Source organism: Phodopus roborovskii, unplaced genomic scaffold (genome assembly GCF_943737965.1).
Source record: "Phodopus roborovskii unplaced genomic scaffold, PHOROB, whole genome shotgun sequence".
NCBI classification, from domain to species: Eukaryota; Metazoa; Chordata; class Mammalia; order Rodentia; family Cricetidae; genus Phodopus; species Phodopus roborovskii.
The window spans coordinates 15,556,588-15,626,246 of NW_026125052.1; the positions used below are offsets into that span (position 1 = coordinate 15,556,588).

General features: G+C 48.5%; 4 protein-coding genes across 6 annotated transcripts in view; 2 read left to right on the forward strand and 2 right to left on the reverse strand.

The window, feature by feature from the left end:
* Window positions 1–14,551: 14,551 nt before the first annotated feature.
* On the forward strand, window positions 14,552–16,727 carry Eif1 (eukaryotic translation initiation factor 1). Its single transcript, XM_051176941.1, has 4 exons — window positions 14,552–14,738; window positions 15,318–15,481; window positions 15,597–15,698; window positions 15,916–16,727. Exons 1-4 carry the CDS (start codon window positions 14,708–14,710, stop codon window positions 15,958–15,960), a joined length of 342 nt encoding a protein of 113 aa, XP_051032898.1. The 5' UTR covers window positions 14,552–14,707; the 3' UTR covers window positions 15,961–16,727.
* Window positions 16,728–32,323: 15,596 nt separating this feature from the next.
* Window positions 32,324–32,827, forward strand: Gast (gastrin). The gene is made up of 2 exons (XM_051176956.1): window positions 32,324–32,536; window positions 32,648–32,827. The coding sequence occupies exons 1-2, from the start codon at window positions 32,326–32,328 to the stop codon at window positions 32,749–32,751; spliced, it is 315 nt and encodes a 104-aa protein (XP_051032913.1). The 5' UTR covers window positions 32,324–32,325; the 3' UTR covers window positions 32,752–32,827.
* Window positions 32,828–43,760: 10,933 nt separating this feature from the next.
* Window positions 43,761–50,483, reverse strand: Hap1 (huntingtin associated protein 1). Of its 2 annotated transcripts, none has more exons than XM_051176635.1 (11): window positions 49,954–50,483; window positions 48,964–49,040; window positions 48,532–48,648; window positions 48,239–48,417; window positions 47,967–48,066; window positions 47,823–47,889; window positions 46,562–46,692; window positions 46,150–46,212; window positions 45,746–45,883; window positions 45,536–45,627; window positions 43,761–44,363 (listed from the first exon to the last, which is right to left on the reverse strand). In XM_051176635.1, the coding sequence occupies exons 1-11, from the start codon at window positions 50,342–50,344 to the stop codon at window positions 43,910–43,912; spliced, it is 1,809 nt and encodes a 602-aa protein (XP_051032592.1). In that variant the 5' UTR covers window positions 50,345–50,483; the 3' UTR covers window positions 43,761–43,909. The 2 variants fall into 2 exon arrangements, with proteins under 2 accessions (XP_051032592.1, XP_051032598.1); XM_051176641.1 differs by having other exon boundaries at window positions 45,746–45,880; window positions 49,954–50,375.
* Window positions 50,484–64,444: 13,961 nt separating this feature from the next.
* Jup (junction plakoglobin) overlaps window positions 64,445–69,659 on the reverse strand; it is a 23,698-nt gene continuing 18,483 nt past the window's right edge. For both annotated transcript variants that reach the window (XM_051176545.1, XM_051176552.1), the window contains exons 8-14: window positions 69,128–69,466; window positions 68,494–68,649; window positions 68,165–68,284; window positions 66,335–66,485; window positions 66,101–66,222; window positions 64,854–64,893; window positions 64,445–64,655 (exon numbers count right to left, since the gene is read on the reverse strand). In XM_051176545.1, the coding sequence (XP_051032502.1) occupies window positions 64,504–64,655; window positions 64,854–64,893; window positions 66,101–66,222; window positions 66,335–66,485; window positions 68,165–68,284; window positions 68,494–68,649; window positions 69,128–69,466 (1,080 nt within the window). In that variant the 3' untranslated portion in view covers window positions 64,445–64,503. The remainder of the gene's footprint in view (window positions 64,656–64,853; window positions 64,894–66,100; window positions 66,223–66,334; window positions 66,486–68,164; window positions 68,285–68,493; window positions 68,650–69,127; window positions 69,467–69,659) is intronic.

Consider the following 69,659-nt stretch of genomic DNA (forward strand, 5'->3'; position numbering starts at 1 on the left):
TGAGTTTGAGGCCAGCCTGCTCTCTATAATGAGTTCCAGGACAGCCAGAATTACAGAGACTGTCTTAAAAATAAATAGATACATGCATACATATGACATAGCTATCTGTTAGTCTGTTGAAAATATCTGAGAGAAACAATTTGATTTTTTTCATTTTGGGGTAATATTTGTTAGTTTTTTTTGTTTGTTTGTTTGTTGTTTTTTTGGTTTTTTTTTTTTTTTTTTTTTTTTTTTTTTTTTTTTTTTTTGGTTCTTTTGAGACAGGGTTTCTCTGTAGCTTTGGAGCTTGTCCTGGAACTAGCTCTGTAGACCAGGCTGGCCTTGAACTCACAAGAGATCCGCCTGCCTCTGACTCAGGAGTGCTGGAACTAAAGGCGTGCTCCACCAACGCCTGGTTTTTTATTATTATTATTTTAAGTTATGTGTCTGTGTATAGAGATGTGCACATGAGTGCTTGTGCCCAAGGAGACCAGAGGCCTGGAATCATCCTGACACTGGAGTCACGGGTGATTATGTGTCACCTGGCATGGGTGATAGGAATCAATCTCAGACCCTTCAAAGAGCAGTATGTGTTCTTAACCACTGAGCCACCTCCAGGGTCAGTTTTGTTTTATTGTTGTTGTTTTGAGACAAGATTCTCTGCATAGCACTGGCTGTCCTGGAACTCACTATGTAGACTGGGCTGGTCTTGAACTCACAGAGATCCTTCGCCTCTGTCTCCTGAGTGCTGGGATTAAAGGCATGCACCACTACTCCACACTCAAGTTCTGTGTTTTGTTTTTTATTGTAAGAATCCATTTTAAAGGAGAAGAGATTTATCTTAACCCATGCTCGGAGAAATGTCTGTCAGCTGCTTCTATTGCAACAGCCCGAAGCAAGGCTCTGCCTGTGGGACCATGCAGTGGACAAAACAGCTGGCCCCAGAGCAGCCAGGAATGGGAGTGGAAGGAAAGCATCGACAAACAAGGACAGAGAGGGGAAGGCAGGGAGAGAGAATGCAACAGAGAATCCAGTACCTACTTCCTCTACCCAGGCCCCACCTGGTAACCTTGCCACCACCTCCCAATAATGCCGACAAATTCTGTCATGATTATGAAGTCAGAGCCCTCAGGACCCCATCACTTCCCAAAACCCCATTCACTGCAAACAAGTCCCTAACCTGAGGGGATATGTCCTATTCAAACCATAACAGTGTCATTTAATTAGCCAGGCACTGATGGTGCACATCTTTAATCCCAGCACTCGGGAGGCAGAGGCAGGTGGATCTCTATGAGTTCCAGGCCAGCCTGGTCCACAGAGTAAATTCCAAAGCTACACAGAGAAACCCTGTCTCAAAAAACTAAAAGGAAGAGAAAGAGGAGGAGGAAGAGGAGGAGGAACTGAAGTTGCAGAGTGTTGTGAACATCCATGTGGATGCTGGGAACAGAACTGGGTCCTCTGCAAGAGCAGCCAATGGCCTTAACTGCTGAGCCATCTCCTCAGCCCCTTCCCTCACTGGAAAAACGTTTTGAGACAGGGTCTCATTATATAGCATTAGAAGATCTGTGTTGTGGGGTGTTAACCCAAGAAGACTGCTGGGACATGCATTTAAGCCAACAGAAAGTCTTTAAGGAGAGAGAGTCTTTATTTGCCAACCGATGACTACATTGGGTGCTCAGGATCCCAGTGGCCCCCAAATCTTTCTCAGGGTGAGCTTTTAAGTATAAGAACCATGCCCTGGGTTGACAAACTTCAATTAATGAGAACAGTTAGCCAGAAACAGAATTATAGAAGGCAAAAAGCAAGGTTAGTCCTTTAGAGACTTTTCCAGAACTGTGGACTTGGATGGATTAGGTCTTTGTTTTCGTTTTGGCAGGTAGTACTGTCTACTTGCCGAGTTTTGCAGCCCGAATGGTACTTCCATCTTGGAGTCAGTTGTGCTAAGATCTCAGGGACTACTAAGGTCTGGGGCCCTGTTACAATCTAGAATTCTAGAATTCCTTATAGACCAGTGTCTTAGTTGGGGTTTCTATTGCTACAAGGAAACACCATGATCAATAAGTTGAGGACAAAAGGGTTTGTTTGGCTTACACTTCTACTTCACTGTTCATTGCCAAAGGAAGTCAGGACAGGAACTCAAGCAGGGCAGGATCCTGGAGGCAGGAGCTGATGCAGAGGACATGGCTTCCCCTGACTTTCTCAACCCACTTTTTTTTTTTTTTTTTTTTTCAGACTTAATTCACTTTTGTGGTGGCCACAGCTGGAGCCTGAGTCCTCTGAACAGAGACTCTGGTGTGGGCTTTCACAAGAAGGTCAGTCATTTCCTGATAAGGAGACTTGATGAACACAGTCTCTTTCCAGAGGTCAGGGGTCAGGTAGCTGTAGGGATGAGACTCACCAACACAGAGCCACAGCGGCCTGTCACTTTACATGGAACAGTGTGGGGCTTGACAATCTTGTTCCGCCAGTAGCCTATCCACACAGGCACAATGGAAAGCTTGGCCAAGATGATGGCCCCTCAGATAGCAGTGGCTACCTCCTTGGAGCACTTAACACCAAGAACAACATGACCGTTGTAGTCCCCAATAGCGACAAAAGCCTCGAACCTGGTCCACTTTTCTGCTTCTGTGCTGGCATGATCTTTAGAACCTCATCCTTTAGGGATGCACCCTGAAAAAGGTCAGTAATCTAGGATTCCTTAATGGGCAGGGAGAACAGATAGATCTCCTCCAGAGACTTGATCTTCATATCTTTAACCAGGCGGCCCAGCTTGGTGATGGGATCCACTCCTTTTCTTCAGCGAGCCCCGTGGCCTGGACCACAGCCATGGCCTTGACCACCATGGCTCCTAATGCTGGACCCCCAGGATCCTCCAGGCCCTCCTGCTATACCAGCCTCATCCGCCATTTGGTGTTTTCCTGAAGTAGAAGCCCAGCCCACTTTCATAATTATAGAACCCAGGACCCCCCACAATGGGCTGGGCCCTCCCCCATTGATCACTAAGAAAATGCCTTACAGCTAGATCTCATGAGGCATTTTCTCAACTGAGGCTCCTTCCTCTCTGATGACTCTAGCTTGTGTCAACTTAACATAAAACTAGCCAGTACATCCAGGCTAGCAACCCCATACCAGACCCCACCCAAAAATACTTTTTTGTTTGGTTTGTTGATTGGTTGGTTAGTTGGGGTTTTTTTGTTTGTTTGTTTTGTTTTGTTTTGTTGTTGTTTTTTGTTTTGAGACAGAGCTCTCTTACACAGCCCTAGCTGTCCCAGAACTTCTATATAGAACAGGCTGGCTTCAAACTCACCAAGATCTTCCTGCCTGTCTCCTGTGTACTGAGATTAAAGGCATGTGCCACCATGCCCAGTCTAAAGTAATTTTTAAGGTAGATATAACACTAAACAAAACTAGCTATCATATCAACTTGCTTTGGTTGGTGGTATCAGCTGCTTTGTTTTGTTTTGTTTTTTTTTAGTAGTAATAGTGTAAATAAATGATGTGTATGTGGTGTGCAAGGACTTGTGTACCAAGGCACACCAGTGGAGGTCAGAGGGCAACTTTGGGCAGTTGCTTTGTGATATCTAAAGAAACACCATTATATGCTAGACATCCATCTTGGTACCTAATCACTGATTCTGATTTAAATTTCAGGAAGATAAGTTCTACCTAAAAATGCACAGCCATGGTTGTCTACTTGTCACACTGTGACTAACTGCTTGTTTACGGCTGTAACCTCCTTATGCAGACAGTCAAGGACTATGTTGAGGTTGTCTTGACTACCAAATCTCGGCAGAACTGAACAGCTCCTGGCTTACTTGTGCAGATTCAACATCTTCTTGTATTTTTCACCTTTAAAAAAAATCTTTCCCTTGCCCCCTTCACACAGCAATCTCAAGTTTGGCTCAGAGACTGTCGTCCTGCTAGCTAGTTGGTTTTTGGTTGAGACAGGGTTTCTCTGTGTAGCTTTGGAGCCTGTCCTGAAATTCGCTCTATTGACCAGGCTGGCCTCAAACTTACAGAGATCTGCCTGCCTCTGGCTCCTGAGTGCTGGAATCAGAGGCATGCACCACCACCACCAGGAAACTTTAACTAATTGTAATTCGGATTGAGTCTGTGGTCTTTTCCCAGGAGTCTTGAACTCAGGAACAGCTTCTCTCCTTCCACTGTGGGTTCCAGGAAGGGAACTCAGGGTGTCTGGTTTGCACAGCAGACACCTTTATCCACTGAGCCATGTCACCAGCCTAACTAACTGCTGTGTTTTGAGCTATGTTGCCTTGGATGGTCTTGAACTCTATATCCTTCAGCCTCAGTTTCCCCAACAGCTGGTGTTGCACCAGCAGCTGGCACCAATGACTCAGGATAGCTCATTTCTCTTGTGGACAAATTTTGTAAAATAAATCACATGAGGGCTTGGGTTGGGGCTGTAACACAGCAGGGTACTTAGTCATAATTCAGTTGGCAGGGTGATGTCCTGGGTTCAAGCCCCATCACCAAAAAACCTGACTTGGTAGTACACATCTATAACGCCAGTGTTTGGAAGAGATAAAGGCAGGAAGATCAAGAACTTAAGGACATCCTCGGCTACATAGCAAGGTAAAGGGCCAGTCTGGCCTACAAGAGACTTTGCCTCAAAAAATAACAAGAAAGTAACTCATGTGAAGGGTTGGGGTGTCTCTCAGTGGCAGAGCTTACTAGCCTCACGTGGACTCTATCCCAAGAACTATAGAAAAATTAAATCATATATGCTTACTAAACTAGTAAATTGAGGTAGATTATCCATCTTTACTAAATGATCAATATTTTTATGTTACTCAAAATGAGCATGGTAGCACACACATTTAATCCCAGCACTCAGAGAGGCAGAGACAGGCGGATCTCTGTGAGTTCAAGGCCAGACCAGACTATACAGCAAGTTCTAGCCAACCAGGGCTATATAATGGAATCTTGTTTTAAAATAAATAATAAAAGTAAGCTGGATAGTGCTGGTGCACACCTTTGATTCCTTGGGAGGCAGAGGCAGACAGATCACTCTGAGTTCGAGGCCAGCCTGGTCTACAGAGCAAGTGCCAAGATAAGACTCCAAAACTACAGAGAAATCCTGTCTCATAAAAAAAGATAATAATAATAATTATTATTATTAATTAATAAAGCTGGGTGGTGGTATACAGTTTTAATCCCATCACTGGGGAGACAGGAAAAGAGGATTTCTAATGCCAGCCTGGTCTGCAGAGCAAGTTCTAGGACATCCAGGGTTACACAGAGAAACCCTGTCTCAAGAAACCAAATCATAATAATGAATAATAATTGTTATTTTATATATCTAGGTAGTATATATTACTCAAGTCATATGCACATGGAAGTCATTTGTGTCATAGTCTTCTTTTTATTTTGAGGCAAAGGTATCACTGTGTAGTCCAGGCTGTCCTTGAACTCACACTCCCACTACCCCAGCCTCCAGAGTGCTGGGATTATATGGGCATTGTACCACAAAGCCCAGCTGGGTTCAGTTCTGCTGTAAGACAACTGCTCTTCTGGATCTACCCTCACCAGTAATCCCCGTTGTCCTTCAACATGAGCAGCCTCCTCATCCTCTAATCAAATGACAAGTCAATGTGACAAAGGTAGTTCCCAAATTGGCTAAGTAAATATAAATAAGAATAATGTATAAAACCGTGGGGCTGGAGACATGGGTCAATGGTCCAAAGCAATTGTTGCTCTTGCAGAGGATCAAGGTTCAGTTCCCAGAACCCACATGGTTCCCAACCATCTGTGACTCCAGTTCCAGGGGATTTGACACCCTGTTCTGATCTCCAAGGGCTCCAGACATTCATATGACTGTACATACATTTACTCAGGAATACACAGATACACATAAAACTAAATTAAAAAGGAAAGCAGTGTTTCAGGGTTTTTTGTTTTTGTTTGTTTCGAGACAGGGTTTCTCTGTGTAATAGCACTGGCTGTCCTGGAACTCACTCTGTAGACCAGGCTGGTCTCAAACTCACAGAGATACACCTACCTCTGCCTCGCAGGTGGTGGGATTAAATGTGTGAGCCACCACTGCCCTGCTTTTTTCCAATTTTGGTTTGTTTGCTTAAGGAATGTATTAAATATGTTACCATGCCAGGCATGGTGGCATATGCCTTTAACCCCAGCACTTGGAAAACAGAGGGAGGCAGATCTCTGGGAGTTTGAGGCCAGCCTGGTCTACAGAGCAAGTTCCAGGACATCCAGGGCTACCCAGAAAAAAAAAAATAACAAAAAAAAAAAAAGTCTGATAGTCCCTTTCTGACACTGACTAGTCAATATGGATGTCTTCCATTTTTTAACCCCTCTGGCCATAACATGAACTCAACCTTGACCTCCTGAGGATAGTCACAAACATAATTTTTGTACTAGTATCAGAGGAACTTGTATGTCAGAGTACACAGATAATCTGTTTCACAAAAAAAAAAAAAAAATCACAAACATTTATTGCCAAGTTACAGCTAAAATTTTCACCAATCAGGATTTAGGGCATCCTTGACCATTACATCATTTACAATGCAAGCTTTTTAGTCCAACCAATCAGATTTGTTTGTTCCTTCTGTTGTTAGGAACAGCTATAATGTTTCTAAAGAACTAAAGATGCATAATGATTATGTCTATGGTTTAGGGAGGAGGTTGGTCAGCCACTGGAAAGTTCCCAGCTCCCCTAGAGCCTGGGAACCTGCACTTTATCTCACTCTACAGGTAAAACAGAGTCTGAAGGCAGAATGGCAATGCTCAGGACAACATGCCTTTGCCTGCTCCCTTCAAAAAGAAACAAAAAGACCACCTCAAAAAGAAACAAAAAGACAAAAGAATTTTTCTTCTTATTTCATTTTACAGCTTGTACCCTATCATCCAGGGAATTTGGGACAAGAAGTCAAGGCAGGAGCTGATACAGAGGCCATGGAGGATGCTGCTGTTTGCTCCACATGGCCTATTCAAGAGCATTCTTAGAGCATTCAAAACCCCAAGCCCAGGAGGTACCATTCCATAATCTATCAAGAAAATGCATGGTGGTTCATGCCTTTAGTGACAGCATGAAGACAGCAGAAAGGGGAAGGAGGATGGATCTGTGAGTTCTAGGACAGCCTGGTCTACATAGTGAGTTCCAGGGACAGTGAGGCACTGTCTCGGAAGGAAGGGAGGGAGGGAGGGAGGGAGGAAGGGAGGGAGGGAGGGAGGGAAGGGAAGAAAGAAAATGTACCAGTCTTGCTCATAAACCAATCTGGTGGGGCATTTTCTCACTTGAGGCTTTCATTTCCCAAATGACTACAGTTTGTGACAAGTTGAGAAAACTAGCTGTCACAAGGTACCTACCACCCAAATTTGATGCCAGAGAACCATACAGTATAAGGCAAGAACCAAATCTTGGACTGGAGAGGTAGCTCACAACTGCCTATAACTCAGTCAAGAAAGAGCCAGGCAGTGGTAGCGCACGCCTTTAATCCCAGCACCTGGAAGGCAGAGGCAGGCAGAGCTCTGAGTTTAAGACCAGCCTGGTCTACAAGAGTTAGTTCCAGGACAGTCTCTGAAACCACAGAGAAACCCTGTCTCCAAAAACAAAAACAAAAAAAAAAAAAAAAAAAAAAAAAAAAAAAAAGAGCAGCCTGGTCTACAGAGCTACTTCCAGGACAGCTAGGGATGTTACACAGAGAAACCCTGTCTAGAAAAACCAAAAAAGAAAGAAGAAATAGAAAAAAAAAGGGGGGGGGGAGAAGTGAAGGAGAGAGGGGGAGGGAGGAAGAGAAGAAATAAACCCTGCAAGTTGTCCTCTGACTTCGAGTACTGAGGCAAGCCTCGCCCATAAATTAATGAATTAAGTAGTTTAAAATAAACTTTTTTGGGAGTTGGGGTTTTTTTGTTTGGTTGGTTTTTGTTTTTGAGACAATTTTTCTGTGTATCAACAGCCCTGGCTGTCCTAGAACTCACTCTGTAGACCAGGCTGACTTCAAACTCCTTGAACTCAAGAGATCTTCCTCCTTCTGCCTCCAGAGTGCTGGGCTTAAAGGCTTGTGCCACCACGGCAGGCTAGAATGTACTGGAGGAGGAGGAGGAGGAACAGAGCTGAGCTCTCACGTGAGTGAGCAGAAGAGAGTTCCTGAAGAAGGCAGAGAAAGTGACACACCAGCATCAATTGGAAGAGTCCCAAGCAGTTTGGGCCAGGGCTGGGCAGGTCTGGGTCTCCCTCCTTTTCCAAGTGGTAAGAACAGCAACATTCATTCACTGGAGCCCCCTGAGTGGGCGGGGCATGAAAGGAACTATTCCAGTCATTTATGCTTGTGGGCAGAAAGTAACAAAGAAGAGATGCAAGACACATCTCAGTCATTAGATTTTCTCTAAGTGAGTGAAATGTTTGCTGATTAGCACCCCAGCAGGCTGCTCAGAAACCCAATCCTGACTATAATGGAGCTCTGGCTGCTGCAGGATTCTCTCAGTCACAAGAGTTTTCTGCAGTAGCCCCAGAGCACAGGGAGGTCCCTTGGACCATATCACCCATCTTGTGGGTTACCATGGAAATGCTTATCACCTCCCCACCCCTACAGAATGCCACCCCTTCCTGGCAGGAGACTGCTGCTCTGGAGACACATTTGAGGCCCTGGAGAGGTTTATCGAGGGTGCAGATGCCAGAGTGAAGAGTTGTCCGTGAAGAGGAACCCACCTCAGCTCCATCCCCCCTGTGAATGGGATGCCCCTGTCCACGCTGCTCTCTGGACACAACAGCCTCACACCAATACACATAGAATAAAAATTAAATAAATTAAAACATGAAAAAGGAAGAAGGATGTTCCTGGTTCTGTGGAGCAGAAGAGAAAATAAAGGCTGGCAGGCAGGAGGTGGCCAAGTTGATTCTGACTCCTTACTGTAGAACTGGGCTACTGCCCTGCCTTCAGCTGCCCAGCAATTATGAAGACGCCAACACTGAGATGGCTTTGAGAGAAGTCAGTCCACATCTGTATTAATGCCACATGTTCCTAGAGCAAGGGACAAGCTCTAAGCCTGGAAAATGGACTCCAGAAGACACTTCATAGAAATGATGCTGACCTGACCTAACAGTGCTTTAGACTTCAGACATGGCTACACAACACCCAGTCCTTCTACAGGGAACAGAAGCAGAATTCAGAGAAAATAACCAAACCAGGTCACCAGAAGGCTGATGGAAAGCGCTTGGGAAACTGAGGCAGAAAGACTATGAGTTTGAAACAAGCCTGGGATGCATAAACAAGACATTGAAGAAAAAAAAAAAAAAAAGGCCAGGCAAAACAGTCCATTCCTATAATTCTAACACTCAGGAAGTGCAGGAAAAAGGATTGCAGGGTGATGGTGCATGCCTTTAGTCCCAGCACTCAGGAGGTAGAGGCAGGTGGACCTCAATGAGTTTGAGGCCAACCAGGTCTACAAAGTGAGCTCCAGGACACCCAGGACAGTTACACAAAGAAACCCTGTCTGGAAAGAAACAAAAGAAAGTGAAATAAAAATAGCAATGTTGCTTCTCAAGCTGAGCATGGTTGGCACATGCCTATGAACTCAATACTCTGGAGATGAAGTCCTCGGCTACTTAGGGTGTTCAAAGTCAGCCTAGAAGACCCAGGAATTTGTTTCAAAACAGGACAAGTGTGATGGTGCACTCTTTAACCCCAGGACCCTCAAGGTTGAGGCAGTCAGAGCTCTATGAATTCCAGCTTTCTTCTCAGTTTAGCCACACTAGGAAGAACAGAAGTTGAATGGCCTTAGGGCCATCCTCAGAAAATCAAAGGCAAAGCCTGTTTCTTTGGCAGCAGTCAGTTGCTTTCAGTCTGGTAGAGGTCAAATTGACCATGACCTCTGACTGTCTCTGGATGGCTATGTGGGGCTTGAGTAGGGCTAAGAAGGTCTCTGATATCTGAGGAGCACTTCCACCCTTGGTTGTAATGGGTCCATCAATCAGGTCTGTTGTTCCTGGGATCTGGGGCAAACTAGAGGGGACACTGATACTGAGAACAGGCTAATCCCAAAGGCAGGTTAGACCTTGAAGAGTTGGGCAATGCCTGGCAGCTTCTCGAGGCTGCTCTGGGGGATCTGGACACTGTGGTAGCTGACCTTTGACAATGTTATTATGATGTAGCCAGATGCAACATGAAGCCGGGGGTGTCAAGCTTTTTAATCCTGCTTTTTTATCACCCTCTGCAGGGCCAAGCGAAGAGTTGGTGTTTTCCAGCTAGGGCAGTCTCTAACTCCCTGTCACCTGCCCTCTGACCTACATCCTACATCACACCTGTGTCAAAGTGTGTGTGTGTTGGGGGGGGGGGCAATAACTATTTGCAAGCGAATAGGTCAGTCAGATCTGGCACCACACACTAGCACATCAGGCATGCACACAGGTCCCAGCTGGCCAAGAAAAGCTGGAGAGTGGTTTGGGGAAAGCCACCTTCCCTGTTCTGCATCAGGGCAAGGCCAGGAGTTCCCTTTGAGATCTAGACTCTGGCCCACAGAACGTATTTTTCTCCCTCCTGTGCTCTCAGACTGGAGTGGCAGAGGTTCAGCCTGGAGCCAGAGGTTGGCCATTCCCAGTAACTAAGCATCTACAATGGATACCGACATGTCCATTCACTGCTTTCAATACAGAGTGGACCAGACAAAACTGTTCCTTAAGCTTACAGCCTTAGCAGGGGATACAAGAAAATAGGCAGGGCCAGATTTGAGAGAATGTGACCTGTATGTGTCACAATACTCCTCCCCCTGCAGGGCACTTAATTTGTGCCCTACTATCCCTGTCTTGAACCTTTTAACTATTTAGAACCAAGGCCTTTATGTTTGGGTTTTTTTGTTGTTTAGCTTTGGGGTTTTTGTTGTTGGTGGTGGTTTTTTGTTGTTGTTTTGTGTTTGTTTGTTTTTGGGGTTTTTCAAGATAGGGTTTCACTGTGTAGCTTTGGAGCCTGTCCTGGAACTAGCTCTTGTAGACCAGGCTGGTCTCAAACTCACAGAGATCCTCCTACCTCTGCCTCCCAAGTGCTGGGACTAAAGGCATATGCCACCACCACAAGCCTGGCCTTAGTGTTAATAGTGTGGATAGCAAATTATGTAGCTGGTCCAAAACACTGGTAATCACAATACAGCATGATGAGTATCATTATGCCAGCCATGATGACGAATGACTATAATCCCAGCACTTTTCAGGTAGATGCAGGAGGATCGGAAGTTCGAGGCTGGTCTTACGTAGTGAATTCAAGACCAGCCTAGTTTATTTACATGACAAACCAAAATTAAGGACATGCAGGCAAACAATCTTCTCGGAGCAAGGGCATCCCAGGTGAGCCTGGAAGGATGCCTGGAAGATCTGAAATGCAGACAGAGGAGGGAGTACCACATTCCAGGAAAGGGAGGAGCAGATACAAATATCAGCTCTCAGCTGAGCTTTCTCAGGTGAGAAAGCTGGGGGAGCTTCCTAGAGCTGCTGTAGTAGAGACTGTGGGGGCCAGTGATAAGCACAGGGTGAAATGGGGACCACAAGCAGCCAGCAGAACCCTAAAGAAATGGAAGTGTGGTTCAGGGATAAACAGGCCAAGGGAAGAGAACCCACACATACATTCAGAGAAGGCCTGGGCATGAGGAGTCTACAGAGATGGGTAGACTTTACTCAAAAAAATGGTGCTGAGACAATTACTACATATGTAGGGGAAGGGGATTAGATTCTGGTCTCACACAATAGATCTCTCCAGGAGAGCCACACCATGAGTGTAAAGGTTCCCCGACTGACAGGCTGGGGCCTCAGGTTTTCAAACTTGGATGGATAATATTGAGATGCGCATGACTTATAGCATTCCTGATAACAAGGGAGCTAAATTGTTTAATCTAAACTTTGCTTAGAGCCCTTGCTGGATCCATGGCACATCCTGTACTTGAGCATCTGGGAAATGGAGACAAAAGGACCAGCAGGAAGAGCCAGCCAAGGCAGTATGATACCCTGCCTCAAAATAACGAGAGTGGGGGTATGTGTATCAATCATGTGGTAAATAGGAATGGAAACAAACTGTAGGGTACCAGAGAGGTGGCACAGCAGTTATGAACCCAGGTTCCATTCCTAGCACCCACACAGTGGCTCACAAATGTCTGTAACTCCACTTCAGGCATTCTTCTGGCCTCTGAGGGCATCAGGCATGCACAGGCAGGCAAACATTCATACACGTTATTTTTCATTTCTTACCTTTACTTTTATGTGTATGGGCAGTTTGCTTAGGTCTACACATCACATACATACAGTGCAGGCCAGAAGACCATTGTGAGCCACCATGATGAGTCTGGGATTAGAACTTGGGTTCTCTGGATGAGCAGTAGTGCTCGTAACCACTAAGTCATCTCTCCTCTCCAGTCCCCAAATAAGTACACCTTAAAAACAAAATTCAGGACTAGAGTTGCCGGTCTATAGAGTACTTGCCTAGCATGTGCAAGACCCTGGGTTCAATCCACAGCCACACAAAATAAATCCACCCAACTCCTCCCCGGGGGATGTTCTGTTTGGTGAGCTCCGGTCCTTGGCTCTGTAGCCATTTCCTTCCCAACAAGTAGATTCTGGTCAAGACCCCACCTCTATACAAGCCTTGTCTAATCACCCCATCTGAAGAAGCCTGTCACTCTGCCACATCATTCCATCTCTCCATTTTCTGTCTGTCCTACTAGCCCTTACCTTTAAGACAGTGAGACTGGTGATCTGAGCTTAAAAGGACAGTTTGTGGGGCTGCCAGCTCACAAACTTTTTGTAGTTATTTTGTTTTGGGATGTTTGTTCTGGTTTTTAGACACAGTAGTCTCTGTGTGACAAACAGCCCTGGCTGTCCTGGGACTCACTTTATAGACCAGGCTGATCTGGAACTCACAGGGATCCACCTGCCTCTGCCTCACCAGGCTGGGACTAAGGGCTCGTGCCACCACCATACCCAGCAGTTTTTTCGTTGTTTTGAGACAGGGTCTCACTGCAGATCTGGTGGGGATCAAGCTCACAGGGATCTGCCTGCCTCTGCCTCACAAGGGCTAAGATCACAGGTGTGTGCTACTAAACCTGGCTATTATTTGTTTTTGTGTTTTTTTGAGACAGTATATCCTGTCTCATATGAACTTGAATTCTTTCCTTACTTCCTTCTCTCAAGAGCTGGGATAACAAGGGTGCACCATGACGAATATATGTATGTATATATGTATGTATATAATACTTATACATTATTATATATCAAATATATAATACTTATATATTTGAGACAAGGTTTCTCCGACTGTCCTGGAACTCACTGTGCAGATCAGCTGGCCTTGAACCTGGAGATGTTTCTGCCTCCCGCCTGGCAGTTGGCAATAGTTTTAAGAGATTTTAGGTAAGCATCCACCTTTGGGGGAGTATTTGAACAAAGTCTGACACACTAGTTGGCAGCCACCGCAGTTTCTAGTTCTACTGACAGCCCCCATGAACCCGATTACATCATGCTTGACTGTCCAGTTTTTTATCTAATCTCCCTGGCTCCTCGGGACCTTTGGATCTAAGATCCCCGATTTTTACTCACCATTCGCTCCTGCCACGAAGAGTTATTTCAGTAAACCCACTGTGACATGGACTGTAGCTCAGCGACAGAATGCCTACCTAGCTAACTATTTTTCATCGCAAGCACTGCAGAAAATTCAATTTTAAAAATAAACTGAAAGGTTAACTGTTGGCCGGGCAGTGGTGACTCACGCCTTAGTGTCAGCACTAAGGAAGCAGAGGCAGGCGGATCTCTGAGTTCCTGGCTAGCCTGGTTTTACAGGACAGCCAGAGCTACACAGAGATACCTGTCTTGGAAAAAAAAAAAAAGAAAGGTTAATTGCTTTGAAAAAAATCCACCTAAACTCTCGAAAGGCTTTACCTCAAGCACAGGTTTGCAGGACAAACAGCATCCTCTGGTGCCTGAATTTTTCTGGGGTCCCCACCCCCACCTCGGAAAATACTTCCTTTCTTAAAATTCATCTAAGTAACAACTTTAGGTTGCCAATTTTAAGACAAATGATACTCCATAAGGTTCAGGGTTTTGATTAGATTATTTTATGTTGATTAAACGGCTAAATCTGTGAATGGGTGGGGCGAAGGATGAGTTAATGGCTATGGCATAGCCGAGATCTGTCGAATTTGGGAGGACCAGCAAGTAAGTCCCCCCTAAAGAACGCCAATCGATCCTCACCCTAAGACCCCTCTTTGAGTTAGTCCCAGCAGCACCCCAAAAGGGTCAATCAAGATGGTAGAACGTGCCAGAGGCGCAGGCGCACTCGAAACCTCCGCCAGTTTCTTGGCCGCCCAGACAACTACCGCCCACACTGCGCAAGCGCACAGGCGGACCAAGCTTTCCCTCCCCCTCTCACCCCTCCTTGATTCAAGAGGACGCCCTCTCCCGGCCAAACCCAGTGCGCAAGCGCCGCGCCTTGACTCCGCCCCCGACCAATAGGAAGCCGCGGCGTACGGGCGCCGGGGAGCTTGACGTCCTGGGTGGGGCCGGGACGTGAGGGCAGCGCGCTGGCGTCACAGGGGCGGCTATATAAGTGAATACAGGCGCCGCCCCTCCGCCCCAGTCACTGAGCCGCCGCCGAGGACTCAGCTGCCTCCCCCTCGAGCCCCCTCGCTTCCCGACGCTCCGTCCCCCCTGCCCGCCTTCTCCCGCAGCCGCCTTCCGCAGGCCGTTTCCACCGAGGAAAAGGAATCGTATCGTATGTCCGCTATCCAGAACCTCCACTCTTTCGGTAAGCCCGGAGAAGGTCGTGGGCCCGGGTGGGGGTGGCGGGATCTCGGCGAAACCGCCGGGCGTGGTGGACCCTTAGCTAAGGCCGAAGGCCCCGTGGGCCCGAGACTGGCGTCCGGGGTCGGCCTCCGAGGCCGCCCGGAAGGAACGGGTGGGAGGTCAGCCCTTGGGCGGTCTCGGGTGGCGCATTTACTAATGGCTCCTGCCTCTCTTCGGGCCACACCCGCCCCCTCCCGCCACCCCTGCGTCACGTCCTCTACGTCACCGTCGTTGTCACGGAGTGGGGAGGAGAGGCCCCGCCTCGGGCTCCGGCTTCCGGTTGGTTGCATCAGCCGGGTGGGGCACTGCTTTGCCCGCTAGGGCTCTCCGGCACGTGATCAGCTGCGGAGGCAGGGCGGGCCTAGGGCGGGAGGCCCATCCTTGCAGGTCTAGGACTGACCTGACCTGGGAGGGACAACAAAGGATGACTCCGGAGCCCAACGATTGCAGTGCTGCTGTCCGCACGACCAGAAACCTCAGGAGCCGGCAAGCGGCGGAGGAGCAACAACGCCTTTGAACACTTTTATTGTTTTCTCCCCAGACCCCTTTGCTGATGCAAGTAAGGGTGATGACCTGCTTCCTGCTGGCACTGAGGATTATATCCATATAAGAATTCAACAGAGAAACGGCAGGAAGACCCTTACCACTGTCCAAGGGATCGCTGATGATTACGATAAAAAGAAACTAGTGAAGGCGTTTAAGAAGGTGGGTTTACTGTAGAAAGAGCACGTTGTGTTGTCTGCAAGGGGAGGGGATGCAAAGCAAAAACGATTGAATGCTGTTGCCTGGCTTTCATGTTCTACACCCTTTGTGCTTACAGAAATTTGCCTGCAATGGTACTGTAATTGAGCATCCAGAATATGGAGAAGTAATTCAGCTACAGGGTGACCAGCGCAAGAACATATGCCAGTTCCTGATAGAGGTGAGCATGTGTAGGATTCCCGGGTTCTGTAGTCTTGGAATTGAGCATTTAGATCTCCCATCCTTCCAAACACATTTCTGGTCTTACAGGGGTCAGAAGGGAAGTTGAGGTTTTAACGGTGTGCTCTCCTTATTGGGACTCTTCTAGCCTGGTGTAGTGGGAAAAGTGGTGATTGGTGTCGTTCACAGACTTGACTCCTGTCCTTTTCTCTCTGCAGATTGGACTGGCTAAGGACGATCAGCTGAAGGTTCATGGGTTTTAAGTGCTTGTGACTCTCTGAAGCTTAAGTGAGGATTTCCTTGCAATGAGTAGAATTTCCCTCCTGTCCCTTGTCACAAGTTTAAAAACCTCACAGCTTGTATAATGTAACCATTTGGGGTCCGCTTTTAACTTGGACTAGTGTAACTCCTTCATGCAATAAACTGAAAAGAGCCATGCTGTCTAGTCTTGAAGTCCCTCATTTAAACAGGTCAAGCAGTAAGCCCTGGCAGTGTCCAGCCTGAAACAAAGCAATAACAATGTTTCAGCCAAGCCCAGAACCCCAAGTTCATAGGCTATGCTACCCAAAAGTTCTTCAGCTCTCCCTCAATAGAGTCCCCTGCCCTAGGAGGATGTCACCAGGTGAACATGAGAATGGGTAACACCACAGCACCAAGGGAGTCTCTGGCAGGGACCCCTGGTGTCTGACCAGGGGGGCAGGATTCAGAAAGGGCCACCTTTCTACAGAGGTCTTGGACATCTGGCTGGCTGCCAGATTAGTCATTTTAGCCAGAAACATCCCTAGCCAGGGGATGTCAAGACAACTAAAGAGTGAAACAAGCCTAGTATCAATTAAGCTTATGACAAAGGGAAAATATCAAACGAAGGATCAGTCATTGTGGCTAGCTGTAAAGGTTTCAACTCGTTGGTAGCGGCTGCCCAGTGCTAAGTGAATCAAGAAGCTGGTTTTTGGTTTTCTTTTCCCTTTCAGTTTTAATGTTATGTAATGTATTTAAACCCTTATTTAAATAAAACTTGTTTTAAGAAATACCTGATGCTGTGTTGAGTCAAACTTGCAGAAAATCACAAGATTTTAACCAAAGGTGTCCCTTCCCATTTGTCAGCCTCATGGAAAGTGTTCTGAAGCTGACAAGACACTTCAGACACTAGGAGGAGCTTTGTAACATGTTAGAATGGTGTGCTCAAATAGTTTATCATTGGCCTTGGCTCAGGGATGCAGGTTCTTTAGAAACAAGCTTCCCTGTGTCACCTTGAGAAATCTTTTCCTCGGCTGGTGAAACACCATCACAATCTGAAGGTTACTGGCTGCAGAAAAGATAGTATTTTTCTAACAGGACCTTTTGCTGGCCAGTTTGTGTAGGGAAAGGTGAAGAATGGAGGATGTTTCTGGAGAATGTTGAGTCTAAGCCAGTACTAAAGCAAGATCCTGCCAAAAAATAATTTGGTACTAATATGGTGGTACTATTTTAAACAGCGAAAAGACTTGATTAGGTCCCTTCTGAAAACCAAAGGTAACATTTCCTACCTATTATGGGTCCTTGACTAAACAGTCATATCTCAAACTACAAAAGGACTTCCTACTTTGGTAGAGAATTTAATCCTGGGGCCCCATGTGTAGATACATGGTTTCCATATATCTCTATGTGATATTGCTTAAAAGTGGAGGTCCTGGATCAGCATTTTGTGAGTATAACTGTCCTGTGGTCCAACAAGAGACGGTGAAGTCCCTTGTGTAGTGTGCTGTGATGGGAACTATTGGAGTAGGTGAGAATATGTCTCCACTCCCTGCTCAGGAAGGAAGACTTCCTAAAAGGAGACTTGGCTGAACTGACTCCCACAAGTTGGCCTCTGACCATAAGTGCTATGGCCCACACTTCTTTTGAGAAATTAGCACTGGTTGTTCTGGAACTCTATAGATCAAACTGGTCTCAGATAGACCTGCCTTTGCCTGGTAAACCCTGGGATTAAAGGTGTGCTACTATACTTGACTGACAAAAGATGTGTCAAATTATCAATTTTGTTTATTCTGTTGAAAATGCAAAGTACTGTTGTAGCACATGAAAAAAAACATCCAAATATTTACTCCTAGTCCACTTCTTAAATGCTTAAAATGAAAACCAGGCCTTGTGGTATATGCCTGTGATCTCAGCTTGTCAGGCTGAGGCAAATGGATCACAAGTTCAAGGTCTGCCTGGGCTCTAAAGTAATTGCAAAATTCGATTAAATGGGCGATGGCTGCTGGCGCAGGGTGCACACCTTTAATCCCAGCACTCCAGGAATATAGGAATGTAGAGACAAGCAGATCTCTGAGTTTAAGGCCAGCCTGATCTACTGAGCAAGTTCCAGGATAGGCTCCAAAGCTACAGAGAAATGCTGTCTACAAAAACAAAAAATACAAATAAAAAAAGCATTAAAAGAACTTGGATACAGGGTAGTGATAGGGCACCTGCCTAGCATTCCTGAAACATAAGTTTCAATACCCAGCAAGAACAGAAAAAAACAACAAAAAAAGCCAACTAAAACTGCACAGGAATCCACAAAAGTAAAACCTAATTCAGAAACTGAATTGACCATCTTGCCTGTTCATCTGTCTCAGCAGTGCCCCCTTGTGGCGTTAGTATAAAATACAGGTTATCATAACCAAGCCTTTGTCACAAATGTTTAAGTTTTAAGTATATCAACACTCTTATCTGCATGTACACCTTTATTCCAGCAGAGGGCATTAGATCCCACTACAGATGCTTGTGAGCCACTATATGGTTGTTGGGAATTGAACTCAGGATGTCTGGAAGAGTAGCCAATACTCTTTACTGCTGAAGCATCTCTCCAGCCCACGGAGATTGTTTTTAATGGACTTCTGTGTTGTCCAGGCTAGCCTTGATTGAATTCCTGGGCTCCAGGAGTCCTGCTGAATTGGGACTACTATGCAGGTAACAAAGCTGTCTCGATCATTTTTAACTTCCAGAGATACATCTAACCTCAAAACATAGCTCATAATACAAGGTTTTAATACTCTTGTTTTCTTTCGTTTTTTGAGACAGGGTTTCTTTGTAACTTTAGAGCCTGTCCTGGCACTCGCTCTGTAGATCAGGCTGGCCTCGAACTCAGAGATCTGCCTGCCTCTGTGCTGGGACTAAAGGTATGCACCACCAACGCCTGGCGGCTTTAAAACTTTTAATGGCTACTGTTTATAAAATTCTTGTTCTTAGGGATGGATCTTGTTATGAATTGTGTTCTACTCCCCCCTTGCCCCTCACCCCTTGTAAACACTCTGGATCCATGGATATTAGCTAAACAATGCTCAATCCCACAGGCTTTTGAGGGTGGAAGAATTGAAGCTTCACCAGAATTTGAACCCAAAACCCCACAAAATAGGAAAAAATAAATTTGATCTGAGACTGAATCTTAACTATGTAGCTCTCCCTGTCCTAGAACTTTGCACTATACACAAGGCCTGAACTCACAGAAATCCACCTCTGCCTCCTGAGTGCTGGAATTAAAGGTGTTCACCACCCAGCTTTTATTGTCTTCTTAAGCAGGGTAAATGTAGATTTATTAAGGAAACATGAAAAGTTCTGAGAGTGGAATGGCTTGAAGGGAGTTCTCTCTCTCTCTCTCCCCTTTTTCTTATTTTTGAGGCAAGGTCCCATACAGGCTAGGTTGGTCTCAAATTCACTATGTGAACTAAGCTGACCTTGAACTCCTGATCCTCCTGCTTCTACCTCCCAAATGCTGGGATTACAGGTGTGTATGACCATACCCTGCAATTAAATATTTTGGTTTTGTTTTTTATTGATTCTTTAGCAAATAGTTTTATCAGAAATCTTTTCAAAAGTTACAGATTTCAGTGCTAGAACTGAAAATGTTTTGGCTTAACTGTACTTGCTGTACCTGTGGGTCCATTATGCTTTGGATGATTTATAGTTTGGATTGAGATATGATAGGGTTTATGAGGTTAAAATATCTGGGATTGGGGCTGGAGAAATGGCTCAGTGGTTAAGAGCACTGGCTGCTCTTCCAGAGGACCCAGGTTCAATTCCTAGTACCCACATGGCAGCTCACAACTGTGTGTAACTCCAGGATCCACTGCCCTCACACAGACATGTATGCAGGCAAAACACAAATGCACACAAAATAAAAAAAAAAAAATTTAAAGGACCTGGGATTAAAAAGCCAGGTGTGGCCAGATGGTGGTGGTACATACCTTTGATCCCAGCACTTGGAAGACAGATGCAGGCGGATCTCTGAGTCTGATGCCAGCCTAATCTACAGTGAGTTCCAGTACAGCCAGGGCTACACAAAGAAACCTGGTGGGGTGGAGTGTGCTTGCCTTTAATCCCAGCACTCCAGAAGCCTCAGAGACACGTGGACTTCTGTGAATTGGAGGCCAACGTGATCTAACTAGTGAGTTCTATACCAACCAGAACTACATAGTGAGACCCTGCTTTAAAAAAAAAAAAATCCCAGCACTGCATAAAACCAAGCATGGTGGGGGCACACACTTAATCCCAGAACTGGAGAGACACAGTCAAGAAAAACAGAAGTTCAAGGTCAGCCTGGAGTACATAAGATTCCATCTTAAAAATAATACTGGGAGCTGGAGAGCTGGCTCATCAGTTAAGAGCACTGACTGCTCTTTCAAAAGACCTGGGTTCAGTTCCCACTAACAACCATCTTTAATTGGCTCCAGAGGGTCTGAAACCAATGTCTGACTACAAGAGTACTGCATGCACAGGGTCCACAAACATATATGAAAAAAATGAATAAATAAATAATAGTACTGTGCTGGGGGACATACCTCAGTGGTAGTGTGCTTACCCCGCATGCACAATGCCAATGGTTCTAGACCCTGAACTTGATTCTCAATACCACTCCACCACCATCAAAAACAAATGTGTGTTGGGCAAGAGGACCTCACAGTGTGGCCAAACCCCCACAACACTGAATTGACTTCCCTTCTCCACAGATACTGTTGCCAAGCCATCACCCAGCCTTGGTAGGCCAGATCATTGCAGTTTACAATGTCTTTAATCATCATTTCTTACGGTTAATTTGTGCCCACCATGGACAATTGGTTAAAAATAGGAAGGGGTTGAAAACTAATTTAACATGGAGCGTAAATGTGACAGCCACTGTGGGTCAAGCCATTGATTATCACTCCATTACTGTGAGATGAGCGGAAGCGCAGCTGTAGCTCACCTTGGAGAAAGCACCACAGAGCTGTTGCCTCACCCTGAGCCTGTTAGACCTGCAGACATTCAAGCCCCACCCAACCCTGCTGAATCAATGTTTATCTTATCAACATTTAATAAGGTTTTCAACATTTGTTTATACCATGCCATTAGCAGACCACCTTTTGTGATCTACAAACTGTATTTTTTTTTTTTTCTTTTAAGGTAGCAGTTGGGACAGTGTGCATATCTATAGTCCCAGCTACTCAGGAGGCAAAGCCATAAAAACGTTTAGGGCCATCTTGAGCAACATAGTAGGACTCTGTATCTAAAGTTTTTTGAGACAGTCTCCCTGTGCAGCCATGGCTGTCCTGGAACTCACAGAGATCCACCTGCCTCTGCCTCTGAAGGGCTGAGATTAAAGGCGTGCATTACCACCACCTGGCTTTTAGTGGGGTTTTTAATTATTTTCAGTCTTTAGTTTTTACTGCAGTGAAATGAGGGCAATAAGTAAGTTCTAAGTGTGTCCTGGGTAACTGCCTAGATGAAAGGCATGCCAGAAACTTGACCACAACCACTAGGGATGACCCAGCCAGCCATCTTATCTCCATCAGTCTCCACTGAGGCTCTAGAACTCAGCATAGTGTCTCATTCATGTAACCTCACCACTCAGAAGGCTGAGGCAGGATTATCAAGTGTTCAAAACCAACCTGGGTTACAGAGTGAGGCCTTGTCTCAAAAACTTTAAATAAATAAAAACACTACAGCTGAGGATGTAGTTCAGTTGGTTGAATGTTTACCTAGCATGAGTGAAATTCTGGACCAATCCCCAGCATCACATAAGCCAAGTATGGTGGTGCATATCTGTTCTCCCAAGATGCAGGAAAAGCAGGGTGTTCAAGGGCATCCTGAACTACACAGCAAGTTCAAAGCCATACAAGTGAGACATTGTCTCAAAGAAATGATAGGCTGGGGATGTCAGTAAAATACCTGCCACACAGACATGAAAGCCTGAGTTCAAATCCCCAGTACTCCCATAAAAGCTGGGCATAGAGTATGTAACCCCAGTCCAGGGGAATGGCTAGCCAATCTAGCAGAATCAGTGAGCTCCAGATTCAGTGAGAAACCCTGTCTCAAAAAATGAGGTGGTGATACTGAGATCAGTTAAGGTAAACATGCAATGTCAGCCTTTGATCTCCATAAACACACGCACACATATATACATACCACATATATGCAACACAGTCTCCAGTATTGTAGCACTCAAGAAGCTAGACTTGGCTGGGCTTTGGTGATGCACGCCTTTAGTTCAGCATTCGGGAGGCAGAGGCAGGTGGATCTCTGTGAATTCAGGGCCAGCCTGGTCTACAGAGCTAGTTCCAGGACAGGCTCCAAAGCAATTCGGAGAAACCCTGTCTCGAAAAAAACAAAAACAAAACAGCTGGGCGGTGGTGGTACATGCCTTTAATCCCAGCACTAAGGAGGCAGAGGCCGGTGGACAGCCTCTAAAGCCACAGAAAAAAACTGTCTTTAAAAAAAAAAAAAAGGGAAGAAGAAGCTAGACTACGAAAGTCATGCATTTGAGGCTAGCCCAACATAGGGCATAGCGTTAATTCCAGCACTAGGGAGGCAGACGCAGGCAAATCTCCAAGAGTTCAGGGTCAGTCTGGTGTACATAGAGAATTCCAGGACAGCCAGGGTTATGCAAAGAGAGAAGACCCAGTCTCACAAAAAAGAAAAGAAAAACTAGACTAAAAATGTGACTCCTAAACTTGATAATATAGATCAGATTGGCCTGGAACTCACAAAGATCCACCTGCCTCTGCAGCAGTATGGCGATGATACCACCACACTCTACTACATTTCCTTTCTCTCTCTCTCTCTCTTTCTGAGACAGGGTTTCTCTGTGTAGTTTTGGAGCCTATCCTGGCACTCGCTCTGTAGACCAGGCTGGCCTCAAAATCATAGAGATCTGCCTGCCTCTGCCTCCCAAGTGCTGGGATTAAAGGCGAGCACCATCAACGCCTGGCTAGGCCCTAAATCTATGTAACATAAAATGACCTTGAATTTAAGGCCCTGCCTTCAGCTTCTAAGTGCTTGGTTATAGGTACATGCTCACTGTCACTCCAGGTCAAATGCCTCTGGAATCAAAGTGCCTGGGCTCAAGTCTCCCCTGTACAGTTGATGGGCTGGGTTTGAATTTGGAATTTTTGGAGTGGAATTTGGGATTTGATTTCACCCAACTTGTAAGCCAGCTAGTTAGCCTAGTACTCCTTCACCGACTGTCTAAAGATACAAGACTCCTGGGTCAGGGGTTGAGGGTGCAGTGCCGTTGGTAGACTGCTGCCGTAGCTTAAGTGAAATCCTGGATTCAGTTTCCAGGACCACATGGACTAAGCATCTATAATCCAGCACTTACGAAGTGGAGGCAAGAAGAGCAGAAGTTCAGGGTTATTCTTGGCTACATAATGAGTTTGAGGCCAGCCTGGGTCAGGTGAGACCCTGTCTCCAAAAATAAAAATAGGGATGGAGAGATTGTTGCTCTTGCAGAGGACTGGATTGGATTCCCAGCACCCACAGACTAGCTCACAATTGTCCCTCCCTAACCCCAGTTCCATGGGACCCAGCAGGCTCACAAATGTTGCTCATACACGCACAAGAAAATTTATTCATACACATAATGTAAAATAAATCAAAAATGAAAATAAATTTTAACAATTTAATAAAAGATTTCTGGATCAAAGACTAATAATTCTGCTGCCCACAACATAGCCAGTGGTATGACTCACATAATTCCTTCTGCCCCCTCAAGTTGTTGGGGCAGGGAGGGTTGTGACATAATAGTTATTAAAGATGCCATCATTTCATTTGAGCATTTGTTTTGTTTTGTTTTGTTTTGTTTTTGTTTTTTTAGAGACAGGGTTTCTCTGTGGCTTTGGAGGCTGTCCTGAAACTAGCTCTTGTAGACCAGGCTGGTCTCGAACTCATAGAAATCTGCCTGCCTCTACCTCTCAGGTGTGGGGATTAGAGGCATGTGACACTACAACACTACCACCCATCGAAGCTGAGCAATTTTGAGCTCAGAGAATCAACAACTTCTGCAGAAAGAAAATCTACTTTTTGTCTCTGGGGGAGACTGCTCTGTACACACAACCCTGAGAAACGGTCCAAAGGGCCATAGCCCTGCATTCTTTTTTATTTTATTATTTATTTATTTATTTTTTGGTGTTTTGAGACAGGGTTTCTCTAACTTTGGAGGCTGTCTTGAAACTCACTCAGTAGACCAGGCTGGCCTGGAACTCACAGAGGTCCACTGGCCTCTGGCTTTGGGACTGAAAGCATGTGCCACCACCACCCTGGTGACCTAGGTGATCTAGCACTCTGATACCCCCAGCCAGCATATTCAGAGCCTTAGGCCCACGGTAAACTGCTTCCTTCCTTTCTCATAGTTATCACAAAACTGTTAGGCCTCAGTTCCCTCCCCCATAAACTCAGGCCACAGTATTACCCTCTCCAGGGGGTTAGAAAACAGGGCTTTCAAGTGCTCATGCAGGCCACCAAACTGCTCTACAGTTCAGTTGCCATTACTGTGGGAACAGGAAGGTGGAAAACTTAGTCATCAAAAGCCAGCCGTGGAGGAGAGGTGGCTTCCCTACTGAGTTTCCACCCACCGTCCACGATCTACAAACGCCCATCATATGTCACCTCTCCAGGGGAAAGGAACAGAGGCCCTCTGACCAACCTTGCACGTCCAGACACAGCACAGCTGTGAAGTCAGGAGTGGTGGTGGCGTAGCAGGATTTCAAAGTCATCCTCAGATACAAACCACCAAGTTCAAAGCCAGCCCAGTCTGCATGGGATCCTATCAATAATAATAATATAATGATGATGATGATAGCTGGGCAGCGATGGCACACACCTTTAATCCCAGCACTCAGGAGGCAGAGTCCAGTGAATCTCTGAGTTTGAGGCCGGCCTGGTCTACAAAGAGTTCCATGACAACCAGGGCTACACAGAAACACTGTCTCAAAAAAAAAAAAAAAAAAAAAAAAAAAAGGTAGTAATAAAAAAAAATATAGTAATAATAATGTTGAATAAACAGAAGAGAAGATGAATGACAGTGAATGCACATGGCCTCTAAGCAAGCAGGACAGTCTGAGTTGAAGGGTCTTGAAGAGAAGCTGACCTTGAACAGGGTGACAGACTGCTCAGTGACAGGGAAAAGGAGGACCGGAAGTGGGCTCAGACAACTGTGTTCAGGCGCTGATGTCAGCTGACCTTGGGAGTGAAGAGGAGCCTATTCACTTAGGTTGCCAGGCAACAATCCAGCAGCAGATAATTTGCAGTTGAATATAATGGCTACTTCTGGAATTTTCTCTGGCTGGGTTTTTCGGGGAGAGAGAGATGGGAGCTGAAAAATGGATGGTGGTAGCCTCTGCCAGGAAGTGAGAAACAGGCTGTCAGGTTCTGAGCAGGACAGGGTGGGCCATACAAGTACACCCCTACAGCTGAAAGGGTAGACCTGGAGAGTAGACATCAGGTAAAGTCAGCAGTCAGAGAGGTGGAGGAACCTTAGGTCACAGCAGAGGTCTACTAAGCAGGAGCTGGACTTCTAGAAAGGAGACGGGAGATGGGACTGAGAGCCAAGAGAAGCAGCCACCTGTGAGCTCCAAGACCCGGGTTTGCAGCTCAGTCTCTCGCCTGTAGGGACTAAACCTGGCTTAGCCTCACTTCCCCATCCGTGTCTGAATTGCTCTAAGATAGGACTCCGGCTGCACAGGTGCTTTTCAATTAATTTTCCCATTTAAGGCATTAAATTTTTTTTCTTTCTTTTTTTCTTTCTTTTTTTGTTTTTCAAGGCAGGCTTTCTCTAGGTAGACCTGGCCATCCTAGAACTCGCTGTGTAGACCAGGCTGGTCTCAAACTCACAGAGATCCTTGTTGTGGGATAATCTTTTTATACACTATGAAGAGATATCACTCATTTTGGTTTAATAAAGAGCTGAGGGTGGGCAGGAAAGTAGCATCTCTACCTGAAGACAATGTCCAGGCTGCCACCCCGTGGCCCCGACACTCCTAGACAGAGGGTAAGATGCCCCCATGTTGATGTGAACACCTCACAGGCGTCACTCCCTCCAAGCCCCAGCTGCCTGGCAAGACTGAGTCATCGCCAACCTCTCTCCTTTCCGCTATTAATAACCAATTAGGAAGCTGAGGCATTGGCCTGGCCGACAGCGGTTTTTAGCTCATCAATAATGGTTCGGGTTGTGTGGGCGGTCAGGAGCAAGCCAGGCGTTGCGGAAGGGAGGGTTATGACTGGAGTTCCTCTCCAGGGGACATCCATCCTGATGGAGAGTCCTGAAAATGATGGCTGTTTTTGTGCCACTGGACTCTCAACTCATCCAGGCAAAGAAAGTACTAAGCATATTACCTCTTATCCAAGGGAGGGCCTTGTTACCTGAACTCTCCCCCTAAGCTAACTCTCCAGAATGAGAATAAATTTGGAACATCTGGGGTCCGGGTGGGTGGTTTCTGTTTTCGTGGTGCTAGGGATTAAAACCTGGGCCTTTATGCAGGCTGCACAGCACTCTACTACTGATCTACATTCCCAGCCAGCTTTAAAACATTTGAAAAGCCAAGAAGAACATTTCCTGTCCAGTCAGCAAGAAGGTTAAGGTGCTTGCTGCCAGGCCTGACTGCCTGAGTTTTAGCCCCATGACTCTCATGGCGGAAGGAGAGAACTGACTCCCACAATTTGTCCTCTGACTTCTGTTCACAAGCCGTGACCACATGCACACGCCCGCCCTTCCACCCACCCCCACCCCCGTAAGTAAATAAATATGTAATTTAAAGCTAGCTGTGGCAGTTCATGCCTTTAGTCCCAGCACTCAGAAGGCAGAGGCAGGCAGATCTACACTAGTTCCAGGCCAGCCTGGTCTACAGAGCAAGTTCCAGGACAGCCAGAGCTACACAGAGAAACCCTCTGTCTCAAACAAACAAACAAAAAAAAAAAAAAAAAAAAAAAAAAAAAAAAAAGAGCACCCTGGTCTGGAGAGAAGGCTCAGTGTTTAAGAGCACTTAGCGCTCTTGCAGGAGTTTGATTCCCAGCGTCCACATCGGATAAGACAATTTGGTCTTTGTAACATTTTTTTCCCTCTATGTAGTCTGATATGTAGACCAGGGTAGCCTAGACTCAGAGGCCCACTTGTCTCTGCCTCCTGAGCTGGGACTAAAGGTGTGTGCCACCACCGCGGCATGTTCTTACCAGCATTTTAACTCTTCATAATTTCCATATTCAGTCATTTGGCCTTGGTGAATCTTCTGTTCACACCAACATCTGCTCATGGGATCCTTCTTAGGACTTCTGAGCCCTCTGCTTTGTAGGACTGTGTGGCTAAACCAAGTCCAGTCAGACAGGTAATCTAGATTGAGTTTCTGATTTCAGTGACATCTTTTGCAATGGGTTCTAAGGATTGGCCTATGGACATACACAGAGGAACCCATCATTCTGCCTCCCACATTCCTCTTAGGAGGAGCTCCAGCCCAGCCCCTCATGGATTTAGGCTGGGGAAATGCTCCCATACATGGGCCTAAGTTTCTTCCTCGTAGAATAGTCACAGTAATACTTAGATCCTGGGATCATGGCAGGAAATAACAGCATTCATTCCTGCAGAGAGATTACCTGCCTGGCACACGCAGAATTACCCTGCACTAGGACCTGGAAGAGGACACTCCCAAGTGTGCCAAGTGTGTGCATGGGCCTTCTCACATTCCCCTCCACTCCTGCCCTGTGAGGCAGGTATGAATGAATCCCATTTCACAGAGAAGGCTAACTGACGTTCAAAGTAGGCATAGAGGGAAAAGTACAAAATGTATTAAGTTTCCATGGTAATGGGCAAAGTACTTTATGTACGCACTGACCCCAGAGGGAGGGCTGGGAAACCTTCCCTTCTTATACCACAGGCTTTTGTGAGCATGGCATGTAGGACGCACTCCTGGGGGAGAGGGCTATGCCTCTCATCTTTGAAGAGGACCCTTGTCTCACACACTTTGCAGTGCCTACAATGACAGTCACCATTACTGAATAGGAGACAGGCTGATGTTTATAATAATTGCATCCCTCTAGCTGGGGGAAAAACAGCCAGGGAGCATAACCTGATCCACAGGCAGAAATCAACCTGGCTCTTTGAAAAGCTTGTAATTTCCAGTTACCATAGCAACACCAGTATCTCCATCCCCCCAGGATTCGAGAAGAGCTGCTCTCACCCTGTCCTTTCTACCAACCCCCTCCTATTCCTTCCATCTCTGAGATTTTTGTGATTCAATTAATTACTGTCAATGCCTGTGCTGGGTTTTGTCTTTTTTTTTTTTTTTTTAAACTTATTCCATCTGCTGAATCATTGTGTCCTGCTCTGGATTAGAGTGGTTATTCACTAGAAGATTTGAGTTCTGGTTGCCATGGACACAGTGCAGCCTGCATTCTTCATCACCTGTTAATTCTCATCGAGACTGGCTGTGAGCGTGGGTACCACTGCCCTTATACAAGGCCCAAGGGACATCAAAGCTCCCCAGACAAGAAGGGAGGGCACAACGACACATGAACAAAAGCAATTGTCTAATCTCAACTATGAAAAAACATCAAAAACAGCCTAGAGCTTGTTATAATCTTGCAAACCACATTCAGGCAGGTATCTATCAAATAAACCAAGAAATGTATCTTTTTTTTTTCTGGTACATCTTTGAGAAATGCCTTTCTTCACTAACCATTTTAAGATATATTTTTATGTTGCAGAGTTATGAATCCTTTATGAAAATCACCATCTACCCCTGAAAGAAAAATGGAGAGGTCTTGAAATCTAAGACCCTCAAGGAACTGGCTCTGGGTAGGGGACTGACAAGGGGTCTGATTAGTCAGCAGACCCAAGGAGAGGGTACAGAAGTGTTGGGCAGATCCAGCTCAACATAGGAGGCGCAAGGAGGCAGGAGCTGTGGAGGGTTTTCCAAGGTAAAGGAAGCATAAAGGGGCTCCAAGGTAACCAACATGGTGCTCTCAACAGAAAGAGCAAACCCATCAGTCCATGCCCCATTGCTCCTGATAACTACACCACGTCCTGTTTTCAAAAGCCCAGTGAAGGGGACAGTGATCAATAAGTCACTCCATACACACTACCTGTCCATCAAGCATCAGCACATGGGGACCTCTGAATCCTAGGTCATTTGGTTCATTCTCTCCCTCCCCCACCCCCGCCATGGGATACAGTCTAATAGAAGATGTGGAAGCCTGTGACCCAAGGGATAGGGTAGAGTGAGCTGTTCTGGAACCCAGAGCATCTGTCCCCCCCCCTCCGTTTCCCCCCACATCCTGAATGAATAATTGGCTGACAGCTCTGTGACAGGGTGAGGCAGGGTGACAGGTTGTACCTACATCCTGCACCCATTTATCTTGCTATGGGGAGTCTGACCTCACCTGGAAGGAGGGTTTGGGAGGGACCATGAGGGCTTTATAAGGCAAGCCTTGAGCAGCACACAGGGCATCAACAGGTACAACAGCCGTCTGTCCATCCCCCAAGCTGCAGGTAAGAAACTGGGGAGGGAGGGGTAACAGGGTTGAGAGCTGGCCGTCCCTCTTCTCACAGAGGCCGGGCCATGGCTCCCACCTTTGTGTCTGTAGAGGTGGGGCTGTTTCCTTAGCCTAGGGCAAAACTAAGTCTCAGCTCTAAGGCCACCCTGTCGTCCTTGCTTGCCATCTGCGTTTCTGTTTCTCTCAGGACCTAATCCTAGGGCTCCTGTCAGCTAGGGAAATGAGCTCCCCATCCCCATTGCTAAGATGAAGCGAGGCATTACTAGCCCAAAGTCATAGAATTTAATTGGCAGGGCTAAGACTGGAATCCATCGCAAGCCCTTTTCTAGGCCAGCACTACCTGAAAGAACATTCTGTGGTAATGGAATGCTTGACATCTACAGTGTCCTATATAGAAGCTACTGGCCATATGGGTACTTAGCATCTGGCTAGTTCAAAGGCAGAAAAATTTTATAACAATTTGTTTAAATTTAAAGAGCCCTAAGTGGATTGAACAGAATGTTTCTCTATAGCATTGATTTTTGGGTGTTTTTTTTTTTTTTTTTTAAGTTTTTGTTGTTGTCGTTTCTTTGTTTTAAAGATTTATTTATTTATTATATATACAGTATCCTCCTGACATGCATGCCTGTGTGGCAGAAGAGGGCACCAGATCTCACTACAGATGGTCATGAGCCACCATGTGGTTGCTGGGAATTGAACTCAGGATCTCTGGAAGAGCAGCCAGTGCCCTTAACCTCTGAGCCATTTCTCCAGCCCTGATTTTGGGGTTTTATTGTTTGTTTGTTTTTCTACACAGGGTTTCTCTGGGTACTTTGGAGCCTGTCCTGGAACTTGCTCTATAGACCAGGCTGGCCTCGAACTCACAGAGATCCGCCTGCCTCTGCCTCCCAAGTGCTGAGATTACAAGCGTGTGCCACCACTGCTCGGCTTTTCTTTTCATTCATTCATTCTCTCTCTCTCATTTTATTAAATTGAATTTTTTTATATTTTTTCTTATTTTACATATAAATTCCAGTTCCCTCTTCCTCCCATCTTCCCATGCCCCCCCCCCCCATTTCTTTCTCTTTCTTTTGGCATGTATCGCTCTAACCCAGATCTGTCCAGCTCTCACAGAGCCTTAAACTTGAGGCCTTGAAGCAATCCTCCCGCCTCAGCCTCCCAAGGACTGAGATGTAAACAAGAGCCAGAACATCAGCTCAGGGCTGCCAGCATTTCTTTATTAGTCACAAATACTTTTCTCCCCTCACCTGAGAACTTTGTCGTGAAAAGATAATATCTTTTTTTGTTGTTGCTGTTGCTTTGTTTTCTGTTTTTAGAGACAAGGTTTCTCTGTGTAGCCCTGGCTGTCCTGGATTTGTAGACCAGGCTGGCTTTGAACTCAGAGATCTATCTGACTCTTCCTCCTGAGTTCTGGGATTAAAGGCATGTGCTGCCACCACCCAGCATTAATGTCTTTTAGTACACATTTTTTTTCCCCTAGAGGAGAAAGTACAAAAAAAAAAAAAAAAAAAAAAAAACACACACACACAGAAAATATCAAGTCCAAAGAACAAGTAAGGCTTGGAACTTGATAACTTGATGCTTGTTTGGACATCCCATTTCAGGTCCGTGCTGTGGTTTCCCCAAACTTGACCCATCCTCCTGCTTAGCTGCAAATGTTGGGTTTAATTTTTCTTTCTCAGCTGCATAAGTACAGTGGCAGGCTGTTCATCAGCGAAGCACAGCAGAGCCTCTCTTCCAAGGTTGCCTAGCAACGGTGTGGCCCATCCCCTGATGGACAGGCTGGTGGTCTGCAAGTGGCAGTGTGTGATCTGTAACTCCCTTGAGTTACATGCACCTTTATTATCTCTACTCAAATTTCACTGTAAGTTCTAAGACTAAATCACCTTGGAGCCATTGGACTCAGCCTCATCAGGCAGAGCAGTCTGGGAAACACTGTCCTATGGTTAGTGTGCTTTTTTTCCCTTTGTTTTTAAAATTGTGGGGTGTGTGTGTGTGTGTGTGTGTGTGTACACATTTGGGTTAACAATGCCAGTACCCATGTGGAGGTCAGAGGAGGTCTGTTGCTCTACACCTTATTTATTGAGACAGGGTCTCTCTCTTTATCTATTATCTATCTATCTCTGTAAATCTGGAGGTTGAATGTTTTACCTTCCTTCCTTCCTTTTTCCTAGACAGGGTTTCTCTGTGTAGCCCTGGCTGTCCTGGAACTCATTCTGTAAAACAGGCTGGCCTTGAACTCACAAAGATCCACTTGCTTCTACCTCCCAGGTGCTAGGATTAAAGGTGTGCCACCACTGCCCGACTTGGTCTAGTTTTTGTCTCACTATACAGCTTTAGCTAACCTGGAACTACGTAAACCAGGCTGGCTTTGAACTCAAACTCATAGAGATTCTCCTGCCTCTGCCTCCTGAGTACTGGGATTAAAGGTGTATGCCATCATTCCTAGTGAATCCCCTGCCTGGGTTGACAGCCAGCAATACCCAGCAATCCTATCTCTACCCCCTTCTTCAATATTGGGATTACAGGAACATCCAGCTTTATTTATACATGGTCCTAGGAACTTGAACTCAGGTCCTTATGCTCACAGAGCAAATGCCCTTACCCACTGAGCCACCTCCCCAACTCCCATTCTAGGTTTTGACTTACCTCAAGCACTGGCTGTCACAGCGTGGATAAAGAGGAAAGACAAGACCTGAGGGCCTCGGTTGCTGGCAGGCATGGGAGAAAAGCAACTAAGGATGGGCCTGCCATTCTGCACAGTATTGCTCATCTGTAGCCAGGCAGTTGAGAGCCCTTCTGGTCTAGCCCTTTACCTCTGGATCTATATGGGATAGCCCCATCTTGAAAACCAGCCCTCTCCCCTTTCAGACAAGATGGCTCGACTGTGCATATGCGTGCTCATCTTGGTGCTGGTTCTGGCTACCTTCTCTGAAGCTTCTTGGAAGCCCCACTCCCATCTACAGGATGCATCCTCTGGACCAGGGACCAGCAGGGGCCTGGAACCGCACCAGCTGGACCAGCTGCACCCAGCCTCTCCCCATCGAAGGCAGCTGGGGCTCCAGAGTCCTCAACACTTCATAACAGGTAGGACTGCTGACCCAGTCAGATTTGGCTATGGTTCCCGCATACTGGCCCAACAGTTTCCTGGAGAATAGGCCTCCTCCTCTCCATTCTCACTTCCTGTCACCTCCTCAGACCTGTCCAAGAAGCAGAGGCCACGGATGGAGGAAGAAGAAGAGGCATATGGATGGATGGACTTTGGCCGCCGCAGTGCTGAGGAAGGGGACCAGCGTAACTAGCAACAATCTTCCAGAACCCAAGCACCTCCAGCCACGCCCTGCTCTGTCCTTACATAACATAAAAAAATAAAGTAGCTTCCAGTGTATCATTGAGTTGTGTCATGTGCTTGGCTGGAGAGGGGTTGGGCAGAGACCAGAGAATAACATTAAATAAGAATCTACCTGGGTGGGGCCGGAGAGATGGGCAGAAGTTAAAAGTGCTTACTGCTTTTCCAGAGGATCCTGGTTCGGTTCCCAGCACCCCTATCAGGTGGCTCACAGCTGCCCGCAACTCCATTTCCAGAGACGCAAACCTCAGTCTCACTTCCTTGGACATCTGCACTCACATGCACCTACACACATAAACACATCGTTAAAGACAAGATAAATCTTCAAAAAAATAAAAGATGAGTCAAAACATGTCACTCTTGGCTTAAACCTTCCAAGGCTGCCCACCCCATTTACAATGAACTCATGACTTCTTCTAAAGCCCTGTGCTGGCTCAGCTGCCTTCTTTCTGACCTGGATAATCCAGTGTTTTCCTCCTCGGCTTCCTTTACACACACACACACACACACACACACACACACACACACACACACACGCACGCACGCACACACACGCACACACACACACACCATGCTCTTTCCTGCTTCTTTGGCCTTAGTGTTCCCAGCTCCCGGAATGTTCTCTCAGACCAAACATGGCAGGCTCCCCTTCCTCCCTGAGGTGTCCCTAGGGGATCTGCCATTTCTCTACCTCACCCTTCACAAAAATTTCACATGTGTAGGTGACTTTTTGCCTTCTCAGCAAGCTGGGAAGCTAGGCATGGGACCACATGTCCCTCTTCCCAACGGGTCCATGTCAGACATGCAGGTGAACGGCTGGCACAGGTTTTGTGTCTTAGCCTTTCTTTGTTTTGTGTCCTTAGCCTTTCCTTGGTCTTCAACAGATTCCTGGCAGGTAGTCACTCCACCCAAGAGCTAAAGAGAGGGATTCCTGCCTCTACTCATAAAAGGTTCACAGCTAGAGCTCTGGGATAAAAGACCTCAAGAAAAAAGCAAACAATACCATCGAAAACTAGGATGTATGTTGAGCGTGTGATGTGTACCTTGAAGTGGTGTTTCTGAATACAGGCTCTCAGCATCTTTGTCAAAGAACAATTCATCTGTGGAGAAATGAATCTGGCCATTGCGTCTAAGGGTGGTGAACTATGTGAGAAAGCAAGTATACAATAAAGGCCAATAAAGCAGATTAATGAAGTCTGCCAAGAGAACCCTTTGATGGCATTTCTAGCCTGAAGAAGGTTTGAACTTGCCTCCAGTGATAGACTTTCGTCCTTGGCAGAATGCGGAAGGTTTTTGTTGTTTAAAGCTATCCCTTTTTTAAAAGAAATATTTGTTTATTTTTTGTGTACACATGTGCCTGCATGTATGTGTGTACAGGAACCCTCACAAGTCAGAAGAAGCATTGGATCCCCTGGAATTGGAGTTACAGACAATTGTGAGCTGCCAGATGGATGCTGAGGATTGAACCCGGGTCGTTTGGAAGAGCAGCCAGTGCTCCCAACCACTGAGCCACCTCTCCAGACCCTGGATGCCGAGTTCTGCTTCTAGGCAGCTACCAGAAAAGCAGGAAGCTTTATTTGGAGGGTCATCCTCTTGTTTGCCTTCGGTTTAAAATAGTCCTTACACCAGGGAGGCACATGTTTGGGTATATTTTCATTTCTTCTATGCTTTCTCCCCACTCAGAGGTTGAGTGCTTACTGCTCTTTAGAGATTCCTGACTATAGGACCATTGCTTTGGCCAAACTGGAAATCTGGGGTGCTTAGTACTCCATCAGTGACAGAGAGAGTTGTAAGATAATTATCAGTGCTTCCCCCACACCTTGAATGGCAGGGCTCCATTCAAGACACTGTCCTGCTGTCTCCCAGATTTCTCCAGCAGAGCTCTTCAGTTTGCACAGCAACAGTCTGCTCAGTGACATTCTCTATTGGCTTCTTTCCCTTCCAAATCTCGAAATTTCTCACTCCTATTAGTGCTCCTGGGGCTCCTGGAGGGTCACCACCCAAATAAAATGCCTGCAATCCTGGTTTCAAAGTAGCTGAAACCAAACAAGCTGAAACCAAAACCCAAGCAAAGTATCCTATAGTCCCAGGGGAACGGGAGAGGGGCACGGAGAGGCTAGCCTTTAACTCCAAGCCTTCTAGATCCCCTGGGTTGAACAGTCTCTACCTTGCCGGAGGTGAGCAGCCTCCCCTGCAACGGAGACCTTCCAGAGGCCTCTGTCTCAGTCAGGGCTTCTGTTGCTGCCATGAAACACCATGACCAAAAAGCAAGTTGGAGACAAAAGGGTTTATTAGGCTTACACTTCAATATTGCTGTTCATCACTGAAAAAAGTCAGGACAGGAACTCAAAGAGGGCAGGATCCTTGTGGGTAGGAGCTGACCAGAGGCCATGGAATGGAGCTGCTTATTGACTTGCTGTCCCTGGCTTGCTCAACCTGCTTTCTTACAGAACCCAGGACCAGCAGCCCAGGATGGCACCATCCACCATGGGCTGGGCCCTTCCTCATTGATCACTAATTGAGAAAATGCCTTACAGCTGGATCTCATGGAGACATTTCCTCAACTGAAGTTCCTTCCTCTGATGACTCTAGCTTGTATCAAGTTGACACACAGAACCACCCAGTACAGCATCCCAGAGGCAGACCCCTCAGAAGATGGTTCACCTTCACAGGGTCTGAACCTGTTTGCTTCAGGGCCTCTACACTAGAAACTATGACCGAGCTTGAACATGCAGGCAAGCACAGTCCTGGACAGGGGAGAAAGGCCTACCGACTTCAGCACGTGGCTGGATCTGAGTAATCTGGAGAGATGCACCAGGAGAAGTCAGGGGAACACATAGAGGAGTGGGGTGGGCTTTTGAGGCTGTGGATCACTACAGTGGACCTAACCAAGCAGAAATGGATGAGGGCTCGAGACCTGGACAGCATCTTCATGTGACTTGAGTTTCATCCTAGCAAGGACACCTGGAGCCAGTACTCATGTCTTCCTGGGACAACTCCCTTGGAGCTTGGACAAAACAACCACCTACAGGAACCACATTGAAAATGTCAGCATTGTCTGGGCAGAGTATTGAGAAAGGGATCAAAGGCTGAGAGGTGGTCATGACAGAGCAGAATTATTGTGTAAGACAACGGAACCCAGAAGAGGTTGGAGTTCTCTACAAGGATGCAAGGGCACTCCATAGGACACAGGAATGGAGGAAGGTGAAGCATCAATGAGAAGCTCTCCTAGTTTGCAAGAGACAGTGTTAGCCAAAAGCCTGTGTACTGTCCTGAAACTCTGGAGAAGTGTAGGTCTGAGACCCACATGTCGGCAGAGTTGGTTCTTTCTTAGAGCAATGAGCGAGAATCTGTTTGTCTCCTAATGTCTGATGGCTTGTTGGCAGTCTTTGGCATTGTTTGGCTTATAGGCCTCTGTCTCTATCCGTAGTGTTCATGCAATCTCTCTCTCTCTCTCTATCTCTCTCTCGGTGTGTGTGTGTGTAAAATGTTTACTAAGGATACCAGTCACATAGATTATAGCACACCCTAATGATTTCATCTTAACTAATTACATCTTCATTGATCCTATTCCGAAAGCCACATTCTAACATAGTGGGGATTAGATCTGCACAGGAACTGGGGAGGAGTTACTCATACCTGTAATCCCAGAATCATTAGAACCTGAGGCAGGAGAATTGCCCTGATTCAAGGCCAGCCCAGGCTATAAGTAAGACCTCAAAATATAAAATAGGTGCTGAGAAAGGTCAGCAAATAAGAGCACAGACTTCTCTTCCAGACAACACAACCGGGGTTTCATTCCCACTACTCCCATCTTGGCTCATGACTCTGTAATTCCAGCTCCAAGGAATATGACACTATCTTCTGACTTCTAGGGGCACCAGGCATGTGCATGGTGCATTTACATATGTACAGATCAGACACTTATAGATGGAGGCTAGCAAGGGGTTCCAACCGCAGGCTCGACTGTGGTAGCTTCTACCGTGGTGATTCTATACTTCAAAGAGACAGAGCAGAGGAGCCAAAGGCTGATGGCAGCTGCTGAGCTGGAAACTCGTGATCCTTTGCCTGGCTTCCAAATCCACTTGTGTTCCCAGAATAGCCACTAATCAGGGTGAGTGCACACTGGGGAAAAGAACCCCACCCAGAGTTCACCAGCTAAGCTGTTGAACACAGGGCCTGAGCCAACACTCACCCCCAAAGAACCAGAAGAAGGCCCTGGTGCCTCCGTCCATGTTAGAGGCGGCACAGGGAAGCCAGGAGAATGCCGCACGAGTGTCTCACCATAGGTGCAGAGAGTTCTTAGACATACCTTGTCATTTCTCAGTCTAGGCATGTGCAATTTGGATAGATACACATGACAGCTGGCAGAATATCCATCGTAATTACCCTGCGGTGTGGAATAAGACATCACCACAGTAGGAAAACAAAGTGCAAGCCCCTGAAGCTGCCCTATTGCTCACAGAGCCACATGCCAGGTGAAACAGCAGGGAATTATCCTAAAGACTTCAGGGAGATAGGAGTGGTGTGCCCCATTATACTGCCCAGGCCTGGGTCCTGAATGGCAAGATGGACCATGGCCATCCCGGGAACTACTGCAAACATCAGCAACAACAGTCATGAATATAGACAGATTAGCTGATCTCACAAGAACAGATGAACGCAACCTCTCATACATGCTGACCTAACGAAAATGCATTTTCCATTCTGTCAGGAAGAAGGACTGGAAAGATCTCATCCAGCCAGAGCAGACCACAGTACACATTCAAACATGTTTGGAATGAGCGTCAAAGCACCTGTGGTAGACAGGGATGTCAGACTGTCTGTCTGCACAGTACAGGGGCAGACCCCGAGAGCTGGCAAGCTCTTTCTTATAGGGCCAGATAGAAAATAATTTAGGTGTGGGTCCGTGGTGGTGCATGCCTTTAATCCCAGCACTCTGGAGGCAGAGGCAGGCAGATCTCTGTGAGTTTGAGGCCAGCCCACAGCTACATAGAGAAACCCTGTCTTGAAAAACCAAAAAAAAAAGGAAAATAATTTAGGTTTAGTAAGCTAAGAGGCAAAGTCAGGGAAGGTAGGTAGATTCTCAGGGAAGAATTATATAGATGCTTTCAGCACATGTCTGTAATGATAGCACTGGGGAGATTAAAAGGGTTGGAAGTTCAAGGTCAGCCTGGGCTCCGTAATAACACTCTCTCAAAAAACAAAAATGAAAACAACAATAACAAAAACCACAATTGTATGTAATAAGATTTTTCTTTGGACTACCAGCTCACAAATAATGATATTGAGACTTATTAATGATTATGAAAGACTGATCTTTAGTTTAGGCTTATTTTCAACTAGGTCTTATAAATTATATTAACCCAAAATTTTATTAATCTACATTTGACCACATGGCTTTTACCCCTATTCCCATTCTGTATGTCCAACTAGTTCCATGTCGAGCTGGCATCTCTCCTGTGCCTAGATTTACCTCCTACTCCCCCCTCCTCTCTCTCGGCCTGGAAGTCCTGCCTATACCTCCTGCTTGGCTATTGGCCATTCAGCTCTTGACTAAACCAATCACAGCAATATATCTTCACACAGCATACAAGTATCCCACAACAGTTTCAAAAGTTGTTCCTTTTGTTTGTTTTGTTTGAAATGGGGTCTCATGTAACCATACAGGTGCTATATGGTGCTGGGAATGGAGCCCAGAGCTTCAGACTTGGAGGACAAGCACTCTAACACCTGAATTACAATGTTCATAGTGGCCTATTATAGAGTGATTTCCTTAGAGTTGATGTATTCCATCCTGGAAAAAGCTCACACCTTTACTCATAGCACTTGGGAGACAGAGGTAGATGAATCTCTGCAAGTTCAAGGTCAGCATGGTCTACACAGTGAGTTCCAGGACAGCCACCAGGGCTACAAGAGAAGCCATGCCTCAAGAAAAGAAGTAAAAGAAAACAAAACAAAAAGACTCAGGAAGTAAACAACTGAGAAGTGTCAGGAAGTTCCTGAAACTGAACAGATATACAAGACTCCTCCCTCCCAAGGTTTTATAATCAGCAAGAAGCTATAAGGAGACTCAGACCAGCTAAAGCTGCAAGGTAGCTCCGACCTGTTGAGCTGCCTCCAAGTTGCCCAGTGAATTTCAGAGTTCCGGTTCTCATGAGTCATTGTATTTGGATGGGTTTTCGGTGATGCAACTGCTCTTGAGTCATGCCTGCTCCTGTAAGCAGTCCCTCACCCACGCTCCTGTAAGTAACTCCAATAAACTCATGGGTTCACCAAATTGAACTTCAGTGATAGTGTCACTTTGTTCTTTGTCTGTAATGAATAGACATTTGTGTCACATCTTAGGAAAAAGTATCTGGAGCAGGGCAATGTAGCTCAGTTGGTAGAGTGCTTACCTAACATGCACAAAGGCCTGATGTCAGTCCCCACTACTCTATAAACTGGGCAGCGTGGTATGCACATAAAATCCCAGCACTGGGAAGAGAGGCAGGAGGACCAGGTTGAAGGTCATACTTGACTGAATATGGAGTTGAGCCTACCAGAGATTCAGTCTCAAAAAAAAAAAAAAAAAAAAAAAAAAAGCTTTAAAAAAATATAAAATTACAGGACTAGGGGTGTAGCTCCATGGCAGAGCACTTCCTAAGCATGTGTGAGGCCCTGAGCCCAATCTCCAGCACCACAAAAAAAAAAAAAAAAAAAAAAAAAAAAAAATATGGTTACAGCTACTTCTTGGCCATGTTTGGGTCTTCCTATTTTCAGGCCAACGAACAAAGTAAATGACCATCAGGGGTTACTGTCCCTGCTTTCCACGAAGGAAAACCTCATGTCAGGGACAAGAAGGAACATGTCTGGGATTCAGGGGCCTGTTTGGTGGGGGTGGGGGTGCTCTTGGTGCTTCTAGTCTCATAACCATAAGTAGGAAATTCAAACAGACTGGCCTGACATAGGCAGCGTGACCAAGGTTTAAGAGTGCAGATCTAGGTCAGGCCACCAGGAAGGCAATGTTAACCAGCCAGAGGGTTCCCGGGGAGGAGAATGCACAGTCGGGTTCATTAGAGGAATAGCCACGGCTTATAGCATTCTATACCATTTATCTTTTGGCTGTTTTTTTGTTTGGTTTGGTTTTTGAGACAAGGCCTCACTGTTTAGCTCTGGCTGGCTTAGGACTTGCTATGCAGAACAGGCTGACCTCCACCTCCCAGAGACCCACCTGTCTCTCTGCCTTCCATGTGGTGGGGTTAAAGATGTTCACCACCATATGTTTCTGGTCGCGTGCATATATATATGCCACAGTGTGAATTAATCTGGTTGTCTTGCTCTTTATGTGTGTGTGTGTGTGTGTGTGTGTGTGTGTGTGTGTGTGTGTGTGTGTATGCAGGTATAGACACATGTACAGATGATCAGAGGCCAGAGGAGAATATTGGGCATCCCACCTTATAACCTCAGCTTTAAGCCTACAAGACCTGACCTCTGACTAAGCCTTGAACTAGCCAAAAAGCCCCAGTGAGCCTCCTGTTTCCACTCTCTATGGTGCTGGGGATTCAGAGTCTCAGGCTTGCATAGGAAGCACTGTTTTGTTTTGTTTTGTTTTGAGGCAGGGTTTTCCTGTATTGCTTTGGAGCCTATCCTGTAACTAGCTCCGTAGTCCAGGCTGGCCTCAAACTCAGAGATCTGCCTGCCTCTGCCTCCCATGTGCTGGGATTAAAGACTTGCACTCTAACGTCCAGCCCATACCAAGCACTCTTACCCACCGAGCCATCTCTCTAGCCTCTACTTTCCTTGTTTGGTTGTTTTGTTGGAAATAGTCTTGCAGTGAGCCCAAATTGGTCTTGAACTCCTGATTCACCTGTTTCTGCCTCCCCATGCTAAAATTACAGGTGCCTGAGAGAGGCAGAGAAAATTGAATCTTTGTAGGTTTGAGGCTAACCAGTTTCAAAAAGAAGGGGAAAAGGTAACACTAGATATTTACCCTGTAGCACTATAAATTGTAAATATATAACTTTCCTTCCTATAGGATTTATAGCTAAGAATTATCTTGACTCTCATAGGCTAAGACAATTTGAATTTGGACTTTGGTTTTTTCAAGACAGGGTTTCACTGTATGTGTAATCTTGGCCATCCTGGAACTCACTCTGTAGACCAAGCTGGCCTCGAACTCCAAGATCTGCTTGCCTCTTCCTCCAGAGTAATGGGATTAAAGGTGTGCACCACCATGTCTGTCATGAACTTTTGAGTATTGTTAACTGTTAAAAGATTTGGGGGAGGTCTTTTTTTTTCTTTCATTTTTTTGGAGGTAGAATCTGTCCTGGAAATCTCTGTAGACCAGGCTGGCCTCAAACTCAGAGATCTGCCTGCCTCTGCCTCCTGAGTGCTGGGATTAATGGTGATTTGGGGGGTTCTTAGAAATAGACTGAACATATCAACTAACTGATAGGAGCCTTTTTGAAATCATGAGTGGGTTATTATTGTTTGGATATGAAGAATCCCCCCCCCAAAGTCTCCTAAGTTGAGAGACCACTTGGGTCTCAAACGTCTCCACGTTAGCTTCCTGTTACTTCCCCTCTCCGTAAGACATTTCTTGAGGTGTCTCCGAGATGAGCTATGCATTCCTGTTCCAGGGTTAGGGGTTTGATCTAAGCCAGACAGCAACTCTGCTCCCATTTCATCCATTTAACCAGAGCACAGGGACCCAATCCCAGGGATGTCAGGGTCAGGAAAGAGAGCTGGCCAGCTTCAAAGACCTGGGTTCAAACCCAGCTATAGCTGGCTATTAGACGCCTGGATCACTGAAACTGTCGGGGCCCCCATCTCACCACTGACAAGTGCAGGGAACATCACCTGACATTGCTCCCACAAGTTTTAGGGTACCGGTCGTAGGGTGTGGCTTCAGTTCGAAGACATGATCCTTATAAGGAAAAGGAAATCTCTCTCTCTTCTCTTGGGTGGTAGTCTAAGACCTGATGGCAGCATCCTGTATCACAGCATCCTGTGCCTTAGGGACAGAAGACCACTGGTGGCTCTTTACCTCCACTGTGTGAGTGTTCCCCAAATAAATATTCGTCATTCTTTTATTCAGGCATTGGTGGACTTCCTTAATCTGCCCTCACACAGCAGTGGGTCATATGCACTTATATTTAATAAGAGTCCTTGGTATGTCATTCAGTATTTACCCATCTTCTCTCCACTGTACACACACACACACAGACACACACACAGACACACACACACACACACACTTCCTAAGAAACACCGACTGAGACAGGTCAGGTAACTCACAAGCTCTTTATTTCCACGTTGGCACATACATCGATACAAAGGCTGACAACTACAAGACTGTGAAGCACTGTGGGAACAGGACAGGCACCGAGGCCACGGCTATGTATGAGCAAAGATGTGGGAAAGGGCAGAGCTCTAGAGGGAAACTCACAGGCCACAGGAGACGGACACGCCACTGGGCAGAGGGACCCCTCCGCCACCCCCACTCAGATACACTTCACGGTACACACGGTGATAGGAATAGGGGAAGGACAGTGGACAGCAAAAAGAGCCAGGTTCCAACAGCCAACCAGGACTGGGGAGGTCCCTTTATGTGAGTGGCTCGAGGGGTAAAGAGGGTCCTCCCAATAACTGCCTACCCTAGAGACCTGGGCCCCCACCCCGGCCACTCGTAACCCATCTCACAGCTGGGTCTGGTAGCCAGCCAGTCCGCCCACAGGTTGCTTCCGCCCCCAGGGTCCCAGTAGCCACAGCTTTGGTACCAGTCTCAGAATGAGGAACTGGGGTTCTTTCCGACTGTCCTAGACAAGGGTGGAAGCTTGGGCCTAGGCCTATTAGGACCGAGAAAGGCCTGCTGACAGGCAGGCAGGCGTGAGGTCCTGTTTCAGAGGAAGGGAAGGAAGGGTGGGACTTGGCCAGGCAGCAGAAGGAGGGGTCTCAAGCTGACTGTGGGGCCCCTGCAGGCTGCTGGGAAACAGCACAGCCTGGAAGAGAAGCGGGTGGATGTGAACCAGGAGCCCGATCCACCTCAGACCCAGTGGGCCGTGTGTCAGGAGGGGACCAAAAACCACCACAGTTATTCAGGTTTCCCGTCATCAGTCACAGAAGTGCTGACTCCATTTACAACCCCCACTGGTGCCAAAAAAAAAAAAAAAAAATCAGAGTGTGACAGCGGGCGGGCCAGACATGAAAGGCGGCCGCCAACACATTACAAACTTCAGGTGGAACGCAGGAGCTGTGCGTAGCAGGGAGACCAGACCAGGGTTTCACTACTCACAGACAGGCACCGGCTCAGGTCTGCTCCCAGCTGTGTGACCTTGGACAAGCCAGCTCAGCTCTCTGAACTTTGGGTCCCTCTTCTAATAAATGGTGCACGACAGTATTTACCTACCCACAGGGGTGTGAGGGCAGGAGGAACCATCACAAGGAAAAGAAAGATCCAGGGCCAAATCATCTGAACTCGCAGACAGCTCCTCATAGGCAGGGCCTAAAAGGCCTGCCCTCAGAGCATGCAACTCTCAAAATCCAGGATTTCTAGATAAGCAAAGGAGCCCCTGACCCACCCTATCACCCTGCAGGAGCCCCTCAACTCACCGGGTGGGGTGGGGGACTGGTCTGACTGTGGCCCCTGCTGGCAGAGAGGCTTTTGTCCCAGGCCTAGGTGGCCCCAGAAGGCCCCTCTTTCTTCCAGGCACTATGAGAGTGAGTGGCCCTGTCCTCCTCCAGCCTTTAAGAGTCCTGGGTCAGCACCCTGGGCTGCTGATCCAAGATCCCCCCTCCCGCATTGTTTGCTGCAGGGCTGGGGAGTTTTGGGAGTGGAGGAATTAGGGATGAAGGACAGGAGAAGGGTGGATAGAGACAGGGAGTTGAGGTACGAAGGGGGCATATAGTCCAGCCCTGATCCCCAGTGCGGGCCCCCAAGAAGAAGGTAGATGGGCAGCAGCTGACTCTTGTACACAAACTCCGTCTAGATGAGCACTGAGGTACGGTTCTAGCCAAGGGGGACTGGAGGTGCCTGTGTAAATAGTATGCAAAGTCCATGCAAATCAGCACACTGAGCGGGACCAAGATGAGGTAAATGAGCATTTGGGGGGCTCATGTACCCTCACCTCTCACAAGGTTGATGGCCGGAAGCTGGTCCCACTGGCAGGAGGGTGTCCTCTGCGGGAGCACTCACCTTTCGGGACTGCCTTCTGCTTCTGCTGCCGCTTAGAATGGGCATCCTGCCAGCTGGACAGCTGCTGGAGGACATACTTCATGTCCAGGTGGGAAGGGCCCAGGCCACTGGCCTCCAGGGCAGAGGCCACCACATTCATCCTTGTGGTTTCATCCAGCTCCGGTTCTACCTCCTCCCAGGCCTCGGTCTCCTCAGACGCCTGCTCTGCCTCTTCTGCCAGCCCTTCCTCAGCGGTTCCCACCTCTTCTATGGCCCCCAGCTCCTCCTCCGGCACCAGCTCCTCTGGAGTTTCAAAATCTTCGGGTGGCTTGAGATCTTGTGGCTGAGGGGGTGGTGGCACCGCCCCCTGCCCCTGCTCTCGCTGCTCCTCCTTGCAGTGGATGTCACACCTAGGCAGGGACACGGTGGGGTCACCCACACTGCAGTTCCCCGGCACTTAACTCCACTCCCCAGGACTCTCCCACCAGGGACTTCTGAGGAGGACATCCCAACCGCATCCCTACCCCTCAGCTCTCTGTGAGTTCTCTTGTCCTGCCTTAGTCTACAGACTCTCATGGTCCTCCCTAGCTCTGTCCCAGACAGAAGTGAAGGAAAAGAGAATCATCTTCAGGGTGCCTAATACCGTAAGCCCATGCCCCTTTGCAGGACGGAGGAGGGTCAGTATCAAACAGGTTCCATCCTCCCGTCCACTCCCCACCCTCCTGTCTAAACATGAGCAACTGGGATACTTCATCCCAGAGCCAGTTGTCATAGAAATGAATCCACTGTGGTCAGGCTCACACGGGTCAGGTGACACAAAGAAGCCAAACTGGGACTGAGTCCCAGATGTTCCCAACGGCTAGGCCATTCACAGTCAGTTCATGGTCAGGTGAAGGAAAGAAAAGCTTTGGTCTTTACATAGAGTAGCCTTAAGTGTAACAGCCACCTAGGAGTCGTCCATCTGAACAAAAAGGGAACAGCCCATTCCCAAAACAACTTTCCGGTGAGCAACACCCCCAAAACACACCTTCCCAGAGTTTTCCAGTCACAGAACCAGCAACAAGCTGTTGTCTGGCTGCTGCAATGTGAAATGAGATGATGCGGAGCCCTTAGCCAGGGTACCCCAGGCTTGATGTCTCCCCACAGCCATCCCCTAAGTCCCAAACAGAAAACAGGACCTGCAGTGTACTAAGGAAGCTCACACTGCAAAGTCTGTGGGGCACAAACATGTTGAAAAGTCACAGGAAGCCGGGCATAGTGACACACTAAATCCCAGCACTGGGAAGGTAAAGGCAGGCCGGTCTCAAAGTTCAAGGCCAGCCTGGTCTACAGAGTGAGTTCCAGGACAGTCAGGGCTACACAGAGAAGAAACCCTGTCTTGTAAAGACAAAAACAAAAGACACACAGTCCATAGAGGAGAGGAAGGGATTAGGCAGTGTGAATGGGGGAGGGTGGTCACCAGGGGAAGCAACTGAGGTCGGGACATGAGGGTCAATCATGCCCCACTCAGAGAAGCTAGTTGCCACTGGGTAAAATAAAGTATGCATAGCTGAACCAAGCCTTGATCCCAGCCACCACGCACCTCTCCATGAAATACGCAGGGTCAGTGATGATCTTCCTTAGGGATGTTCGGAGCTCCTCAGCTAGCGTCTCTGGGAAACTCGGAAGTGCATCCTACAACAGAGGAGAGGCATTCCACTCCCACACTCACAGAAAAAAAAAATCTGAGGGCAGAAACCAGCCAGCAGGGCTGAAACACAGGGTACCCCAACATCAAAGGGGGCATCCTCACCAGAGGCACGCTGTATCCGTAGTGGGTGACAGAACCAGTAGGCATAGAGGAGCGATGGCGATGGTTCTTTCCATCCTCATGGCGCTCACGAAGCCTGCTCCCATAATCCTGCGTGTGGGAGCCTGCTCGAAAGCTCTGCTAGGATCCAGGGGTACCCAGTTAGGAGCTCTGCCTGCTTTCACATTAGGCAGAGGGAAGGGCCCCTGCTCTACATCCAAACAGTGAGTGAGATTCAGGGTGACCCTGGACAAGACCCATTCCATTCAGGCCTCAAATGAACTGCTACCTGCTGAGCCATAAGCGGGTCAGGGTGGGAGCCTGCATGTTGTTTGTCTTTTGTGGAGAGCCAGCAGTCCCCAGGGGCCTGCATCCCAGATCTGGGTCAGGGACACATGGGACCTCACCTCTGAGTGGACTCCCTTCTCCGAAGCCAGCTGCTGCTGCAGTTTCTCTGTCTGGGCTCCATACTGGAAGGAAGCAGGACACGTGAGACCCCCACCCCCAAGGCCTCCCACTCCTGTACTCCCAGCCCCAACAGTCTTCTGACATCAGGGAGCTTTGGACGGTCCTTTTAGGAGGAAGTCACATGGAATGGGAGTCATGAAGTGGGGGTCACGCAGCCCGGTACCTGGGAGAGAGATCCTGTGAGAGCTCGGTTAGGGACATGACTGGGCAGGTTGAATGGCTCTCTAGTTATCACCGGAAGGCCTTTGGGCCTGGCAGAGCCCAGAGCTATGGAGGGCAGGGTAGGGAGAGGAGGCTCGGGGGGTTCCAGGAGCCTTGATAAAGGAAAGGGACTTCCACAGTGCAGCTTACAGACTGACAACGCTGTTGTAGCTTGGCGATCTCGGCCTGCAGCTGGGTGATCTCCTTCTGCTGCCGCTCATAACCCTCCAGCCTCAGCACCAGCACCTCCGAGAGCTCTGCCATCTGCTGGCTGGCTTCAGCTACAGAAAGAGCACAGGTCAGTCCTGGCTCTGGGCCTCTGTCCCGCCCCTCAGGGGTCCCATGGGGCTTTGGCACTCTTTGCTCGGGTCTTCATCAGAAATGGCTTATCAACGCAGAGCAGGGACTGGGGGGGGGTATGGTTGGTAAGACCTGAACCCAGCCCACACGGAGCTCCAGTACAGTGGAGACAGGCAGTTAGGGGAAGGAACTCACAATCCCAAATAGTATGGGCTACAATGGAGCCAGTGTGAAGGGGGGGGGGGGGGAACAGCAGTAGAGAAAGGGGTATCACAGGTAGAGCGTCTGACTCAATCCAATGCTGCAAAGCCTGGGAAGGGCTGTGGAAGGAACCACTGGTTAAGTGAGCCCCACCACACAAAGGAAGATGAAGAGTGTGGTCCGTGAGAGGGGCTGGGGCAGTGAGCGGAAGACCCAATCACAAAGGTGGGAGAAGGACCGGGATTATCCTTTGACCAGTGGGAAGATGGAACCAGATCTGGCTTCAGAAAACTCATCTGGGCTGTAGGAAAAAGAACCTGGATGGGCAGAGACATCCCACTGTGTATCATGAGGTGTCAGGGGCTAGAGACACTGAGACTTGAGAGTCCTGGAGTGCAGGGGGAAGGAAGGTCAGGGATGAGGTGAGGAGATAGCAGAGGCTAAATGCTACCCTTTTGAGCCTGCATCTCAGCAAGCAGGCTTGAGGTCCTCAGGAGACAGACAAAGCCCAGGTTGGTCCTAGGCTGTGAACTCCCCCAGTCCTAAATGCCCAGACTCTGGCAGCTCCTGGCTCCCTCCCCACTGTCCCATCCACCTTCCCAGTGTGTGTAATTCCAGTGCTGGGATTAGGGTGTGCACCACCATGCTTGGATTACAGGTGTGCACCACCATGCTTGGCAATGGTGCTTCACCTAATTGTCATAAAGCCTTAGATGACAAGCAGCAGGTCCTGGTTATTAACCCTCCTCCTAAAGAGGGGCATTCAGAGGAGCCAAGGGATTTGTCTGCGCTTACACAGCTGCAGAGTCCCAGAGCCAGGATCTCAGCTCAGATCTCACGTCTCCAAACCCTGAATTCTTTCCACCACCCCTCGGGATAGTGCCCCACCCCGGATCACTGAGCCACGTACAGAACTGCTCCACGCATTCCAGAATGAGCATCTGCTCCTCATCTTCCAGGTTGTCAAGGTGAGAGGCCTGGAGGAAAGGAAAGAGGAAGGGGCAAGGCTGTCACCGTCCCCTGCCAAAGGGCGTGGCCTCCTCCCTGTCCTCACCTCCTCTCGCAGGTGGTCATTCTCTTCCTCCAGGAGCTTGAGCTTCTGCTGCAGAGCTTCCAGCTGTGGGCAGCGGTGCTGTGTCTCCACCTTAGGGGGCCTGGCAATGGGGAGGGGCATGGATGACAGGGGTCCCAGTCCCCAAGGTTTCCCCATACTAGATAAGGATGGCAGTGTCAGCAAGTCCCAACAGCTCTCCCCACCCCAGTCTACAAATCAGCCAACTGAGGCTCTGAGAAGGGACGGTCCAGGCACAAAGGCAGAACACATACGGCTTGGGGGCACCGTAAGGATGATCATGCTGCTGATCTTGATCCCTCTGTGCTTCCTGTTCCTCCCCTTCAGCCTCTTCCTCTTCTTCCTCCTCTTCATCCTCCTCATCATCATCAGAGTCCGAGTAGAGCTGAAGGAGGTCATCTCGCAGGTTCACTTGCTTCCGGAGATGTAAGATCTAGGCGAGGAGAGAGAAGCCACCGAAACGTGAGGATGAAGGTACAGAACAGATGCTAGTTTCGGGGAGAAAACACACTGACCCCCTCCCCTTCTCCCTCAGGTACCCAGATACCTCCTCCCTGGCTGAGCCCAGCATTGTTTCCAGCTTGTTATTCTCCTCCATCAAAGCACTGTTCTGTTTTACCAGGGACTGGCCGATGCGAGCAGCTGTGTTCAGGTCCCGTTCTTTCTGTAAAAGGAGAGCCACCCATTCATAGGTTCCCAATTTCTGGGACCTCCCAAACAGGAGGGAGAAACTGGGGCTAGGCCACAAGAAAGCTTCTCCAACACCTGGTACTAGGTCAGAGACTATTAACCAACTCTGGGGTCTGACTCAGTTTCCCATCATGGGGAAATAAAATAAGGTCAGCCCACACTGGCCACTAGTCTTCCAGGAGAGGGGCCCTCAAGCTGGCCCCCAGGCAAATAAAAAACAGACAAAATCCCTAAGTCCTGCAGGGCAGTTAAAACGAGGGCTGGCCTGGATGAGGAAGGAAGGACCCACCTCTTCCAGCAAATACAGCATCACCTTGATATCATCTTCGGTGATCTTCTTCGTGGGAGGCGGGTTAGGACACAGTGCTGCAGGAGGAAAGGCCTGAGTGGGTCAGGGAAAGGAGCCAAGGCTGCTCACAGCCACTGTGTCCCTCCCTCAAAGGTCATGGAGCCAGGAGACTGAGATCATCCAGCCCTAGTACCCTCTCCACGGCTCCGGATCTCAACACTCCTGCTTCATTAGGAAGAGCCTGAGTACTGTAAGAGCAAAACCATCCTCCTGGTTCAGAAACTGGACTCCGAGGACCCCTGGGTCCTTGGTCCCTAGAGGTATAAATTCAGGGGAAATAACAGCTGCAGACTGACTCCTCATGCCTGACCCAATCTGCATCGAAGCCAGCTCAATAGAGCCTCCTCGGTCATAAAAACAAATGCAATCACCCATCTTACACCTGTTGCGTGTGGCAAGAAGGCCAAAGAGACTTCTTCAGCACCCAGAAGCGGGCACCTGAGTCTAAAATTGCCCCCGCCCAGAAGAGGAGGGACAGAAGCCCAGTGCCCAGCCTACTCCTCCCGCCTCAGCCCTGCACCAGGAAAACACTACCCAGACCCCTGCAGCCAAGTAGTGGTCAAAAGCTCCCCCCTCCACCCACCCACGCAGGCTGATCCCACGGGCTAGCGCAGGCTCAGAACGCGACCAGCAACTCCCTCCGGCGGCCCCCGCCCCTTTCCTGGCACTGCGGTAGACGGAGGTGTGGAGGGGGGTACAGAGAGTGCGCAGATCTGCACAGCAACAGGCGCGAAGAGGGGGCGGGGAGCGCCCAAGCCCTGGACCTGACGCACCCACAAAAATCGTGGAACCCGAAAAAGAGGAAGAGATGGGAAAGGGAAACTAAAAAGGCACCGCGGACAGCGATCTCGCGGGGGCGGGGCTCCTGAGTACCTCCTCTCCGAGATGCCCTAGTAGCAGCCAGTGAGGGATCCCATAGACTCAGTTTACCTTCCTGCAGCTCTCGAATAAACGCCGCGCGCTCAGGGCCGGACACGCCGGGCCTCCTGCCGATGTAGGCGGCTGGCGTCTTCCAGATCCCCTCGGCCTTTCCAGATCCCAGGCCAGTGGCCCGGGGACCATAAGGTCCCTGAAATACGTAGCGGGTCCATGGCGCGTCCGAATTGCCGACGATCATGGACCGACAAAAGCTTCCTGTCTTGACTCGGGATCCTGGAGCTCGCTGTCCGGACCCGGTTCCCTGCGCCGGAGCAGGTTTGGGCTCCGCCGAGGACTCCGGGGCCGGACTAGCTGCAGGCTCGGTCGCGGGGGTGCCTGCTGCTGGGTCCCCCGACCCTGTCCCGTCCCCCGCACTGCTTTGCACCTGTTCCTTCGGGCGCATCTTGACTCCCGCAGTGGGCTGCCGCAGCCGAGCCTTTATAACCTGTGCCCGGAGCGGGCTCCACTGGGCTGTACCACGCGTGTTGCTAGGGGTGACAGAAGATAATGTAGTGGTGCTGAGGACTCGGGATCGTGAGGGAGAGAGAACGCAGCAACGGTGATGGACCATGAAATAAAATACTGAAAAGAGGAAAGAAAGAGATGAGCAAGTTTCCAGTTGGTTCTGCGGGATCGAGTTTACGGTGAAGAGCTCCTGTCCCTTTCCATCCTCTGAGAATGGTTCTGTCCAAAGCCGTCGCTTCCCTGGACTTGGGCCGAGGGACCCCGAGCTTCTGTCTAGAAGCAGCTCCCCCTCCCAGCTTACCCCCACTCCCAGCTTACCTCTCCCCCCCCCCCCCCCGCTTCCAGGTGCCTTTTCTGTTGTTGTGCCCAATGTTGAATAGAGGCCAGGGCGACCTGCAAGTCTGTGTCTTCCCAGGTGGAATAAACGAGAAATGCAAACTCTGGTATAGCTTTCAACGTGTTGCGTGTCACCCACAGGTCCTCGCTCACACTCCCGCACTCGCCCCTGGATGTCTTCCATCTTAGTGTGTTCATTCGTTCTTTATTCCCAACCCTAATTCTCAAGGCTATCGTCCTTGTTGTTCAGAGACTCCAGAAAGAGCTTCTTCTGGGGAGATATGGCTTAAATGTTCAGCTGTGACCACTCTTCCAGGATCCCCCCTCGCCCCCGCACGCTCCCGCACGCCCGGCACACCCCCTCTCCCCAAAGCATCCGTTATCTCCAGGTCTGAAATGACCGATGTCAGTCTTCAAGACCTATGCTCTTCAGCCCATGGATGGTGTGCTCCCCAGAAAACTGGATACCTTGGAAGGTTGCTCTAAGTCCTGAATTAACTGGGGTAGGGGTGGGAGCCAAGCAAGGCAGTAGCCATTTCTACACGTTTAGTCTGGGAGACAGGCTAAAAGGAGATCGGTGATTCATTGACTAAGGTCTCAAAAATCATTCTTGATGTCCTCCATTCTGCTCCACTGTCTTCCAGTTGCCAAGCCTACTGACTTTACCTTTTTACAAATATGTATGCCTCCTGAGTGCTGGGATTAAGGCACCACCACTCTCTGCTGATTTTAAATTTTTGTTTGTGATATATGAATGTGTCCATGTCTGTGGATGGAAGCCAGTGGTCAACATCAGGTGTTGCCTATCGCTTTCCACCTCATTTTTTGAGACAAGGTCTCTCACCGAACCTGGAATTCAGTACTTTGACTATCTGGTCAGTGAGACCCAGGCATCCACTTAACTCCACCCCACCCTCAACCCTGGGGTTTATAGACCGGTGCCTTAAATGGGTGTTAGGGATCTAAACACAGGCCCTTATGCTTACACAGCAGTTTGCCCATTGAGCCGTCTACCCAGTTCCCTATATATTGGCTTGCTTTGTGTGCATGTGTGTTTTGCCTGCCTGTATGTCTGTGCTCCACTTGCAAGCCTGTTGTCCACAGAGGCCAGAAGAGGGAATTAGACCCCTTAGAACTGGAATTACAAATGGCTGTGAGCTGGGTCTTCTGGAAGAGCAGCCTGTACTCTCAACCACTGAGCCATCTCTCCGGCTTCCCCCACCACCACCACCCAGTCTCTTTTGGTTTTGCGAGATGGTCTCACTATGTAGTCCAGGTTAGCTTAGAAATCACTATGCGGGGCTGGAGAGATGGCTCAGCAGTTAAGAGCACTGGCTGCTCTTCCAGAGGGCCAGGGTTCATTTCCCAGTACCCACACGGTGGCTCACAACTGTCTGTAACTCCAGTGCCAGAGGATCTGACATCTTCACACCAGTGCATATAAAATGCATTTAAAAAAGTTATTTTTTAAAAAACTGGCCTCAAGTCTCCTGCCTCAGCTTTTCTTGAGCCAGGATTACAAGCATACCCAGTTTGAATTCGCATTTTAAATACATCTCAAGTATAGCAAGTCCCAGGCCAGCCAAAGCTACAGGATGAGACTTTATCTCAGAAAAAAAAATGGAGTGTTTTTCAAATGTTCATCTGCTCAGCCCTTCTATTCTCCAAACTGAGTGTTCATCCTTCTCAGATTGCTGTAGTATTCAGCTCCCTACACCCCCACACACCAGTCCTAGCCCCTCCTGGGTCTCCTGGGTCCAGGTACATTCTTTTATCTCTAGTCCAACCTTTCATAATACACTTACCTAAGGTAAGGAACTCTGACACCCCTCCTCACTGCCATCCATACTTGCCTGAGCCCTAGACAGGGCTGACGCCCAAGGTTTTTGGCTAACATAGAGATTCCTAGTGCCTTTGGAGTCGGCTTTTCACAGACTGGAACAAGAGAGACAAGTCAGAAAGGAAAGTGCCTCTCCATCAGTACCCTGTCAAGAGGCATTGGCATTTGAATATGTCTGCTTACCACATGATACTGTACATCCACAGTCTCAGCCCTCAGGAGCTGAGGCAGGTGAATCATGGATTCAGGATCAACCTGGACCCCAAGCCAACCTGGATTGCTTAGCAAGTTTGAGGCCAGCTTGGGCTACATGAGACCATGCCTTAACGCCCCTGTGATGGGGCATATCCTTCTGTATGCTGTGAATATGTTTCTTATTGGTTGGTGAATTGATGGAAGATGTCATTCTGTAAATATGTTTCTCTTATTGGTTAATGAATAAAGCACTGCTGGCCAATAGGAAAGCAAGATAAGCAGGACTAGGGGACAAGGAGGAGAGAGGAAGTAGTAAGAAGGAGATCCAACATGGAGGACTGAGAGAAAAGAATGCTGGAGCCTCTCTCTGGTAAGATGAGACCACGTGGAAATACTTAGATTAATAGAAATGGGTTGATATTTAAGACAGAGCTAGCCAATAAGAAACTAGTAACTAGCCTACAGCTTTATATCTAATTCAGTGTCTCTGTGTGTTATTTGGGGCTGGCAAGGTGGTGGGACTAGACCAGCAGGAAAAAAACATACTCCTAACAGTGAATAAAGCTGTTTCTGCCAAAGAATAGGCAGGATTTAGCCAGGTGGGAAATAATTGGGACAGGGATAGAGAAAGGTAGTAGGCAGAGTCGAGGAGACACCATGTGGCTGCCAAGGAAGCAAGAGGCCTGGACATCACTAGTAAGCCAAGACCACGTGGAGATACACAGATTAATAGAAATGGGTTAATAATTAAGAGAAAGCTAGCCAATAGGAAGTCTGTGCCATCGGCCAAGCAGTACATAATTAGTATAAGCCTCTGTGTGTTTATTTGGGACTAAATGGCTGTGGGATCAGGTGGGACAGAAACTTCTGTCTACATGCCTCTCCTCAAATCTGTTTCCTTTTATTTCTTTTCATCCATTCAACAAATACTCTAATTTGTGTGTTTGTGCATGTATGGTTGTGTGTGTGTGTGTGTGTGTGTGTGTGTGTGTGTGTGTGTACAGGGTTTTGTTTTGTTGTTGGTTTTTTTGTAGGGTTTCTCTGTTTTGGAACCTGTCCTGGAACTTGCTCCCAGGCACTCAGAGCCTGGGAGATGGCTCAGTTGGGTAAGAGTTCTTGCTGTACAGGCACGAGGACCCGAGTCTGGATCTCCAGTGTCCATGGACAAAGGTGGCATAGCTGCATGAGCCTGTAACCTGATGCTAGGGGACAGGGCTCAGGGAGAGGAGAATCTCTGGGGTTTGCTAGCCGGACGGCTAGTGCAGCTGCAAAATGTCTAGCTCCGGGTTCATTAAGAGACCTTGTGTCAAAGGAGTAAAGGGGCAGCAAGAAAGTTTTCCTCTAGCTTCTGGCATCTGTACACAAGCCGGGTGTTGGTGTCGCAAACTTTTAACCCCAGCACTCAGGAGGCAGAGGCAGGCATCTCTGTGAGTTCGAGGCCAGCCTGGTCTGCAGAGCTAGTTTCAGGACCACTAAGGCTGTTACACAGAGAAACCCTGTCTCAAAAACAACAACAACAAAAACAAGGACAAACAAACAAAAACAGAAACAAAGGAACCAAGTTCTCATAACAATAAATGATCTCTCCAGTCCCTTTTTTTGAGACAGGATCATGTTACGTAATTCAAGCTGATCTGGAACTCTCTATGTGTTCAGGCTAGCCTCGAACTTGAAAATCTCCTACCTTATCTTTCTAGTGCTGGGATTACAGGTATGGCTGTTCTATTGCTGTGAAGAGACACCCTGACCAAGGCAACTAGTATGAAAGAAAGTGTTTAACTGAGGACGTGCGGAGGTTTAGTCCATTGTCGTCATGGCAGGAATCAGATAGGTATGGTACTGGAGCAGTAGCTGAGAGCTTTACACTCTGATACCAGGGGAGGGGGAGGGGGGGAGAGAGAGGAGACTGGTCCCAGTATAGGCTTTTATGTCCTAGTTACACACCTCCATAAGCAAGGCCACACCTTCCAATCTTTCCCAAACAGTTCACCCACAATTTGTGAGGAAGCACTCAAACATATGAGCCCCCTGGGGGACATTGTCATTCAAATCACCATAGGATACATGGCCCCAAGTCAGTGCTACAAAGCTGTTGAGAGCGGATTATCCAGGTTTACCACGGAGAAGACAGAAAAATGTAAATTTTCCTTTTATAATGATTAGAGCCTTTATCTATCTTAGTTCTTGTGGGTTTCGTGTCTTTTTCAATCTCATGCCTCTACACTCACTATCTTTCGATCCTTATTCATCCCCCAGTGAACATTTATTAAGCATCATGACAGGCATTTGAGACATCATCGAACAAAGAGGCTACATCTCTGCTGTCTTAGGGGTCATGTGCCAGGAGGAGCTACAAACACTAAGTGGCAGACAACCTGTAAGCAATCCCAGCACTCCAGAGGCAGAGGCAGGAAAATCCGGAGTTCAAGGACAGCCTGGCCTATGAGCGCCAGCTGTCTCCAAGAACACTAAAAGGGAATGGGGGAAGGAGAGAAGCCTGAGTGGGCCAGCTGGGATGACTGCTGCGGAGGACACCGTGGGGGAGGGGCTGGGGAATTGTGGAACTCTTCCTGGGGAGATGTGAACAAATGCCTCTTCACCCCAGATAGGGCACCAGAGCAAAGAAGCGATCCCCCCCCCCAAGTTCAGAGTACTGAACCAGTGAGCTTCCTGGGGCCCGTAAGAAGTTGTTTGCAGAAGTAGCAATGTGCGGTGCGTTGCGTGGGCACAGGAGGCGAGGCCTGATCTCTGGAAGAGCAAAGCTAAACTGCTCAGCATCTCCTCAGTCCCCCCCTTAAACTTTTGATCCTCCTGCCTCAACCTCGAAAGGAGCTAGGGTCACAGAAATGGGCCACCACTCCCCACAGTATGCGTGTTTTCATTGTCAACAAAATGCTCGACGGTGACAAGAGTCCCAGTGTTTGCTGCGGACAGCGAGGTAGAAGAGGAGGTGGCTCTCTTGACATCTGCACAGGCCAGCCCTTGCGAGGCCACAGCTCCATCAAGTGCCTCCTTCCCAGGCAGTCTCTCCAAGCCTGGCCACTTGCAGCTCACATCAAGCACAGGACAGGGCACGCAGTAAGAGCTCATTAAATCCCTGTGAGGTAGACAGCTCCGTGCACATGTAGAAGCTGCCTTGAGGCCCCTGGGAAGTCTGAATAAGGAGGGAGATGGAACAACAGAAAGGTGAAATTAGAAACTCTCTAGGTCAGGGCGTTGGAATCAGGCAGTTCTGACTGTGGCCTCCAGAGGGCAGTGTCAGCCCACACTAGGCTTCACCCCTAGGCTGGCTCATTCATCTGGCCGAGGAAGGATGGAGAAGTCAAGGCTTCTCGGTAGGTAAGTCGTCATTGTGGCCACTGCCAGGCGACTCAGAGGGGACTCTGACCCTGTTCACTGTTACAGAGATGTCCTGAGGAGCTGAGGCCTTGTGCCGTTTCTCTCAGTGTGTCCTCTCCGACCCCTGATGAGAGGGAGTGGGGAGATATAAATCCTCACACCTAGTTACCTCCACCCACGAACTTGGGGGCACAGCTCCCTCCCCTAATTCCCAGCCTTGGGTAGCCCACACTTAGCTCAGTCCCCTCCCCTGCCTCCTAAGTCACCAGTAGGGTCGCCGGAAGGTCAGTGCTATAGCTGCCCAGAGCAAGGCTCCCAGATTCCTTTCTAAATGACCAAGGACTGAGGTTGGATGAGGCCTCCTTCAGGCTATCCCCTGCTGTCTCCTGCAGGCCTTGGGCTGCTCCCTTTCCTGGATTCTGTCACCCAGGCAGAGCCAAGCAACAGCCATTGTAGTCCCTACTCCAACCAGCACCAGTAAAAACCTCATACACTTGGTACCAGATGGGATTCCCAAGGGCCAGGCCTTTCCCGCCTCTCAGTGCCCCTCCCCTTTCTTTTACCCCTCCTCTCAAAATCCAGCCAAACTCTTGTGGCTCGGAGACTCGGTCCCCACCAGGAGTTCAGGCTGTCATGCTTGCCTGATGAGCACCTACATGAGTGTCTCTCTGTATCTCCCTCCCCCTGTTGGCTATATTCAGGAAGGGAGACAAGCCTGGTCCAGGAGAGCAAGCTCTGGGGAGCAGAAGGGTATGGGGTGCTGGGCTCTGGGCTGCAGAATGGCCAGAGTCTCAGGCCGAATGATTTCTGACTCCTAACAGCCTCATTCCCTGATACCTTACTGGCTGCCTCCGAGGCAGACTTGCGGCCTTGCGTGCTTTCCCTACTCCCTCTCCGAGCTGAATCTAGGAAGCTCTAATCATCACCCAGACTCCTTGTTCATCTTCTGATGCTCACCATCCGCGGAGCAAGTTTCCCTCCCCATTTTACCAGCACTGAGGGCAGGGTCTGTTTTGTTCACTTTTTATGTGCTTTGAACTATAATTTGGTGTCCAATAAATATTTATTGAATGAATACAAGGATAGACACTGGGTGTGGGTGTGTGGGGAGGTGCGTGTAGTGCCAGAAGGCCTCAGAACTCCCGGTTACAGAAAAGTTGTGAGCTGCTCTGTAAGTGCTGAGAATCGAACCTGGATCTTCTGGAAAGCCACCCATTCCTTTTTTGGGGGCAGGGGCTGTCAAACCATTTTATTCTGAAGCTTGAGGAAGAGCTGAAGAGATCCAAGATAATCTGATGTTCTCCGCAGGGCAGATCTTCATAGCCCTCCCCCTTCCCTAAAAGCAGCCAGTGCTTGGAGCTGCTGCTCATCTCCCCAGCCCCTCGCTTTCTATTTTGAAGTAACTGAGCTGCCCAAGCAGGTCTTGAACTCACAATACTCCTGCCTTTGTTCCCTAAGTAGCTGAGTCACAGAAATGCACTGAGCCTCACTTCTGTTGGTAGGTAGCTCTGCCTTTGGAGAGAGGTCCCAGGATAGACATGTACCTCCCAGCTCTGAGGATGTGTGGCAGGCTGCCTTGGGCTACTCCTTCCTGGTTTGAGCCAGCATTTTGGGCTGCCCAGCCTACATTTGGACCCATTGGACCAGAGCATCAGAAGAGGCCTGGACCCCGGCCTATCTGGGAAGGACAGAGGAAGCTGCTTGGGAGAGAGTGTGGCATCGGGATTCAAAGGCCAGCTCTGGGGCTCTCACTAGCTGTGCAGCCTCAGGGGCATTTTCTAACCTCTCTGAGTACTGTTGCCCTGCCATCCACACACTGGGCAAAACTCTGGCCATTGGCTGATGTGTGGTAAAAGCTCTTGGCATTCATCAGGACTCTGCCAACAACTGTTGTCAGCACTGGTAGCAAATCAAGTCCCAAGCAGGCTCCCCGGACTCTGGCAGCCTCAAAAGTAGAAAGCATTTCCAACCTTGCTAGTGAGACAGCAAACCTAAAGACCAGCTGAAAAAAAGAGAGGCGAGATGATGACTTTAGTCCCAGCACAAAGGGAGGCAGAAGCAGGGGGACCTCTGTGGGTTCAAGGCCAGCCTGCTGAGTTCCAGGACATCCAGGGCTATGTAGAGAGAACCTCTCTCAAAAAAAGGGCGGGAGGGAGGGAGAAAGGAACAAAAGAAAGATGAAAGACAGGAGGGAGGGGTGGAGGAAAGGAGGAGAAGAATGGGAAAGAGATGGAGGGGAAAGGGGAAGAGGGAAGCCTGTGCATGGGAAGCGTTTGTGATCACAGCATCAGGAGGTACTGGGGAGGAGGAGTTGGAGGCTAGCCTCAGCTACATAGTAACTTCTGGGATAACCTAGGCTATATCAGGCCCTTCCTCAAAACAAAAGAGAAAGGGCAAGTAGGAGGAAAGGAGATGGGGGGGGGAGGGCCCCTACTTCTGACTCAAGGTTCTTCCAGATGATCCCTGAGCACAGAGCTGAAAAGAGCCTGGGGTAGGGAATAGATCTTGGTTCTCCAGGCATGGTTCTAGGACAGAGTCACCCTCAGGAGGGTGCCTTCCAGTAACCATGCAGGCAGTGGCTCCCACTACCAACGTCTCCAGGATCAGAATGCATCACCAGCTTTGGCTGTTACACCATTGAGGTCTGGTGGCTGTTACTGTCCCAGCTGGACACAGCAAACCACTGTCCCTCCCTACTCTCCCCATCAGGTCAGGGCCCTGAGTCTTTGCTGCTCCAGCCATGGTATGTCAACGCTCTTCCTGGTGTCCATCTTGGATATGGATGACATCACTCCGCTCCTGACTTGGAATGACCCCAGGCCCCAAAGCATAATGCTACTAACAACAGAAAAGGACAGTGGATATCAAGATTCCCAGAGCCTTGAAGAAAGCCTGGCAAAGAGCAGGCCTCTAGGGGACCCTTGAAAGGATAAGGGAATGAGGGGGTGAGATTCCAGTCCAGGGACTCTGTCAAGGAGCTTGCTGTATTATATCTGGGTGTCCACTTCCAGTCGGACCCAACTAGAACAAAGGGTAGATGAAGGGATTTGTCTTTTCTGTCCTCATTGTCTGAGCTGGGACATTTGAGCTCATCTCCTCCTGACACCAGCCTGACATTTCCACTCTGGGCTCTCCCAGTTAACTTCCAAGCCTTCTAGAATCTGAACAGAAAGATATCCCTTGGGTTCCCCTCCTGACACCAGCCTGACATTTCCACTCTGGGCTCTCCCAGTTAACTTCCAAGCCTTCTAGAATCTGAACAGAAAGATATCCCTTGGGTTCCCAGCCTCTGGCTTGCAGATAGATGGCACATCCTGGGGCTTCTCAACCTCCATCATCAATTTCTCTTAATATATGGGCCAATGGTTCATAGTAAATCATATTAATACTATGTATGATTTGTACATTCATCTGTGTATGAGAGACCAGAGTCAGCACATAGCCCGGGCTAGCCTTGAATTCGTTGAATAGCCAAGAATAATCTCAAACTCCTAGGCCCCTGCCTCCAACTTTTGTTCCAGTGCTGGGATTATAGGCATGTAAACCAGCCTATACATATATGTTACTCATTGTCTATCTGCAATTCATGACTCTCCTGCCTCAGCTCCCTGTGATTACAGAGGTCTAACACCACAGCTGGATATATTAGTTTTTGTGAACTTGGGATTCAGTTATGCTTCTCAGATTTTCCATGTCTTATGTACAGCATAACTTCATATTCTATATGTAAGGATGTTTCTAGGGTTCCTAAATCCTAACTAAAGGATTAAGGTTCCAGTTAATTATTTCCTAGTTACTTTAGATTTTTATCTTTTAAATGAGGCTATATACCTTTTTAAAAAAAGCTTTACGTGATGTGCCTGTGCACAAGTACTTATATGTATACATGCCATGGCACACGTGTGGAGGTCAGAGGATAGCATGCAGTGGTTAGTTCTTTCCATTTACTGAGTGGGTCTAGGGACCAAACTCAGATTGTTGGCTTGACAAGTGCTTCTACCCACTGAATTATTTCACCAGCCTGAGTCAGGCGCTTTATGGGATGAGGTCTTGTAGGTGTGATTTAGATTTTTTTACTGTAAGATTCCCTTAACTTTTAAAAAACAATTTATCTTATACACATTGGTGTTTTGCCTAAATGTGCATGTGTGAAGGTGTCAGATCCCCTGGAACTTGAGCTATAGACAGTTGTAAGCTGCCATGTGGGTGCTGGGAATTGAACCCCGGTCCTCTGGAAGAACAGCCAGTGCTCTTAACCACTGAGCCATCTCTCCAGCCCCAAGATCCCCTAGCTTTTTAAAAAAGATGTAGCATATTTTTATTATGTGTGTATGTCTGTGACGTGAGCATGTGTGGGATCGCTTGGGAACTCCAGAAGAGTGTATCGCATCTCAAGGAGATGGAGTCATGTGGAAGCCAAACTCCAGTTTGCGAGTAGCAAGTGTCCCTCACCACTGAGCCACACCCCTCCAGCGCCGTGGCATTTGCTTTTAATAATTTCACTTGGAAAAGTGCTTGCTATAGTGGCCTATGCTCAAGTTGTAAAAAGCAGGGCATAGTGGTAAGAGTCTACTGTTCCCGTGCCAGGAAGCTGAGACAGAGAACCCCTGGGACTTGCAGGCCAAGCAGCAAGTCTAGCCAAATTGATAGCCCTAGCTTCAGGGAGACACTAATCTCAAAAAATAAAACAGGTCATGTGTGCTCAGCAGGTGAGATGGCTCAGCAGGCAAAGGCATCTGCCACCAAGCCTGACCATCTGACTCCCATCCCCATCACACACAGAAAGGCCAGGTGGTGGTGGTGAACACCTTTAACTCCAGTACTCAGGAGGCAGAGGCAGGCGGATCTCTGTGAGTTCAAAGCCAGCCTGGTCTACAGAGTGAGTTCCAGGACAGGCAGAGCTACATAGTGAGACCCTGTCTTGAAAAACAAAATCATGGGAAAGGACAGAGTACTTCATTGTAGAAATCTGTCTAGTTGGATTCTGCCCGTCTCGTCACCATTTCTGAGAGTACCGGGCTTGTCACTTAGCTGACTGTCCTCCCGCATTGGAGTGGCGCCTGCCATTTTGATAGGTGTGCCTCTGCTATTATGGCTGACTTGGTATAAAAATGTTGACTGTAGTGGGTGAGTAACCTTTCCTCCACACTCAAGCACAAGGGTCCCTGTTCCTGGGCCATGGCTGTTCCAACATATCTGCCACATGAACCAAGTCTAAGTATCACCTTCTGGCTTAGGGACACCCACTTCTACTGCCACTTCCCCGGCCAAGCCGCTAGCAAAGGAAGCGGCCCTTTCTGTGGTGGACCATGGTGGTCTTCCCAATGTTCTCCATGTCCCTTGTCCCTGCCACAGCCTTGACATTCTCTAGGGGCTGCCATGTAGGGCTGATATTCCCCATTTCCCAACTTCCTGGCATAAAGGTTGGTCACATGATGTAGCCCAGAAAAAACAGCGGGTGTGTTCCTGGAGTAAACATCTCTGAATCATAGAAGTAGACCCTGTGGGAGTCAAGACCACCCTCCCCTGGCCCCCAGGGTGTTTGCTTTTATTAAGTGTATGTCTGCATATATGCCTGTGTACTGTGTGCTTGCCTCGTGCTCACAGAGGCCGGTTCTCTTGAACTGGAGTTACAGCTGTGGGCTGCCCTGCAAGTGCTGGGAACCGAATCCAGGTCCGTAGCAGAGCAGCCAGTGCTCTGAGCCACCTCTCCAGTCCCCGTGGCAATCCTTGCATCTTCAGTTTTCATCCCAACACTTGGCAGATGGACCAGGCATGGCTCCTTCTGCATATGGGAACTCCAGAGCCTGGCACAAGCTGAATTCACGCTCTACACCGAGCTACAACACAGTTCTGTTTTATAGATAAGAAATCAAAGGTTCCAGCAATTGGCTTTCTCGGGGTTGTGAGAAAGCCTACATGAAAATGGACCATTGCTGTTACATTAACCTATGAGCCCTTTTTGACCAGGCTGCTGGGAAGCTCAGAGTTCAGCATTAGAATTAACCTTCGATCTTTCTGTGAAGGTTTTTCTGCCTCCTCCTTGTCCTTGCTGCCTGTTATGGGGCTGGAGCCTAATTCTTCCTTGACAGCCACCTCACATCCTCTTTGGGGTGGGTAGATCTCTTGGTATCTTCCTTGGCATTTCTACATCACTCTGCTCTGTGTTGGGCAGCTAGACAGAACATGAGCATCCTCTTTGGTTTCTATCTGGGCTCAGCCAACAGAGAGCATCAACTATTGAGAGTGAGGTCCTAGCTTGCCCATCTGGGAGCATCGGCCACAGATGCAGAATCCTACTGCATCCACTAGGCCTAGCTAACATCATCTCTCCCCTCTGCCGCCTCAGGTGCTGTCTGTTGTTTCCTGCACTGGAGAGACAGTTCGAGCCCAGGAGACTTGAAAGCACAGAGAGGGTGCTGGCCACCACTCCTGTTACTGAGCACAGTAAACAGCAAGGAGTCATGGAGAGAGACGGGCAGGAGCTGGGATGAACCCACTACTAGATTAGCAAGCCTTGGGTAGCAGAGAGCTGGGATATAGGAGACATCTGTCACAACCATATTACAGCAGGGCAGCAGAGGCTAAGGCCAGCAAGGAGCTTGCCTGTAAAGCAAACTAGCCATGTATCAATAAAGCAGAAGCTCTTCCATCCCCTACCCCATTGTCCTAGACTCCTAAGATGCTATGTGACTAGGGAATTAAATCATTAAATGGACTGAAGCTCTTCAAACACTCCCCTCTCTCCATTTGCCTCACCCAGCCCTGAGGACATACAAGGCTCGGCCAAGGCCTCTGACCCCTACTGTACCCCTTACTTCCCCTATACCATAATACTCTAACAGCCGCCATTGGATCTGTGTGTTATTTTATTTTCTTTGCTTTGGTCTATACAAAAACAAAAAGAAAAGAAAAACCAATAACCAAAAACATAAAGCAATCATAATAAAACTCTCTGATGGGACTTCCCCACCTTGCAGTCCCCCCCAAAACCATGTGCAGGAGGTGGTGTGGGAGTCAAACAGGAAGGAGAGGAAAAAGCCCCTCACCACACCAGAGGGTGAGCTAGAGCGCTTCTGCAGGTCAGCTGGGCTAGTGTGGGGCAGGGTGAAGGGGGCTTCACCGAGAGCATCCTGGAGAGAAGGGCAGGTCCTGGAGGGGGCACTTGGAGCCCCCACTCTCTTCCCCTGGAAAGTCACTAAACTTTTCAAAAGAAGCTGTGGATGTCAGGGCTTTGAACCTGTGTCTTGGACATCCCAGGTCAGGGCAGTCAGATGCTGAAGTTCAGTGAGAAAATTACCCCAGGGAAGAAAAAAATAAAAAATAAAAATAAAAATAGAGGAAGCCCTGGAGGGGGAGGGGCAGGCAGCTGGAGTAGAGCTGAGAGGGTTGCTGTGCAGGGGACACAGGTTGAGTCTAAAGCTTTGGTGGCCATAGCCACAGTGGGAGGAAGGGGAGAAGGTGCTGGGCCTGGACCCACAGCCCAGGGCAGAAAAGCAGGAGCAGACACCATCCCAAGAAACCCTACGGAGGAACTCTCTGGAGCATGATTTCAGCAGGAAGTCCAGGCTGGCTCCCGGGGCTCCGGTACTCTTCTGTCTCATCCCACAGTCTGCTTCCCAGGTGAGAAACAGCTCCTGCGAGGCATGTAGACACAGGGTTCATCAGGTGCTTGCTGGGCAGGCATGCATCCCCTAGAAGCTCAGGGTGCAATTATGACACCTGCCTACCACGCCAAAACACTGGCCTTTTCCCTTATTTGCTTAGAAGCAGCTGGAGAAGAGGGAGCTGAGTGTCAAGCAAGGGACAAGCACAAAGGAGAGAGCCTGCAGCCATGCAGCTCCGTTGGGGGCCGAAGCAGGAAGATCCTAAGTACAAGGCATGCCTGGATGGGCTCCGGACTGAGTTAAAGGCTAGCCTGGACAGTTTAACGAGACTAATTCAATATGATGGAAGGCAAAGCCAGGGTTAGGGATGCACTCCAGTGGTAGAGCACTTGCCTAGCATGCACAAAGCTCTAGCTTCAATGCCCAGTGTTACAAAAGAGGGGGGGCGGTGACAAAAAAAGGCACAGCAATGACACTAAGGCTGGGGAAAGGCCACAGATTTGAGGCCAGCCTGGCCTACATAGTGAATTTTAGGCCAGCCTGAAACAGAGTAAAACCTTGTCAATGCCATCATCATTATCATCAGAGTAAAGGCTGGCCAGAGCCCAACAGCTCAAAAAGCACAGGATTCCCAAACTCCTCCTCCACCCCACAAGAGCCAGAATGGAAAGGTCCCCCCCCCCCAGACTATTCAGAGAGGAAAGCGGGTGTCACTACAAACAGCTATAAGCAGAGGGCAAGGCTGCAAGACAGGAAGGGGCCGTACTGGGGTGGAGCCAGCTAGGCCAGCATGTGGTCTGCAGTGGGGTAGGGAGGCCTCAGGCCGTCGCTATAGGTGTCCATGGGGTAGTCCCCATCCATGTCCATATGCATATCCAGGGGGTCCAGAGGTACATCGCTGGAGTACATGGGGCGGTAGGTGGCATCCATGTCTGGGGATGAAAAAGAAAGGCTTGTCCAGGGATCTGCAGACCGCACACGGTAGTAGAGTAGGCCCACTGCTAGGGACCTAACTCCTGCCACCCCCTCCCCCACACTGCAGGGATGTAGACTAGAACACACTGGCCATGATGTGTTTCCATTCTCCACCACACAGCCACAGGCTCTGGGGTGGGGCTCCACACACTTACCATCAGCGTAGGGTTCATTGATTGGGATCATACTCTGGGCCTGAGGAAGGACAGAAAGACATAGGAAGTGTGGGAAAATATCCTCTGGGCTGCCTTTCCACCAAAGAATAGAGAGATGCTCCATGCAAGGGGCCAGGAGACCCTCAGAGGAGGAAGAGAAAGCACCACTGTCCCTGGGCACTGCCCTGGCTGGAGGTCTCTCCACTAATGCCTTGGGCTCCCACAGCTGTGGAAGAGGGGCAGACAGGGTGCAGCTGGCTAATTTGCACAGTACCTGTGTGCAACTTAGAACAAGGCAACCCTGGATGTGGGTGTAAGTCTCTGGCAGAGTACCTGTCTAGTATGTCCAAGGCCCTGGGTTCCATTACCAACACAACCCCCCCCCCCAAGAGAGATATATATCTACCTATTCTCAAATCCTTTATCTTCATGGGGGTAAAAGAGATATATAGCTAGAAATAGTGGGGTGGCTCACGCCTGAGGTCCCAGCACTTGGGAGACTGAGGCAGGAGGATTGGTGCCGATTCCAGGCTAGCCTGGTGTAGAGTGAGATTATTTCAAAATACCACACAGGACTATAGATACGGCTCAGTGGTAGAGTCCCTGTAGGGAATGAACAAGGACCCTAGTACTGGGGGGTGGGGAGGCAAATAAATAAAACCACAAAAACAAAAACCAGCCTTTAGTCCCAGCACTTTTGTAGCCAGGACAGGCCCCAAAGCTACACAAAGAAACCCTATCTCAAAACAAAAACCAGACATAGTTCAAACTATTATCTCTATGTCATAAAGGACCTCACTGAAAAATAAAATAAAAATTTAGCCAGGCATGCCACCCTGAAATCAGTACTTGAGAGGTGGAGTAAGGAGGATTAAGAGTTCAAAATCAGCTGGGCAGTGGTGACACACGCTTTTAATCCCAGCACTCAGGAGGCAGAGGCAGGCAGATCTCTTGTGAGTCTGAGCTTCAGCCTGGTCTACAGAGCTAGTTCGCTAGTTCTAGGGTAGCCAGGGCTACACAGAGAAACCCTGTCTCAAAAAAAAAAAAAAAAAAATCAGCCCTGAGATGAATATTGAGTTGGAGGCTATCCTGGACTACATAAGGCTCTACAAAAAAGAAAAAAGAAAACACCTGAAAACTAAACTTTAATCTCTGTGGTCAGCTACCAGCTACGCCTCCTCAGAGAGCAATGAGCTTCGGCCATGCAGTCTGTTCAATCAGATGTTCAAGCCGGGTCATATACTCACAGCTTCCCAGGCAGCTGGGTCATGCTTGAAGAGCGAGTTGGTGAGCTCCACAGACACTCGCTTGCGGTAATCTGGGTTCTTGTCTTCGGAGATGCGGAACAGGACAGCAGCGGCATAGGTCGCTGAGCAGAGAGGGAAGTGAGGTCCAAGTCAGAAGCTGCCTTTAACCGAGGTGGGAGGAATAGAGCCCAGCCTCCTTCCCTTTGGCGCTTGCCCACGGTCACAGCCCCTCACCGGTGCCCTCATTGCGGGAGTGGAGCAGTTCCATGAGAGGGGCAGAGGCGCCCTCGGCATCAATGGCGTCGGCGGCTTCCTTGTCCTGGGCCAGTTCACACAGCACTCCAGCAGCCACACGCTGGATGTTCTCCACGGAGGAATACAGGAGCTAGGCGAGGGGACACAGGTGGAAGGGAGTCGTGAGATAAGCCACGCTGCGTACCAACAGCGCTGCCCATCCTGTCCCTGTCTAGCCATCTTAGAAAATGGAAAAAGTGGAAAAGCAGACCAGCACTATTCCCTGACTAGCGTGTTTTTTTTTTTTTTTTACCACAGTCTGTTATTACACACTATAGATATTTTTGTGTGTGGATCTGTGTGAGTATAGGAGCACAAGTGTGTAATGTATGTGTGTATCATGGCCATTGTGTATGAACGTCAGAGGTTGAAGTCACATGCTCCTTTCAGCTGATTTTCCCAACTTATTTTTTTAGACAGGGTCTCTCACTGAACCTGAGGCTCTCTCTGTCTGGTTTAGTCTCACTCAGTTACAAACACATGCTGCCACCACTGAGTGCCGGGGATCTGAACTCCGGTCCTCACGGTTGCACAGCAAACATCTCATTGACTGAGTGGTTTCCCCAACCCCACTAAGAATTTTGATTCCTTCTTTTGGTTTTTGTTTTGTTTGTTGTCTGTCATGGTAGAATAAGACATTTCCCTGTGTATTATTTTAAAACCTGCCCTACATATGTTCATATGGATGAGTGATAGAAAAATGCTAACAACTAAAAGAATCAGTTACCACTAATTACCACTGAGGTGGGATTAGGATAAACCCTTCACTCTGAAAATTTCAAAGACAAAAACAAAACAAAACAAACCCTCTTCCTGGGCAGGGAATGTAGCTCAGGGGTAGAGTGCTTATCTCCGGTTTGCAAGTGGCCCTGGGTTCACACATCAAAACAAACACATCCCTAAACAAACACACCCACCACCCACTGCATATGGCTGGCTGTAGGATGTAATAAGCTATTCTTCTGTCTGTTTAGCTTTTCACCTGAAAGATAAGGTCTTGCTATTAGCACAGGCTGCCCTAGACCTGGCTCCCGTTAGCTCACTCTCTATCCAGTGCTGGCCTTGCATGGCTGATCCTCCTACCTCCACTTCTGAGCTCTGGAATGACAAGCATGTGCCACCACGCCCAGTTGTTTCCTTTCAGACCATTTCCTTACCATTAGACAAAGAGTTTGTTTGTAACAGCTGTGTCCGCAATTGTTATTTATCTCCCTGTATAAACCTCTGCCATTTGAGTTATGTTAAACGATTTCCTCAAGAGGGAGTCAGATTTGAATTCCAGGTCAAAGGATAGGAATATTTCCAAGACACTCTTCCCAGGCTGCCCATCCCCCCCAAGCAGGGCACAAGATGCTCAGTTCACCCAAGCCTCGAGTATCTTCTTCATTGGCCAATTTGACAGTGGAAAATGGACTCTCACTGGGGGCTAAATTTCATTTCTGTAAAGTCTTCAGCTGAACCTGTTTGCCTATGAGCCATCTGGGAGTCACTTGTTGACTCTGCCCACACAGCACTGCTGGGACCCAGCGTTAACGAGCTGCTGTCTGCTGAGATACTAGCTCCTACGTTCCAAGTTTGTGCCTTTCGGGTTGTTTTGAACATAAAGATGCTCTTAATGCCTGCGTGGCTGCATCTCATCTCCCTTGCTTCTGAGCTTGGAAAGACACTTCATCTGCTCTTAAGCACAGTCCTAAACATGCCTATTCCACACAGCCTCAAACCCCTGGCAGTATTTGGGGACACATCGTTGTCCATCTGTACCAGACTCACCTGGACAAACAGGGGAATGGTGTTGAGCCGGAAGATCTCCATGCGGTTCATGGGATCCCGGGCGAGGATGTGTAGGGCTCCAGTGCAGCCCTCCACGATCTCCTCCATCCTCACGCCATCCTGCATGAGAAGAACCATGAAGCATGAGGATGTGGACAAGGAGGCCCTGGACAAAGCCACTACCTCCCCCACTATGACCCTGACACGGTTCACTAGTCCCTGGAGTTGGCATTGATGTCAACTCACCTCTTCTTACATATACAGAAACTCTGAGGACACTCCCCAACCCCTCCAAGAAGGCTATGTCAGCTGCAGCTAGGCTCATTTACCGTGTAGGGCTGCTGGGTGCCTGCGGCCACATGTCGCTGGGCATCCTGGTGGGCCTTGACCAACAGCTGAACGAGGCGGGGAATGACCGCGGCCTCCTGCAGTGGGGCATGGTTGGCTGGGCACAGGGCCAGATTCCGGATCAGACCGATGGTTGCCTGGCAAGGAGGGAGGCAGTGAGCAAAGGTATTCCTTGAACATCTGTGAAATGTTGCTACACCCGGATAAGCCTCTCTACCAAATCACACCAAATCAAACCAAATTAGTTGAAGCCCACGTTTAATGGATACGACGCTCGGGATCCCGACTCCCCAGCTTCAGGTATCTTGTCCCTCTGTCATTGCTTCTGAATCCCAGTCCCAGTGCAGTGACAACAACCAACCGTATAAGGAACTTTGAGAAGCCCTGCTTGGCGGAGGGGGTTGGGGGAGGCTGCAGGCACTGGACAGAAAGAATCTACATCTAAGGTCAGGGCTTTAGCTCAGGTGGTAGAGTGTTTGCCAGGATGCACAAAGCCCTAGTCGCTTGCGCTGCTCCTCCTGTGCCCTCTTCCTTACCACATCCCTGCAACACTGCACAGGGGACGCCCTCCCCCACCTAACCCCCACAGTAGTGGCTGTGGCCCCGAGTGGGTACCTTGACCAGTGGCCACTGGTTGGGCTGGTTGAGCAGTTTCACGATGGCCGGGATGCCATAGTTGAGGCGCACAGAGTTCTGGGCCATCTCAGCCTCCGGGTGGCGGCTGGTAAGGTGGCGCAGGGCACAGACAGCAGGCTCTGTGATGTCATCCTTGTCGCCGGCTCTCAGGATGGCATGGATGAGTGCCTCCACGCCACTGTTCTGTGTCACCAGCGTCTTATTTTTGCTGTTGTTGCAGGTCAGGTTGGAGAGGGTGCCTGTGGCACAGGTGAGGACGTTGACGTCGTCCACACTCAGCTGGTTGACCAGGATCTTCAGCACGCTCTCCAGGCCCTCCTGGGACAGGAAGAGCACGAAGGGTAAGGGCACATCATCTCTACACAGCCTCCTCAGAGGGTCTAAGGGGAGCGGATAGGCTGAAGGGCTTGGTATTGCTTTTATGTGGCCAGGAACCTTTACCCTGTGGACTTCCATGCCCTGGGGAAAGTGGTTAGCAGCTCCCCGGGCAGTAGAAGCCAGGAGGCTGAGG

Bases quoted from the DNA above. Each gene is read 5' to 3' on its own strand.
- Hap1 (XM_051176635.1), bottom strand. From the start codon at position 50,344: ATGCGCCCGAAGGAACAGGTGCAAAGCAGTGCGGGGGACGGGACAGGG. The intron at 47,890-47,966 runs GTGAGGACAGGG...CCTTTCCTCCAG, and splicing joins ATGACCACCTGCGAGAGGAG to GCCTCTCACCTTGACAACCT. The intron at 46,693-47,822 runs GTACGTGGCTCA...CTCTTTCTGTAG, and splicing joins GGAATGCGTGGAGCAGTTCT to CTGAAGCCAGCCAGCAGATG.
- Gast (XM_051176956.1), top strand. From the start codon at position 32,326: ATGGCTCGACTGTGCATATGCGTGCTCATCTTGGTGCTGGTTCTGGCT. The intron at 32,537-32,647 runs GTAGGACTGCTG...TCACCTCCTCAG, and splicing joins TCCTCAACACTTCATAACAG to ACCTGTCCAAGAAGCAGAGG.
- Eif1 (XM_051176941.1), top strand. From the start codon at position 14,708: ATGTCCGCTATCCAGAACCTCCACTCTTTCG. The intron at 14,739-15,317 runs GTAAGCCCGGAG...TTTTCTCCCCAG, and splicing joins CCAGAACCTCCACTCTTTCG to ACCCCTTTGCTGATGCAAGT. The intron at 15,482-15,596 runs GTGGGTTTACTG...TTGTGCTTACAG, and splicing joins TAGTGAAGGCGTTTAAGAAG to AAATTTGCCTGCAATGGTAC.